General features: G+C 39.3%; 1 protein-coding gene across 3 annotated transcripts; it reads left to right on the top strand.

Annotated features, from left to right (window-relative positions):
- The first annotated feature begins 441 nt into the window (after positions 1-441).
- Positions 442-51251, top strand: PSIP1 (PC4 and SRSF1 interacting protein 1). Of its 3 annotated transcripts, none has more exons than XM_067553114.1 (17): positions 442-900; positions 1874-2015; positions 3258-3334; positions 8463-8601; positions 15678-15794; positions 16499-16603; positions 18805-18867; positions 24530-24656; positions 27759-27834; positions 28694-28922; positions 29677-29795; positions 32865-32920; positions 35633-35703; positions 42289-42390; positions 42670-42889; positions 45174-45312; positions 50477-51251. In XM_067553114.1, the coding sequence occupies exons 2-17, from the start codon at positions 1944-1946 to the stop codon at positions 50538-50540; spliced, it is 1776 nt and encodes a 591-aa protein (XP_067409215.1). In that variant the 5' UTR covers positions 442-900; positions 1874-1943; the 3' UTR covers positions 50541-51251. The 3 variants fall into 3 exon arrangements, with proteins under 3 accessions (XP_067409215.1, XP_067409217.1, XP_067409216.1); XM_067553115.1 differs by having other exon boundaries at positions 448-900; positions 45198-45312; XM_067553116.1 differs by lacking the exons at positions 32865-32920; positions 35633-35703; positions 42289-42390; ... (1 more) ...; positions 45174-45312; positions 50477-51251 and adding an exon at positions 30325-32478 and having other exon boundaries at positions 445-900.
- Positions 51252-52081: the final 830 nt, after the last annotated feature.

Below are 52081 nucleotides of genomic sequence, written 5' to 3'. Positions count from 1 at the left end.
TGCGTGCACATCAGTAAATCCTGCACACTTGTTCACTTAAGGACTTGGTGGAAATCAGGCCCAGAATTGTAACTGAGTGCAGAGTGCCAAACATAATTAAATGCCCTCACCTAGGTCTCCTGAATGTTATACTAACAGATTAGTCACAGCTGGCTTTGAGTTATCTGCAGCATCATGTGCTATCCTTATGTCCCAATGCTGTATGCCAGTCATTCCTAAAAGCTGCTTGTGTGCAAAGCAACTACTTTGAATAGCTTATGATTTAAACGGCAAAATGACTTGAGGGGGACAAAGGTGCTCTGCTCTGAGAGAGCCCTAGAAAGGACCCTCACTCCCAGCAACAGCCTAGGTCTCGTAGTCATTCTCGTCGCGTGCTAAGGCGGCGTCTTCTTACGTAAGAGGGGCTCAGCCACCTGCACGGGGATAGCTGGCAGAGCCTAGGGCCTGCAGCCTACCTGTGCCAGCAGCCCCCGCTCCCCCACGGACCAGCCCGCACGTTATTCCCCACGGGACCCGCCAGCTTAAGCCCGCTGCCAGGGCCCACAGAGGAGCAGCAGCAGCACAGGGACCCGAGCCCCGCCTCCCCAGCAGCAGCAGCAGCAGCAGCCGCGGGAGGAACGCGCCATTTCCCGGCTGTGGGAGGGGGTGGTGGTAGGTGCGTTAGAGTCTCCCTGCTCCCTCGCTTGTCCCGGCCCGTTCCCGAGGGAAGTGGTTGGGCTCCTCCCCTCTCACACGGGTAGGGCTGAACCAATTCTGTGGTGTTACCACCACCACCACCACAGCTCCGAGGGCTCCGCGTCCCCTCCAGCCCGTATCAGTTGGTGTGGGCCGCGCTGGCGGGAGGCAGCGCGGCGGCCGCTGCTGTGTGGAGGAAGCAAGCGGGCTGCGGGGCCGCGGCAGGTAAGAGGGCGCGAGCGGCCGTCTCGCGGCGGCCTCCCAGTGAGGCTGGGGAGGTGGATTGTCTTCGGCGCGCGCGGGGGCGGGAGCAGCGCTGGCCTGGCGCAGCCGGGGGGAGGGCGCGGACGGCAGCGGGGGAGCTGAAGTCGGTACTCGGGGCCGGGGCCCCTGCGCATTGGAAGGGGGCGCGGGCTCGGAGACTGCATGCCAGGAAGAGGGTCGGGGGGAGGGGCTGCGTGCCGGGGGGGGGGGGGGGTCGTGTGGAGGGAGGGGGAGGGAGGTGCGCATTGGAAGGAGGTGATGGGGAGGGTGTATGGATGGGAAGAGAGGCGCGCACGGAGAGGGGGCTGCGCGCACTGGAAGCGGACGTGCGCGGAGAGGGGGCTGCGCGCACTGGAAGCGGACGTGCGCGGAGAGGGGTCGCTGCACGCGCGGGGAGGGTGCATGGATGGGAGGGGCTGCGCGCACGGGGGGGGCTGCGCGCACGCGCGGGGCGGGGAGGGTGCATGGATGGGAAGGGAGGCGCGCACGGAGAGGGGGCTGCGCGCACTGGAAGGGGCTGGCGGGGAGGGGTCGCTGCACGCGCGGGGAGGGTGCATGGATGGGAACGGAGGCGCGCACGGAGAGCGGGGCTGCGCGCACTGGAAGGGGCTGGCGGGGAGGGGACGCTGCACGCGAGGAGAGGGTGCATGGATGGGAAGGGACGTGCGCACGGAGGGGGGCTGCGCGCATTGGAAGGGGGCGGCGGGGAGGGGGCATGGATGGGAAGGGAGGCGCGCAGGGAGATGGGGGCTGCGCGCTTTGGAAGGGGGCGGCGGGGACGAATCGCTGCTCGCGCGGGAGGTGGAGGTGGTGGGAGATAGATTTGTTTGGCAGTTTCCTGGAAGCACTTCGTCCCGAGGCCGAGCCGGGGAGCGGGGCAGCCCTGAGGGGAGAGCTCCTTTGACACCCCCTTCCCCCCCGTCTACCTCTGCAGCGGAATTTCAGGCGGCTAGGACCGCCTCTGCCATTCGCCTCAGCAACAGCCGACACATCGGTGGGAAAACATGAGCCGAGATTTCAAACCCGGAGACTTGATCTTTGCCAAGATGAAAGGTTATCCCCATTGGCCAGCCAGGGTGAGGCACCCCCTTGCTGCCGCCTCCTCTCACCTGCGCTTTCTCCTGCCTCTCGTCGTTTTCCCTTTCTGTTCCTCCACCCTTATTTCAGTCCATCCCTCCAGAGCAGATACATGTTAGTTAGTATCACTGTATCTCTTTCGGTTGGGGGGTTGTGTGGCGCAGTTTTTGTTTTACTTTTTACGGGGTAGATGTATTTTAAATGCATAGTGCATGAACAGGTTTCCCACATGGAGGGGCTGACATAATATGTGGTGTTGCTGGGAGTATTTTCCTAATCACATAGCAGATCTCACACTCTGTGCTTACTCTTTTTTTTTTTGAAAGCAGCAAAAATCTCTTAGTGAACTTTCTTCAGGGTTCTATTCACTCATTTAAAACTTTTTTGTACACAGCATTTTTGGGGGATCAAGGGAGTGCAAATATTTACAGGCAAAATTCAGTCTGCCATTTCTTACCATTTTAGTGTGACCAAGTGCATTGAGTTGTATTACATAGGTGATCCTCAGATTAGACTTCAATAATAAAGGCTATAGTACAGTAGTGTTACAAATTGTGAGAGTATTCAAGGGCATGGATAACATCAAGGTACTTTTCACAGATAGCTGGGCCTTATCTGTCAAAAAAACTGCTATGAAGGCATGTATTATGCTATTACATCTATGGGAGCAACAGTACCACTAAATATTTTGTTCACCAGCCTTAACAGTAGCCTTTAAAATGATGGAAGTTCTGAGACTGCTGTACTTCAGTTGGTGGTTTTGAGATTACAAATGAAAGATTAGTGTATAATTTATATTAATGAAGTGCTGGATTAAGAATTGTAAAAGAATTTTTTAGTGCCTATCTCTTTTTTAGAAATGTAAGGCATCATGCCAGTGCAAGTCATCAATTCATCAGGTTGTGGTGAGGAGGTTGTAGTTAGAGGAGCAGATACTGTGTCTAAGGGAGCCAATACTGCTTCTAACCATAATTAAGCAAACATTAATTTTGAAATATATTGACATTTATTGGACTTTTTTTGTTACATAAGGATTGCTAACATCAATCTGTGAGTCATATTGATATCTGCATTCTATTACATTGTAAGAAATGTATCTTTGAGATTTTTGTGTTGTATGATTTTTTTCTATAGCATTGTTTTTCAGATTTAATAATTGACATTTTAAAATGTTCCCTCACATATTGTTTTTGGTTGTTACTAAATATTTAAATTATCATAATGTAATTTTTTCCCCCTAGGTGGATGAAGTTCCTGATGGAGCAGTAAAACCTCCTACGAATAAAATGCCTATTTTCTTTTTTGGCACACATGAGACGTAAGTTCTTTAGACTAAAGAGCACATCATTTTCATTGCATTAATTACTTGACAGTAATTTAACAGCCTTCCTGTATATGGGGCATTAACAAATGATATTCAGAAATAGACAAACTTTTCCTCAGCTAATTTTTTTCAGAAAGATAGGCAACTTAAAATGGTCTTTACATTTACGATGAGGGTAGCTATCGACTGTTACCATTCCATGAGATGTCAGGGAGCTCTTTTCCTAGTCAATAAAAATAAAGAGTTGCTATGACTAAACTATCTGCCCCTCTATTTTGTTTTTTGGGGTTTTTTTTAACTATAGTATTAATTTTGACCTTACGCATCATCAGTCTTTATTTTGTTCTAGAGGAAAAGAAAATAAAGTTGTGGTAAAGCTGTTAGTTATAGTGCATATGTATATTATTGAATTATTCCTTCTTTCTATCTCTCTCCTTTCCCCCCTCCTCGGGAGGAAGGCTTCAAATTTGCTCTTCACTAAGCTCTTGGTCCCTTTTATTTCATGCCTGCAGTCCTGTGAAATACCCAAATAAAGATTTCAGTACCACATTTTGTAATAGAATATGAAATCTGTTTTGGAAGGACTGGCATTATGCTACTTTTTAATTATGTTTCAGTCCCTTTTTGTGGCCACTTAATTTAGTGAATACTGATGAGTAGTTTTCTTGAGCAACACAAATGTACATGACATGGTGAACAATCTGATTTTTTGGCATCTTACTGTGTGCAGTTCAAAGCTGGTTTTAGTACTTGTGCAAATTGTTCCATTTTTTTAATATCGCTCCAGAGGATTTTTTTGTTTTGTTTTTTCTCATTCTCATAAGGAAAAAATCCTGTAGAAATACCTTTACTTTTATTACTCTGTACCTATCTTAAAAAATGTCAGTGAGAAAATACAGCATTTTGACTAACTTCTTAAATAATAAGATAAAAATAAATTAAGCAAAAATATCGGCAATCCCCACTGACTTGGTTTCTACTTTACACTCATTTAAAAAAAAATTGTAACTGTCATGTGCATATTTGGTCCACTTTATTGTGTTCCTATCACTATCCTATCCTTCCACACAGCTCTTTACAGGATCAGGTTTGTTTTGTTTGTTTATACTCATTGTATCTTGTCTTAAATTTGATTGAAAGCTCTTCAGGGCAGGGACCATGTCTTCCTGTGTGTGGGTGCGTGCGCTAGGTTCTATACAGTGGAGCCCAACCCTTTTGAGTTTTTGTTTTGGCGTTACAGCATTACCAATAAGAATATCATCTGTGTGTTTCTTCCCCTACTTACTAAATGCCATTCTTGATTCCACAACTTGCTGCTTTTTATTCGTATTCCAGAAGGCACCTACATAGTGATTTCCGGGGCGCAGATCAGATCAACAGTAAGAAATCTACATGAGCCTACATAAATAACATTCAAAGATCTTGAGTAAAATTTTCAAAAGCTCAAGTTCCATTTTCAAATGTGATTTAGACTTCTAACTTATTTAGGCCCTTTAAAAAAAATTACTGCTACAAAATTAAAATATGGCAAAACTTGTGTTTGATAGTGTGGTAAATTCAGTTACGTTATTACAGATTATTCATAGGCTCTTATACCTTATAGTGTTGGAATGTGCAATATATTTCCCCTCTCCCTACTATTTTTCTCCTTCTAACCCAGAGTTCCAGATTCCTGCTCCTGAACATTTCATTAATGGCAAGTGCAACTCCCATACTGCTTGCTCGGTTTTCTTCCCTCTTACTGCATTTCTGATACCTATAATGTAGGCAGAGGGCCTCGAATAACCATCAGAAGGAGCAATCCACCGGTATGGAGCATATACTAATGGGATATATACTAATTTTTGTTTGACTTGAGCTGTGTGATCCACAGCAATAGGTGGCAACTCAGAGGTCCACCATAAAATAGTTGGAGCCATCAATTTTCTATGCATTTTCAATTGAATAATTTTATACATTTTGGCCTTGATCTTGCAGCGTGCAGAACCCTGTGCTTCTGAAGAGCTCCCCTAGATACAACCTTCAATGTTTTCATAGGAGTGATGTAATACATTGCTGTAAATTTTATAAAACTGAAGGCAGTCCACTGCTTTCAAGTTAAAGTCCCTTGCTTTCCAGGCCATCAAGTGTTAGACTGTTTTGCATGGTGCAGCTTTCTTAATTACATAAAGAGTGATTGTTTCCTGGCTCCAAAGGCACTCTTGTGCATTTCTCTACGGCCAAGGTTGGGGAAGAAGAACCACACAAAGCCAAAAAAAAACCATCAGACAATTATTTCATAACTTTTATGTAGCTTTGTAGTGGATTTGCAGCTTATTAAACATTAGTGTGAACTTGCATGATAATTTTCATGCAACTCAAGGTTTGAGTGTCTCCGGGTTTGCAGTGAATAGGATGTGATTGTTGGAATTGTTAAGCAATTAATAATCTTCTCTTCATTGGATTCCTTCCTACCAATATCTGAGGCATGAATATTACCTTTAGAATAATAGTAGTACTAAACATATTGATATTCATAATTTCAGTTTAGTTCATTTCTGCTGATAGAAATTTAATATCTTTTTGTTGTATTACCCAAAAAATGGGGGAGGAGGGGGTTGGGTGTGATTAGTCACAGGCAAAGATTTCTGACTTAAGAGAAATTCCATAACATTAATAATTTAACCTTTTTGTGAACAATACGTACTGTTGAAGTAAGAAATATGTAAATCTGGTGTGCCCACTGCTGGAATACTATGTCCAGTTCTGGTGCTGACAATTCAAAGAGGATGTTGATAAATTGGAGAAGATTCAGAGAAAAGCTATGAGAATTATTTAAAGGATTAGTAAAACTGCCTTGACTCTATCTACTTAGCTTAACAAAGAGCAGGTTAAGGTGTGACTTGATTAGTCTATAAGTATCTATATTGGGGAAAAATGTTTAATAATGGGCTCTTCAGTCTAGCAGATAAAGGTACTACATGATCCAATGGCTAGAAGTTGAAACTAGACAAATTCAGACTGGAAATAAGGTGTAAATTTTTAACAGTGAGAGTAATTAACCATTGGAACAATTTGCAAAGGTCCTGTTGGATTCTCCAGCCCTTACCATTTTTTAAATCAAGATTGGATATTTTTCTAAAAGATATGCTCTAGGAATTATTTTTGGGAAGTTCTTTGCCAGGTGCTGTTCAGGCAGTCAGACTAGATGATCACAATTGTCCCTTCTGGCCTTAGAAACTATGAATCTAAAAGTATCTTAAATAACTTACAACACTTCTCCTTTTGTTACCTGTATGAGTAGGACATCAGTCTCAAATAGACTTTGTAGCTGGTGGAAAAGAGAAAGTGGAGCTTATCGGAATTTAGGTATTGAACGTTGAAATGAACCACTGCCTCATAAAGAAGAGAACTTTTTTTTTTTTTTTTTTAAATGATTGGGTTTTTTAATGTGATTGGGCTTATACTTTTTTGGACTCAGGGGTATAGGTACAGACTTGAATGTGAGAAAGTACCACTGAGTTCTTAAATAGTGCTATTATCAACAAGTGCGTTGACACTAAGAAATTCTAACATGGAAACATAGGAATACAAAGAGAAGTTTAATGTGTCTTAGGCATGGCTACACTGCCACAATGGATTGACATGAGATACACTACATTATGTTACGTAACTAGTGTATCTTACGTCGACATACTTACGTCTGCGCAGCATGGTGTCTTCACGATGCTACGTCAACATGAGTGTCTCCCGTTGACGCTACATTGTGCCTTTTGGGGAGGTGAACTAATTCAACAGGAGAGCGCTCATCCACCTACTGCATCAATGCCTGCCACAGCAGCAATGTAGACATGACCTTAATGTTCTGCAGTGTCAAGGGAAATACTAGTATTGAGTACTTATTTTTAAATCTTGTTCTCCCAGATCCCGCATAGAAAAAGGAGCACTGTAGATACTGTGGATTTGATGTAAAAGGAAAGGTGCTAAAAAGAAAAGGCTCTTTAGTTATGTATCTCACACTAGTATTGATAATACCCTTTATATTTGCTGTCTACCTCCAAAGAGGCCAATTTTAATGGCCTTTGTATTTGCTGGTCCTCTCTGAAGGAGGCCAGTTCTTAGAGGTGACAAAAAACTACATGACTGAAAAGTTATTTTAAAACACACAATACTGGGAGGTGGATAATGAGGAATAACTCATTCTTTCTAGTCTCTCCATCAAAAAAATAAAATAGTTTAAAGTAAGAATCAGTTCAATATATTCAGCTGCTAATTAAGGAAATCACTCTGTTGGTTTGGGTAAAATCTGAGTATTTCTGGACATATAAAAAGTAGAAAAGTTTACTGACTGGACAAAATAAAAGTACATGAAATAACTTGTATCTTGTAAATTTGTGTATAGCCCCATACTCCGATTTGTCTGAGCTACTATCATTTAAAAGTAAAAAAGCTTTTCACACTTTTAAAAAGTATAATGATCTCAAAACATAGCTTTTCATTTTGATTTTCCTAGATAAGCTTCCTGTTCTGCAGATGTATGATGCACTAAAGGCACAGGTGTTGAGAACATATCTTCTTTAAGTATTTTAAGTTAGCAAAAATTAAAAATTTCTTCCTTTCCATGTAAGTACTGAAAAAGGGTTATACTAGTGCAAAATGCATAGTGACAGTGGAAACTGTATATTAGAATATCTGTGTAATATAATTAAGGCAACTACAACAAAATACACTGAAAGCAGTATGTATATCTTAAGCATTATGAGACTCTTTTATCATTCCAAATGTATTTTGTTCTTTCATATTGTGTTTTAACTACATTATTTTTTAGAGCAAAAACTTCTTGTTGCAAGATAGTACAGGAAATTATGGCTTCAGGCTAATGAAATTATCTCAAGTCATAGTCTCAAGATTTAAGGACTTTTCCCTCTTTATTTCCTTTTTTTTATTTTTTATTTCCTTACTGCTTCCATCATTTCAAATACCTAAGTAATGAATGTGGTTGCTAAATACTCTGTGTTTGTGTGTGTGTGTGTCTCTCCCCTTCCTGCCTCTCTCCCCCCATGGCAATATTAAGAATTTAAAATGAATTGTTGGAGTTTAAAAATTCTTTACCTGTTAATTTCAATTCTTTCAATTCTTACAGGGCATTTTTGGGACCAAAGGACATATTCCCATATTCTGAAAATAAAGATAAATATGGCAAACCAAATAAAAGAAAAGGCTTTAATGAAGGATTATGGGAAATTGACAACAACCCCAAAGTGAAATTTTCTCATCAACAGGTAAGTGATCTTTGTATGCATTGCTTACAAACTTGTAAGTATTATTGGTATTCCAGTCTAATTTTGAGTCAAATACCTTGTATTGTCCTGCTGTTGTGAAAAAGTAGAATGATAGCTCAGATGACATAGATAGGATAAATTATGGCTCTATTTCATTCAGTTGCAGGTCAGACTTTGACAGTGATATAGTTTGGAATTGGTCTTAAGTTTTCAGTAATAGGTAGGAGTGAGGAAATTTTTTCAGTTCAGCGATATCAGTTTACTATGTCAAACTTTTAGAAAAAGTCTTGGTAACGGTTTCATGGGTATTGCGGAAATCATTAAAAGTTGAACAAATTTTCTAGTGATCGGAATCAGGATAACATTGCAGATCTCAGCTTCTTAATTTATTCATTTTTAAGAATATCTTCATGGTATCTTCAGTGATATGATAGAACCTTAGCTACTGCCCTTCTTTCAGTTTATGTAGTTCACTTTGTATGGCCAAGCACTAATGCTCCACAGATATTGTCTTAACATTTCAACAAGTGATCTCATGGCACACATTTTCCTTACCTTGTTATCTTGCGCTGTCCTCATGCTCCAGTGCTTGGGAGCAATGTGGCATCTTCCGCTTATCCCTGCATCTATCCTCCAAAAGCCATCATGTAACCCTACTGATACAGTCCCTTGTATTTGTAGTGATTCCTGATCTGTTGGCCTCCTGTATAAACATCTGCTGTACAAATTGTCACCATGGGTGCATGCATGCTGGGATTGGAAGCCCACATAGGATTATTTTACATTCAGGTACATCACTTGTAAACTGTGTGGAGCAGGTGCCATCTTCTGTTTGTGTGGACAGTGCTTAGGACAATTAAGCCTGAACCTTAATGGGAACCCCTAAATACTATTGCAAAACAATTTTCAAACAAGCAAGCAGGGAAGCATCAGCTTGCCACTTTGTGCATCAGGAAGCCCTGCATGTGTGGGAATGGGCTCTGCTCCACAAGACATCTCTTGTTTCTATATGTTGAGCAAGGAAGAACATGATTGCAGACAGGTTGGGTGTCTGGCCTTTGATAATCCCAAACCAGGGGTTCTCTCCCTGACATTGTTTCCTGACAAGATTGAGATCCAGAGGTGTGGTGACTTTGAGCAGATGAACATATTTTCCTAGCATCTCAAAAAAACCTTCCTTAAAGCTACAATTCCAAATGGAAAGACCTGAAGTATGGTGCAGTAAGGACATATGGATCTCTTTACTTGATATGTACAAAGGTGGCTGTATAAGTGGCTAGATGCATCTTCATCTTTCTGAGTGTGTCTTAAAGACTAAGTGCATCAAGGTATATTTTGATAGCTATTTTAGCCTTTCGTGAACTGGTCTAAGGCCAGCCACCATCTTCGTAGGACTTTACCATCAGGATTACATGGGGTTAGACTCTCAAGTCACTCCTTTCGACCCCTACACCCCGAATTAATTAATTTAAAAAACATTTTTATCATGGGATATTATGATGCTTCATGGTGGTACCCAGGGCGTGAAGCACCTCATTATCACTTGCCCCTAATGTGAAGTAGCCTTGTCTGTGCCTACCATGGTTCAGCTGAGCTCCCTGACTGCTAGCCATGGGCAATATAAGCACTCCCATCTCAGTCTGTACTCTCTCTGCAGGCTAGCAATAGTTATGCTCCAACCTCTGAGCATCTTTGAGTGTCCAGCCCCTTTTCCACTGGACAATCTCAGTATTCACAGATCCACTGCTCCCAAAGAAGCAGTACACTCCAGCTTACCAGGTTCACCTCAGATCACTTCTCCATTTAATAGACCGCATTTAGATGTGTTTGATACAGTAAAAACAAGCAAAAGTTGATTTAATAAAGAGGGGAAATTCAAATTAAATCAAATAGAAATATTGAGAACAAATAGTTACATATACAATAAAATCATAATATGCATTCTAGTACTTAGACTTATTTAACTTAATAATTTCATATCTTATAAAGCAAAGCTCACCCCACAGACCTTTCAGCATCTTTCAGCCAGGCCTGATTGTGATCTTTTTTTTCCTTAAACAAAACCCAATGCCAGCTTGTCCCCTACACAAAGAATACTGTGTGTCTCTTTGCAACCTCTGATATATCACAACAGTTCTTTGATCTGTCTTCATGAACCGGACAGCCTCTTGCTGTATATTTTTTCCTGTACATTTTGCGATGTCTTGTTAATTTCACATTTCCCTTATAGACATTTGCAACGCAGCCATATTGTCCTTCACATTTTCACAAATAACTGTTGCTGAAGTCAGCCTCCAGGAAGGAATTCTATGTTGCTCTTCCTGTACCCCAGAACTTGTTAGTAAGATGGAGGAGGCTGGATTCTTCTTTACAAAAAGAGAAGTTTTTTACTTCAGGATATGCTTATTGTTTGGTCAATTTCTGCATGTTATCATTTTTCTGGTTCTGGGCTCATTCTGCTGGATGGCATGCTGTGCAGGGGTGAAAAGACTGCATTTGTCAAGACCAGAGAACATAATGCAGTAGTCAAGATGTGAGGTGAAGGGGGTGTGAATGAGAGTTTCAGCTGTGTGGATGGAAAGGAAGCATCTTAAAGATGTTATGCAGGAAAAATCCGCAAGATTTAGATATGGCCTGGATGTGAGGATTTAGAGAGCCAAGTCAAAGATGACACCCTGTCAAGGATGACAGGTCTATGACAGGGAGGTTGTTGGTTGTGGTGGTGTCCACTCTTACTGAGAAGGTAGCGGGAAGGGTTTGGCGGGTAGGGAGATTAAGCAATCTGTTGTGGTCATAGTTAAGGTTAAGATTCTGTCACGGGTATTTTTAGTAAAAGTCAGGGACAGGTCACGGGCAATAAACAAAAATTCACAGAAGCCCCCAACCTATTTCTGAATTTTACTAAAAATACTCTAGGGGAGGGGGGTACAAACAGGCTGACCCAGCCTCAGCTGCTGCTCTGAGGAGAAGGGGGAGCTCACCACCAGTCAGCAGTTTGGGGAGGGGCTGGCTATTTCTCAGCTGTCCAGGGAGTGTGGGTGAGCTGGCTGGCTGCCAGTCAGCTGTTCAGTGGACCCTGAGGGAGAGGGGCTGGTCCAGAACAAGTCATGGAGGTAAAATCAAGAAATTTGTGAAAGAATCGTATCTTTAGTCATGGTGAGCTTAAGATGATAGACATCTAAAAGGAGATGTCAGAAAGATTTAGATTTTAGTTGAGAGAAGATGAGTCCAGAGTAAAGAAGCAGATCTGTGAGCTGTCATCATAGAGATGATAGTTGAATTTGTTGGAAGTTCAGAGATATCTCTTGTACTTTCCCTGAGGCACATTTTTTTTCTTGATTAGCTTTTCTTTCTGGAAGCTTCACTTTGTGCTGTGCTAAATGGCAAAAAACTTAATGCAGCGTTCATGTTGCCAAGTGATAGCTCTTGCCCTTCCAGAAATCAAGTTCAGCAAAACTCAGATGTCTTAAAACCGGGAAATAGAGTTAAGGTAACCTTAACCTTAAGGCAACCTTAACTCTGTCCCCCCCGTCAATAACCATTGGAATTATCTGCATGCATTCCAGCTGCATTCACTGCTAGGTGTAACTATTGAATGGTGACAGAATAAGTAGTAGTAGCTTGAAAGAGCAGTGATTGTGATATGAGGAGATCTGCAACTGATTCCTCCCATGTGTGTTATCAACCGGGAAGAGGTATATATGCACCTTGAGATTCCAATCTTCATTGTTTCAAGACAAAATTGTGTAGGTTGTCAGCAGAACACCGGGATTCACTTGCCATGGGTATTGTCAGTAGGAAGGTGGGATATGAAAGCAGTCTGTGGTTTTAATGATGAGTAGAAGAATATATAGTTTAGGTGGTATCCTGTGTGCAAGTGTGAAGGAGCTGTAAAAAGGTATGAAGTGGTTAAGTTTTACAAATGTATTCTGTCGGGGAAGTGTGCTCAGTGTTTGAGTGCAGGGGAATGTGCAGTAATTCCTGTCCATTGCAGTGAAAAGGTGGCGTGCAAGAATGTATGTTGTGTGGACCTTTATTCTCTGTATTTCCTGGTTTTCAGAAGTTTGTTTTGCTGAACTGGATGCTCTGGAAGGGCACAAGCTATCACCAGGCAACCTTAACTCTGCATTAACCAAGTTTTTTGCCATGTAATTTCCTATATTTTTAAACGGAAAAATATTTGTTGGTAGAAGTTTAGTGGTCATGTAGGCAGTTGTAGTTCTCATCTAAGTTTGCAATTGATGTGCTTCTATGGCTAGGTAATAATAAAAAAATTTTAGCTTTTATATAGTGCTTTTCATTAGGAGATCTCAAAAAGTTTTCATCATTATCCCCATTTTACAGATGGGAAACTGAGGCACGGAGTGGTGAAGTAGCTTACTTTCAATCATTCAACAGGCCATGCATAGCTAGGAATAGTCCCAGTCCAGTGGCTTTTTTAGTAGGCCACACGGTTGCTTTGTGGTTCCTCAGTGCTCCCTCTCCTGCTCTGTATATTTTGCTATAGTGGACTGGGATATAATAGTCATGCTTTGGAATGTTTGCAGTATGTAGTTGTTGGCAGGGCCAATGAGAGAAATCTCATTCATGGTTGGTCCCAAAACCTTGACAGTTTTACTACATAGCTGTTATAGTATGAGAAAAGACTCCTTTTCTACCTTATGCTCCACCATTTCCTTGCAACAGGTAGCTCCCCTGTCAATATCTCCAGCTCTTGATTCCCCTTCCCATTCCATTAAGCCATTAATTGGCAATGCAGAAACTACTTACACGTAAGACTTTGCTACCTGCTGTCTCCAGCCCTATGCTTTTGCATACACCTGTCACAGGCAGTGACTTACTGGAGGGCTGCATGCTACCTTAGTTATTAGCCCAACCTGCACACTAAGATGGGCCCCTCATTCTCACTACTCACCTCCAGCTGGGACTCCTGTGTTGCTTTAGTGAGGCTTTCCCAGCCATGTTCCGAGTGCACCCAGTCCACTCCTCCAAATTGGGTCCCTCCCCCACACATTCTGGCTAGCCCCCACTGGGGTAATGTGTATATTAACTATTTATTTTCTGGGTTTTTAGATGTTTGAATTTTTGCGTTACCTTTAGTTCCTCTAACCCCAGATTCAGGCTCGCAAGGAAGGGCGAAGAATGGTTCAGACACCCTAAGTGGGCAGTGACCCCTGGATCACAGGAAGGGGTTAGGGAGTGTGGATTAGATACCCACAGAACCTGGCTCACATGAATGGGGGCGGAGAGGGTTAGACCACCCTGTAAATAGGCAGGGGCCCCAGTGCACACACAGGAGGGGAATGAGGGCTGACAGGCTCCCCTGTCCCTGTTCTTCCCAGTTCTCCTGTCGCTCCTCTGCATATCCCCCCTCCCAGTGTCACACCCTTTCCCCTATTCATACCTACTCTTCACTGCTAATCACCCTCCCCAGTGAGGATTTTCTTGTGTAGTGTGCTTTCAAACAATAGGTTCAAGGCTTTTTTAATATTCTGCTGTACTCAGATTGCATTTCCTTAAAATATAAATCCCATTGCTAGAGGCACATTGGCGCACTATGCCTACTTTTTTACTTCAGATTTTATGCACTAGGTTGGATTCGAACTCTGTGCATGATTGTGACATTCCCTCAGAGCCTCCCAAGTCCTGTTATTAAAAGGGTAGTTTTCCAGATAGTTAGTCTCCGCCTGCATATGCTCAGGTTAATCTATTAAGCATGCAAACGGGTCTGCAAGCCTTCTCAAGCACTGAACTGGAGAAGGAAACTCTTTTTGAATTAACATTTTAACTTGATTTCCATTAAAGGGCTATGAATTCTGTTGGGGGTCACATTGAGCATTTGAGAACCTGGTTTGATCTGTATCTGTGAGCAAAAATAGGCTGGCAGAATTCATCAACTTTAAGAGAAGCTGATTTTTTTTTCTGGGTACTGTATCCCAGGATCCCCTTGGTCAAATGGCCACAAATTTGGATCACTAACAGTCCCACATCACATTTAAGGCACCCCAAATTTCAGGGCAAGCCAAGCAACCAGAGGATTTTAGAGTACTTAGAGTTGAGTTTTAAACAGAAAGTCAGTCTTAACCTTAACTATAACAGAGCTATCGCTCTGCTACAATTGACGGAACTGGCTTGAATGTTCAGAGGGCAGCATTTATACTTTGCTGGGGATAGCTTCAAACTGATAGAATTGAGGCAGTGAGCTCTACCCCAAAACCACTGCCCTCAAAGGGAAAAATTAAGAGGGATGTTCTGCTACTCTCCTGCAGAGAATCTAAGTCCTAGGAGTGAAACTCATGCACAATATTATCTGCAGAGAAGCGGAATTAAAGGCAAGTGATTTTCCCTTCTCTATCATCTATTTCCATAGTTCTGGTGCTATCTTTTCTACCTTCACTGCATCAAAGAATGTTTTTGGTCCATATGTCTTTCCTGAAAATAACTATTTGTTTATAATTCACCTTGCATTGATAATTAGAAGTGGATCAGGTTGTTGCCAAATCACAAACTTTTGTCTAATGCCCCTTCATGCAGCCAAGGATTTCTAAATAAATAATGGTTGTCAGTTTCTTGCATCTGTAGAGGAATTACTAAAAGGCCCAATCACGTGTATAGAGAAAATGCTTGTGGAGTATGCCTTATGTTAAGTGGGGGTAGGAAATGTCAACCTATGGTGGAATTGAGTTCTGGTGTGCTAAAAATATTTTCCAATATTGTATGTGGCTTAAAACTTTTCCAGTTTTAATTAAATTGCAATGTAAAATTTTAAAATAAATATTCCTTTGCAGTGTTTGTGGTCTAAACACAACTTACTGCTAGTGCATGGGAACCTTGGTTAAATTTGAAAGTGTTTTGATTGTCTCAGGTGAAAGAAAATTTTTTAAAAATCAGTTACAGTGGAAAAAACAGATTTAAAAAATCAGTTCTAATAAACTATGAGGCTACTTATAACACAGGTAAAGAAAATTTTGTTTTTAATTATTTTAAACCCAACAGTGCAACTTCAATGTTGTTGTTGTTCATTACTTCAGTAAATTATTTGACTTCATCAATGTGGTAATGTTTTTGTTTTGAAGTCCCATCCAGCTGTTAACAATGTTGTTAAAGACACTGTTCAAGAAAGCTGTCAAGAGCCTACTGAGGGAAGTGAAGAAAAAGTAGGAACCAAAAGGAGAAAGTCTACAATTCCCAAAGTAAGTGACTGTAAATTAACAGTTTAGTATCTGTCTTGGAAATCTTTTCAGTTAAGAATTTTGGCAGCACAGTTGTTCATATTTAGTTTAAATGAACACTGCATTAGTGTTGTGACTAAGTCTTCTGTTTTCAGGCTTGAAAACTAACATTTTTGTCATTGTGTAATTACTATTATGTATTATGCTGTTATATATACAATTTGAAACAGTTTCTTAGAACTACGAAGACTTAATTTTTTTTTTTGATAATATGCACTTAGACAAGTCAAGTATTCGAAATACATATCAGGCAGTTGAAGGAGAAGTGATTGTGAAGCTCTGCATTTGGTCTTCTGCTTTTCTTCTTCGTAGCACAACACATAAGGCGGTCTTCCTTAACATGTGATGTCCTTTACAGGGCAAACAGATCCTTAGGTATCTTAGAAGTGCAGCACTGGTTTAAGTAAATATTTATTTTAAAAGTCTGTCTAGTTAAACCAGTGCAAACCCTTAATGCATAAACTGACTTAACCCTTACTTATATCAATTTAGCTTGTGTCAGTAAGTTACCAGGGAGCCCAAGCCAGTGAACGTAGGACTGCCCTCTACAGTGGAAAGCAACTTGATAGCAATGATTCTATTGAAGCTTCTCTCCTTTGGGGTTCTTTTAGATCTCAATTAATATAAATTGTGAAATTTAGAAACTTTGATTTTTCTATTTACAGTTATCTATTAAACAAGATAATTTACCCACTGAATCTGAAACAGAAGAAAAAGAGATGGATGCTGCAAAGGAAGAAGATGACCCTTCAGAAAAACCCAGTAGTGAAGTATGTGGGATGTTTTTCTTTCTGCCTAAAGCAGATGTTTGAAATACTACATGAAAATTTCTTTCTTTATACACATTTATTTTATGCCCTAATATATGCTTAAGTATTTCCAGACTCTATAGTAAAATAAATGCCTAAGGAAGCCTAGAATGTTCATTTGTAACTAGGGCTGGTTGGAAAACAAGAATTCCATTTTTACCAAAAATTGAGGTTTTAAGGTTTAGTTTCATTTCAAAGCAAAATGAAACCAAGAACTCATGAAATACTTCATGAAAAAACAGAATAGCCAGTAGTCTGGTGGTTAGAGTGCTCGCCTGTTTTGGGATTTGAACCTGGTTTTCCTGTATTCCACTGGTCTGTTGGCTATATGGAGGGAGGCCCTTCTCTTGATTTGACCAGAAATTTCCTGCTGGATCTGAGAAATCTTCCTGACAAAAGTTTCATCAAAACATAAGCTGCTTTAAAAATTTCTGTTTGGATAAGTCTATTTTCCAACAAAAACCACTTCATTGAGAAGTTTCTGGACAGATCTAATTATGGCATCCTTTTTAAATATCTCAGGTTTTTAGAGAGTACATAAAAAAGAGACACGATGAAGCAGCCATTATTATTTGTTTCTGGTAATTTGAGTATCACAAAAAACAAACCTCTTAAATGAGGTCTTGATACATTTTAATATGCTGCTGAAATATATTCAGTGACTTGATTTTTTATTTTAATTTGTTTAATTTAAAATCAGAGTTCCTGCTAATTCTTATCTGGATTATTATTGAAGATGAGCTGAAGTTCGCCTTTTTTTTTTTTAAACAAAATTGAAATCAAGAAAATAAAAAACATTTTGAATAGCTCTTGGAGAAAATGGGGAAAAGTGGCATTAATGAGAAGGGTGCATGTGTGTCAAAGGGCAGGAGGGAGTTCAGAGGGTAGTGGCAGAGGTGGGGGGAGTCTGGGCTGGAAGTGGGGGGCTTTACCTGGGCATCAAGCAGCTTTAGCCTCAGGGGCTTCTTGTTCCTCAACAGCTGTGGCCCAGAGATGCCTGCAATTGTGGGCAAACTGCACAGTGGGTCCTCTTACTGGGCTCCCTGCAGCTGCAGATTTTGTGGCTGCTGTGAACCGTGTGTGTCTTCCTGTGAAATGAGCTCTGGCAGCATGGCAAAACCTCATAAATTCACCTCAGTTGTGCAGCTCAGCACAAGCTGTAAGATATGCCTATCAAAAAGCCAGCCAGCTGTATACCAGATGAGTACAGTGACCATCTGCACAGCTGTGTGGCACAACACACTGCTAAATAAAACTACAGTGCTGATATGGTCAGCCAAGTGTTCTTCACCATTATGGCTGAAAGTGCCAGGGGATTGCATTTTGTTTCTTGTCACTTTCTGACTCCTGGCAGTGAATGTGATGACTGTTTGTTTAAAAGTGAGTGTTTTTTTTGTTTGTTTGTTTGTTTTTTTTAAAGCTTTTGGCATACCACTTACAACAAGTGGAGTAGTACATGTACCACACTTTGGGAATACTCAATTCTAAAGAAACTCAGTAATTTAAAACTGTATTACAAAGATGCCTTGATAAGTCTAAGTACAAATATTATAAATCTGTTGCAGTTACTAACAGAATAATCATCTGACCATGTCTCAGGAGTAGCTTAAAATGTAAAGTCAAATTCTGCCTTCAGATATGTTTATACAACTGATTGAAGTCACTGGGAGTAAAGAACGTGTATCTGAGTGCAGACTTCAGCTCTTAATTATTAGAGTAAATATTAAACTGTCTATACAAGGTGTGTAAAGTTAATTAAGCTCATGTACATATCTCTGTTAATACGCATTGGGAAACTAACACACTAGAAATTGAATGTATTAGATGTGACTTAATGAGTTCAATAAAATACTATATGACCATACACCTTAAACAAAATCCTAATTAGTATTTAATTTGCAATTTACTGAAGTTCAGAACAAGCCATTCTATCATTATCTGTCTCTTTGAAGAGGCATGTCACTGATTCTTAATCCTCTACTACAGCTTTAGAAAGAAACTTAAATTGCCAAATGTTGATACTTGATAACAGATGATACCTTGATGTGTCCATACAGTCTTTTGCTAAAATATGTACTAAAGGCTATGGTAAAATAATCCTTCAAGTGTCATAACTTAAACTAACTCCTGTGTTTTGCTAACATTGAGTGTTATCTTTTCAGGGTGTGGTGAAAGCAAATGATGTATCTGTTCCTAAAGTTGCTAGAAGAGGGAGAAAAAGAAAGGTAACAATATACTTAATTTCTCTACCTTGTCAATCATTTTGTGATGGTGGCTTTCCTGTTGGAGTCTCACATTTGTTCAGTAACAAATTATATTCCAATCAAATTTAATCTTCATTTGATTTTTGAATAAATCCAAAACTGCACAGAAATATATCAACAATTCATTCACTTAATAAATCCCTTTAGAATACAATGCAAATGTTAGTGAATCCCATCGTCCAGAAAAGCTCCCTTTTATTGGAAGTTTACACAAAAACAGTGTACTGAATTCAAGTTTCTTAGATTAGGAACTGTCTGCAATATGATTATCTATCTCATTGAGATTGACATAGATCAGAGAAAGTAAGTGAGATGACACTGACTAATCTTTTGTTACATTGTGTCATCTTCATTATAGTGGTATGGCAGTGCTACTATAGTTAAGGTTGTTTCAGGACTTCTGGGTCAGGGTTAGTGACTCAAAATTGGGATAATTTGAGCCAGGAATTGCAGACATACAAGTCCTGAGGTAATAGCCATTTTTCAAAAAGTTTCTAGGTGAGTCTTATTTTGTGCGAAGCTAAAGATCAACTGTTGATGTGATACATGTCTAAATGTGCTCAGTAGGTACCATGCACTACCTTGGGTAAAAAATGATTGAGTCTTTGGGGAACCTAGATTGTGAATAGTATTTAAAAATATGTTTACTTCTTCACCTGTCTAAATATGCAGCCTGGAAAGATTACACTGCACATTTGCCAATAAAGGGAAAAAAAACACTGAGAGGATTTCTGTGCAACCACTTTATGCTTGCTTGGGTAGTTGGAGGGAGCATGCTGACACTGTAGTCTTTGGTGAATGCTTCACCGCTGGTGTTTTTAGTCTTGTTTGAGGAAAGGGGAGAGGTATATGTGCGCCTTCAAGATGCAGTATGCATTATTTCTATGCAGAATTATAGGTTATGTCAGTAGTAGGGTGTGAGGCTTTTATTACAAAGGATATTGTCAGCAGTGAGGTGGAATATAGAAGGATTCTAATGTTTTAATGATGGTTAAGTGAAAATATAGGTTGAGATGGTCACTGACATGTTTATAGCAATGGAGACATGGCAATACAGCTTTTAACTCAGGCTTTAATTTGAGCTGTTAAACTAAGTTAAAAACCAAGTTGTGTCTTCACTGCTTTTTTAATCTAAGTTAGCTAATGCAGGTTAGCTAATCCAAGGTAAGAGAACACCTTTTATTTGCAGCATCGACATACCCTTAGAGCGCACAATTTTGTGGTACAGCTGTAAAACTACATAAATAAGGACTTAAACCTGGAAGAGCATTATTGCACAAGAAGGGAGCTTCAGTCATGAGTGCTTTGTTGTAACCAGCTTTGCTTTCCTCTGCTCCTTATCATTCCTCACCTCTACCAGTGTTTCTTCAAAGGGGCAGATCACAGACTGGCTCAGCAGCAAAAGTTGTAGCAGCAGTGTCTTTACAATTGTGAGGCTAGGCTAGGTAGCCTAATAAGATTGAGGGTTGCTCTTGGATTTCTGAGGTGGGTAGTTCAAGTCTTCAGTAATATGCCTTGTGTATTGTGATCAGAGAAATACCCAAAAGGATAAGAGGAAGAGAGAGAGAAAGATAAGGAGGAGCAGTGGCTGAAGAACAGAGATTTTTTTCAAAGTTTAAGTCTTCCAAATCAAGCTTAAAAAACTTCACATCAGACAAACGGGCTTACAGAATTATGAGGGTCTTCTCATAGGTTTTCAAGTACACCCATTTTCACCCATTAGGTCACCCATATTTCCTCTGTACCAGTTTTAAAAAAATAAAATAAAAAAGCACTGAAGCACAGCAATACCAGCCTCATTTCACCAGAAAAACATTGCTCCTTTTTCCTGAGAATTTGTTTTTTAGGTCTTCATTCAAGAGTCCTCTTGGTACGAAAGAGAACAAACTAGTTTGTGCCAGTGCTGGTTCTGTCCAGGCCGATTAGCAATGTGCAAGGCCCATTTATTCATGGAGTCCATGCCTTTCTGATACAAAGATGCCTCAAAACTTTTTCCTCAATTTTACTTGTCCTAACAGGAATCCCATCTCCATGCATCAGATTGCCTGGACTACCAGTGCTACATACATTTTGCAACATTGCTGACCCGTTACTAATTCCTAGCAATGCTTCTCTCATGAGCCTTGTTTTCTCACCACTCTGATGGTAACTCTGAAGTCCCACCTAAAACAGGTGACTTGTTGATATCCATCTGAGATCTAACCAGTCAATATGTAAAGATACTTTTCACTGCTCAAATTCTTCAGCTGTTTTCAGTGGAGCTCCTTAGTACGTCTCAGGGTCTGGTCTGCCTCTAGATATTCTGTGAGAAATTCATGGTTCTAGTTGCCTAGGGAAAAAGTCACAATTTTTTTTTTCTGATGGGGACTGTTCAAGTCATTCCATTCACTTTGTATGACAGTGACCAGATGTGGAAACTTTTCCATGGTGGGGATGCACCTCTCTACAAATTTTCCTTTTTAGTAATGGACTTTCCAGAATCAGGAACCAGATTATCTTCTGCATCACCTAAGGAAACTCAGATAGGCCCCATTTAGTTAAGGCAAATGGTTTTTCCATTCATAGCAATTTCCTAGAATTACATTCATAGCAATTTGATAGATTTACAGTTTCCTAGAATTTCCTAGCAATTTCATAGATTTACAATTTCCTAGAATTACAAGCCCTAAAGAAAGTGGTTCTCTCTCACTCTTCTTAAGATTCCTTCTGAATTTAGTTGCTGTTTACTTGAAAAGCAACAATTGGACCTCCATGGCATACTGGTACTTCCGGCAAGAACAAGAAAGTAAAGTTAAAAATCCTGAATAAAGCAAGGGAAGTTCTCTTGCTACTGGAGCAGGAAGTTCTGTGGATTATTACTTATTGTTTGTTTACAGTAGTGTCTCCTGCTTTCCAGGCCCTCATTAAGCACAGTTCCTGATTTGAGGCTCTTGCCATAGAAAGCATCTAATGATTAAAACCACCTATGTTTAAGCAAAAAAGCAGCTTGTGTCCACTGATTAAACACATTATGATTGGACTCATAAGAATAAGAACTAAATCATTGAATCCTTAAGCAGTTAGCAGAAAAGTAGTGGTCTAGACACAGAGAGAGTCTCTCTGACTCTCCTACAGCTATCTGTTCAGCATCCTTGAACCTCTTGGTCTAGGGGGAACTTCTATTCCAGGATCCTCTGAAACTCCCAGAGCTACAGGACCTGGAACCTGAGAAATTTTTCCCTCTAGAGCATAAATACTTGGTAGAGCATATGGACTTTCACTCATGTTTTGAAATTGTCCGTAAATCCATTCTGAGAACTTGGTGCTCGTGATGCTCTTGAAAGAACAAAAATTCCATTGTTTCTGACAACCAGGCCTATATATTGGGGTTTCTTCTAGGCAGGGCTCTTCTTGGGAGATGAGTCCTACCTTCCTGTAAGTCCAAGCTTTGTAGTGTATTATTCCTTCTGCTTCTAGCCTCACACTTCCTAATCCTTTAAACCTGTGTCTCATCAGAGACACCATCTGGAGTCTATTTTGCATGATTTGATGCTTCAAATAATCTCTGAATCTGGTTTTCTTTTAAATATATGGAGGAGTCTTCCCCATACTTCCTATTAAAATGTTTTTCTGTTAGTAATTACATCAGTTAGGAGCGTTAGTAAGTTTGAAGGTCTTATCCATCTGGAATCTTTACATGCACCTTTTTCCAGATGAGGTGGTTCTTAGGCCTTCACCAAAATTTTCCCTCTCCCAGAATTATAGTTTTCGTTTGAACCAATCTGTTTAAACCTAAGAATCGCGAAATTGGGTCAGATCGGTAGTTCATCTAGCCCAGTGTCTTGTCTTCTGAGAGTGATGAGCACAAGATGCTTCAGGGGAAATGAACAAATGGCAATTATTGAGTTATCCATCTCCTGTCATTCAGTCCTAGCTTCTGGAGATCAGAGATTTAGGGACACCCAGAGCATGGGATTGTATCCCTGACCATCTTGGCTAATAGCCATTGATGGACCTATCCTTCATGGACTTATCGAATTCTTTTTTGAACCCAATTATACTTCTGGCCCTCACAACTCCCCGGTGACAAGTTTCACAGGTTGACTGTGCTTTGTGTGAAGAAGTACTTACTTATGTTTGTTTTAAAGCTGCTGCCTATTAATTTCATTAGGTAACCCATTGTTCTGGTGTTACTTGTTTGTCTTCCTTGTGTTCTAATCCCTTCCACACAAGGAGATCAGTTGCAAACTTTAGATGTAGTCATGCCTACAGTCTTTTTACACAAAACTAATCTTTGAAGAAAATCAGGCACAATTTTAGGATTTGGTGGTTGACTAAGAAGGGATGTAGTGCATCCCTATCCACTATGTTCAGATGGATAAATTCAGGAGTTTGTCAGGTCTATAAATTGTTCATCAAAGTTTTCCTTTCTTCGGTGAGGACTTACTCATTCAGGCATGATGTGGCCTTCGGAATGATGAACAGACCACGCTTATTTGAGGGTGCACGTATATAGTTTGTTCTTCCTATTGATTCTGTTTTAGTGATATTTTAAGTTTTCCTCCTGTTTGTGGAGATTTGTTTTATAGATGATTACTTCCTAGATGTAAATGGATCACAGAGCACTAGGTGCCCACAAAGGAGAAAGATAGGTAGATTTTACCTATCTGTAACTTCCTTTCTCTGGGCACATGGTGCTCCCTGAAACTCCACCCAGGTCATCCTAACTTGCATTAAATTCCAGATGGAGAGAATAGTCTCTCATTCTTTCTTTTTCACCTTTATGGAGCATTTGTGCAGAGAGAGATGAAAAAATCCCGAGTTTCCCTCATATTAGGATCTTCCTTTGCCATAAACCTTTATTTTCATTTGTTTTATATAATTAATAAGTGAATAGAGAGATTCTTCATGTCCAGGCAGGATACTTTGATGTTTATTAATAATAATTTATAGATTATCTTCTCAGTTTGGGCTGTTAGCTGGGGAACTCAGGAAACATTTAGTTCTCTGAGTAGCTCCACCCATTGGTATTATATTGTGAAGCTAGAGAGAGGTTATTTTTTTTAAAAGGAAGTGTGTCTGTGTTGGGAAGATAAGAGAGAATTATTTCCCAGTTTTAATGAATCATAGAACACCGGGCACCCACTTCAGAGAAGAATAAGAGGTAAAGTTCAGTTAGCTACCTATAACTTTTCTGGGTGCCAAAAGCAGTCTTTAACAGTACAAGAATGTATGTTGTAAATGTTACAGAATGAGTCTAGTTTCTTTTTCCAGGATAGTTTATTGCTCTGAAGTTACCTGAGCATGTGTGATATGGTGGCTGCTGTTCTGTGTGTGCATGTGGGCGTGTATCTTTTGTTTAAATCTGAAAATGATTGTTTTATGGTTTGGTAATCACAGGGTGGATAAATCAACTATATTTTAAGTGTAGCCTAAGTTGTTAAAAATTAATACAAGTGTTCTCAGCTGGTACCCAGCTTGTGCATGTCTGTCATGGTTGAAGTAACATAAATAGCTAATGCATTTTGTAGCTTCTTTGAGCGCTGTGTATGTTATGTCTGAGGAGAAATGAGAAGTAGTTGAGAGAATGGGAGTATAGGGAGATTACCGTTTTTAATTATATGAATTGTATCCTTTAAAATAGTCTGAAAAACAAGCAGAAGCTGAGGAGGCAGCAGTAGCAGTGGCGGCAGCACACACAACAGTGGCAGCGGCAACAGCTGCAGTAGTTGTGGCTCCCAAAGTAAGCCCTAAAAGAGGAAGACCAGCAGGTAATTTCACCATAAATCTGACTTAATTTTTTTCCGATTTAATTTTTTTTTTAATGGAGAATGAAAGAATTTACTTCTGTAGACACGGTCGGAAGTATTACAACACATTTGCTCTCTAATGTGAAAGACAACCTCAAAGTATAAAACAACTTAGTTGTAGGGTTGTGTGCTGAATGTCCCAAATACCAAACTGTGACGTGTTCAGCACATACATGAGTTTAAACTATTAGACTTTGTGACATGTATCACAATATAATAGATCTATTAATTCAGAGGACAAGAATCATCCTTCCCATGCTTTTGATGTCACAGCTATTGCAGAACCCTGGTGATCTATAGAATATCTGGTGAGAGCTAGTTATAGCCATGTGGCATCGCTCTGCAAAGATGTATACTTTTATCACAAAGGTTATAAAGCTGATACTTTAAGAAACAGCGTGCAGATGTGTAGGCTACAGTTTTTAAAAAAAAGAAAGATGTGGGTATGACGAGAGCACTATGGGTTACTGAGGACCTGTGTTAGTTGTGATAGCACTAGCATGAAGTATACTGAAGTGCCTCTTGGAGCAGGACCCAATGTCTCTGTGATTCCAGAAGAGGACTTGTAACAAACGGAATATGTACCTGGAATGATATGCCATCAGTGGAATAGTGCAGTTGTTTCATATCCTCATGTGCCACTGTATGAGGATAAATATACTAAATTGTCCTCTTATTACTGCAATTCTTTAATATGCCTGTTAATCAAAGAATGCCTGTTTGTGTCTGCTAGTGTTAGTTCACCTTTCACTAAAGTTCACAAGGCTTTATTATGTTGGAAAAAAGGAACACTGTGTTATATCTTATATGTTATAAATTAACATACTGAGAAAAAGATACAAAAACGGTATGGATGAATACTTAGGAGTTATCAGTTGCCATCAGTAAAGATGCATTTATATTTATAGTAAAGGTTTCCAGAGACAAAACTGAAATAAACCAAAGATGGGGAGTCAAAAGAAATATAAAGATTAGGAGATAAGGAAGAGTGATGTGCAAAGGCATCTGACATAGTAGGAGACTGCATGTGTAATTCTGTTCTTTTATAGGTTCTTATACCACACTCATAACCATAGTATCTGAACACCTTTGAGTAGTGAATTAAGCAGCGTGAATAACATCTGTCATGTATGCTCTCTCATTTTCTCCCCCTAAGGGGAAGTAAGTGCAATGAAGTGTTTTGTTTTTTGTTTTGGAAATACTTTTATAACACACACACATTGCTATATTTAGGGAAAGCAAAGTCAAGAAAACGTACTTTGTACTTAGAGCAGAAGTTGTTGAAATTTGTGATGGTCCTTAGTTTCTGTGGGAGTTCATTTCATGGTGTTGGGCCAGCCCTTGAGAAAGCTCTGTCTACTGCACAAGCATTATCTTCTCATTGTGTACGTGGTAGTTTCTTTGTACAGCTTTAATAAGAACGTTCCTGGAATAAAGCATTCATTTCTGGATACCTGAACACAAGAAAACCTGTAGGGAGCTCAGAGAAGAGAAACAGAAACCATTGAGGGGCTGGAGGGATTTCTTTGAGGAAAAATTAAAAACAGTGAATATTGTGAATAGTTTGATAAACAACTGAAAGGGAGAACAGAACTGTCTATGAAATCTGTATAATATGAAAAATATTGCTAACAATTCTGCTCTATTTTTGAAAATAGCAAGATTTAATATACTGCAGTCTTAAATTTTGTGAAAAGTCATAAGTAATTGTATAAATGTACTTGTAAGTAAAAGCTCTTTTAAAAATTCACAATTTAATATTGCATGAGAAAATAGTTCTTTGAGCAATTATGTATATCATATTAGCCTGTAGTGTGGACAACAGATACTAAGTTGCTTCTCATACTCATTTACGTCTGCTGGCAGTATGAAAACACAAGTATTTTTTTTTAAAATGCAGCCATAGCTTAACTCTTCTTAGTTGTTGTTTGGCATGGTAGCTAAGAAGTTGTCTTTGACTTTGAATTAATTCCTTAAGTCATCCGCACAATTTCTCTTTGCTAAACCTGCAATTTTATTAACTTAAAATGATTGGAAAATGTTTAGATCACCCATATAAGAGGAGATATTTCTTATGTTTATACATGGAATGTAAGCAATTAAAGGAATGAATGTAAAAGCCAGATGGAACTAAATACGTTTTTCTGGCCCTCTCTGAGGAACATATCACTAGGCAATATTCAACACAACATCCCCTGGCATTAGTGTGTCATCATGTGCATGTATTGTTTAGCAATGCTGCACACTAACTCCAGCGGTATCTCAGACACTGGGAAATACATTTCCTAGCAACATGCTCAGTGGGGGCAGCAGGCTAGCATCTCCTACAGATTTTAGTCTAAAGTGATACTGTGCACAATATTTTCATCTTGCAGTGCTTAGGCTAGAAGTGCCAAGAAGGTGGATAAACTATTTAGCATATTGTAAATATATGGTGAAATTAAGAAAACTTTGTGCTGTATATTTCTGGATGGATAGTGGAGTTTCCTGACAGTGATATATACAGTATGAAATAGTCTCCCAAGTGAAGTGTTGAAAGGTCCATAATACAAAGATTCTGCACTACTTTGCTATTATAAAAATTCATATTCTGTAACTTTAAACATGTATATGAGTGCCAAAGTCTCCAAAATTGAAGAAGATACATCTGTATCTGTATAATTGTAGTCCCACACCATATGAATTGGTATTCCCATTAAATATATGACTGACTGGCTCTGGCAATGTCCGTGCATAACAAGTACACGCTCTACAAGCCTCTTAGGTTGGTAAAGCAATGCAATCTCATCTGTTGTTTATAACATCCTGCGTTAACCTGCTGATAGCCTATAATGAAGAAAATCATCTTCTATAGTTTAGGATGAGACCACCAATTCATTTCATTCATTTATTTATTTATTAACCTAATCTCTGAAAAGGTTACTGAAAAGGTCAGCATACTAATCCATTCAGTAGCTAGCTCTGTTGTTGTTTTATCAGTTGATATTGCTATGAGAATAGTCTTTTTAAATAAGAAACAGGTAGATGCTGAAGACTAACGTGATCTTTGTATATGAATGTTAGCTACAGAAGTAAAGGTTCCAAAACCAAGAGGAAGACCCAAATTGGTGAAACCACCTTGTCCTTCAGAAAGTGACCTGTGAGTTGGATTTTAATATATACTCTCTTTACTTATCGCATATCAAATAGCTGTTTTCGATAAGATAGCATAACTGTATTACTGAGTGCCTGAGCACTATTTTCCCTGTGATACTTGATATAGATGGTTGCTTGCTTTAGTAGATGAAGCAGTTACTAAATACTTTAAATCAGGTGCAAGTATGCTTAGGTAGTCCAAACTCGGGCATGATAGAAAGCTCTTTTTCTCCATGATTTGCAAAATTTCTAACGTAATTGATTTAAAAGTTTTTAGCATTTAGTGCAAACATACATGTGCTTAGCTTTAAGTATTTAAGCCGGTCCATTGAAGTAATTGGTACTGCTTGCATGCTTAAAGTTAATCTTGTGAGCAAGGGTTTGCAGGATTGGGGTCTAAGTCAGCTAAAATAAAAAGGGGGAGATTGCATCTTTTGGGCCCTAAACTTACAAATACTTAAGCACATGCTTAACTTTATGCATGTGAATAGCCTCACTCACTTTCCACTAACTTCAGTAGGTCTCCATATATGCATACAATTAAGCGCACACACGTAAGTGTTTGCTGGTTTGCGGCCCAAGTAGTGAACATTGCTATTTGTCTCTGTAAATTCAGAGACAACAGGGAGTAAACCCACTTTCTAAATGATATCTTCATAATCAAAAGTTCTGGAAATTGACTTATTTTTTGATGAACTATATAGTTATAAAGCATGCTTTAATAAAGCCATTTATTTAAACATTTGTTTCTCCTTTGGCTATTGAGAGTACTTGGCTCCATTTTATACTCAATATAGTTAAGAATTACAAAGCCTAAGCATGGACCCTGACTGACAAGATAACTAATTTTTATTACATTTTAGTGTTCTTGAGGAGGATAAGAACAAGAAAAAAGGATCAGAAGAAAAACAACCAAAAAAACAGCTGAAAAAAGATGAAGAGGGTCAGAAGGAAGAAGACAAACCAAGGAAAGATATTGACAAAAAGGAAGGAAAAAAAGAGACTGAGCCAAAAAGGAAAAGTGCCACTAAAATGGGTTCTGCATCAGCCTCAGATTATGAGGAGGATGGAGAAGAGCAGGAAGGTGATAAGGTATATGTTTCTTTGATTAATTTATATCTTCGATGTTGATTTATTTATTCTTCTGAGGGAAATATCCACTAAAGCAGTTTAATGAAGATATGCCCTGAAGTTAATTCCAGGTCCTCAATCCTGGGTATTAAAAATTTCAGTCTAGTGTTCAGACTCCCATACAGAGGCATGCTATGGAATGAGAAGGTGCAGAACTGTCTCCCAAAAGGCCATTTCAGTAATCCTTGGTATTAAAGAAGAGCAATTTTTTTAAGTGGCCTTAATTTAAATCTGCCCTTGGGTAGATAGCATCTTTTTTTATGGAAAGTATGCCATTTGGGCAAGTAAAATAGAATCTTGAATGCATAGGGCTTTTTCGATAATTACTTTTTTAGAGAGTACTAAGAGTTTTGTGAGATTTATTCTGAAAGAACAAAACTAGAATGCCCTGATCATTTCAGAGTTGATTCCTGTTACTGAGTTTGTGGCTCTCTTTTTTTTCACCCCTGAATCTGGGATAACAGATGATTTGCTCCATCTGAGAGAAGAAAATAAGTGCCAGTCAGACTTAACATTTATTACCATCACATACACAAGAATCTCTTACCACTCACTTGATAGATGTAGTTGTGGGGAAATCTAGACCTTGTCCAGGTGCCCTTATCAAACATGTTGTGATGTAGTTCTGAAATTTTGTTGACATTTTTTTGATTTGTAGTAATTTAAATATTCCTCTCTTCCCACCCAAATCTCTAAACTCTGTTAAATGGAACAGAAGAGAAAAGGAGGAAGAAACTTTCAGGGTGCTCATAGAAGGAATATGTTGAAAGGCCAACATGAGCGAGATATAGGAGAAAGAAAACGCAAGCAAGAAGAGCCGATGGAATCTGAGCTGTGAGTATATTCTTTAATCTGTAGTGGTTGTGCAAGTTTATAGTAGTAGCTAAGAATAACATGAAGAGACAAAATCTGAAGAAAAATTCCTTTAGTGATTAATCTGCAAAATCTGGTGGTGGCTTCCCTTGGTGATATTTTTTTATAATTTCCATCTAAATAGAGGATAAATTACTATAAATCAATATATGGGATCAATATAATTTGGTAGACAGTGGGATAAAATTGGACTTGAGCGAATATAAAGTGTTTTCAATCTTGCAATAGCTTAGGCTTCCCAATATGAAGGCAGAGTTGGTAGGTTCTGCCTAGAAGTAATCCTGACTGTGAATGCTTCCTATATTCAAGCCTACCTTTATGAAGAAAGAGAATTTAACTTTGCCAAGTAGATTCATGTACCGTGTCTCAAATCTTGAATATATGTGGCTGAGAGAGTGCTAGGGTTCACTAATTCCATGACTGTGGTATTCTGATCACATTGTGGAATGCATAGGGTTCCCTGGAAAACATTTCCTTCTCTGTCTGGCAGCTGGAGCCCACACCGTCAGACAGAACAAGGAAAAGGTTCTGGCTTATGCTACTCTGGCTCTGCAAAGCCAGTTGAGTGATTTCAAGGAGTCTGCATTCAGAAGAGAAACTATCACAAAAGAACCAAGCATCAGCATGGAGAGAAGATGCTGCCAGAAACTTGGGGGGGTGGGGACACTAGGAAGATATCTCTGTCCTGTTCTGGAGAGCAACTCCAGGAATGGGTGAAGAAGGAACCACCAGGAGATCATGATGTCCCCAACCCCACAGTTGGTGGGAGGGAGGAAGAAGGGGAGAACAAGGTAACAAAACTCTGGGAGAAAAGGAGATGAGAAAACAGTCCATCCCTCTCTACATAATGACAAAGTCTAACACACACACACCTGTTCCCCTGTAACCTTTCCATGCCTAGTAACAAGAACCCAGACTCTATATTTCTGTCCTCCTCAACCACCCTTTTCCTGGCAGCCTAAACTCATTCCTTTTTACTAGCTGTCAAATTGCAAGCATCTCCAGCCCCCAAAGATACTAAACTCTGCCCCTACATTCCTCAACAACTGTTGTAATGTATTGGTAATGCTTAATTCTGTGATACACTTTTAATTCTGCAACAAATTGTCATGTATTGATTTGGTTATTTATTTTAATACTAATTCAAAAAAGAAACTCCCATTTTAAATATCTTTCAAGTTAATTTTTATGCTTCTGAGGAACTACAAACAGTTGCACTTAAACTATTATAGGTAGGAGAGCATTTGCTTCAGCCTTAGGATCTAGCGTATCATGGAATATGCAGGCCTTCATTATAGCTAGGGACTAATGTTAACTCTAAACCTAAAGAAACCAAAAGAAATTTAAAAATACATCTTTTCTTCTCTTCTGTGCTGTTTACTTCTGCAATGCCCTCATCTTACGTATTGGAAATAGGTTGGATTTTTTTTGGTCTACTGCTAGCCATTTTAACTTCATCATGATGGTTTGCCTCTCCATCTCATTATTAATATTAATTCTTATTAATTAATACAAATAATAGTAATATCTGTTCATTATCTAAGAACCAACAATGCCCAGTGTTATACAAGATACAGAAGGAAATCTGTTATTCCCCACGGACTTAATAGTCTAAACAGATGGAACAATCTTAATTGTAAATTTACAATCTTGCTTATGCATTTTCAATCTGTTCTACTGTACCTATGTATTATCTTTTTATATTTAACTGTATTTTGTTCTGGGATGCAGTTGTCATGAAAGATGTTCTGTGAAATTTGTTTTGTGTTCCCAGTTAAACTGTGTAATTGACAATAAAAAAAAAAAAAGAATCCTGGGGACTTAAATCTGTGAACCTGTAACTGGTTAGAATGAGAGGAACATCCAGGATATGCTTAAGGACACAAGATAGACATGGGGGATTGAATTTTTAAATGAATTTTTGTTGTCAGCTTTTTGTATCTGTTGTGTTGACTGCTTCAAAAATATACTGAATATGCATTGCAGAAAATGTGATCCCTATTGTATGTTAGGATTTGCCAAACCTAAAATGAGAATTTGTATATATGTAGAAGTAGTACCAACTATAACACAGTCTGAAGACTTGGTAAATGGATTTATCGTGGTTCCTAAACCATGTAGTTGAGAGTTTAAAACTTCTATTTGGTTCCAAAATTAGATACTGAGACTTTGTAATGTCTTCCTTCCTGTGACTGGAGGGGTGACCATGCCATTTTCCTGGAGTTTTTTCTTTTAAGTCCTTGTTTTCATTTTATTGTATTGTATTAGTATTTCCCCCTCACCGTAAGAAAAGAGCCATGAGATTTGTAAAAATATTTGGGGGGAGGGACGGGCGGGACGGGATGGAACTTAAATTCTTTACAGTTTTATGCTTATTAAGGCATTTCAATGTGATTAATACATAATACAGCCATTTGTATTAGGGCACTTAAATTAAGGTGTTTCTGTAGATTTCTGTCCTCCACTGCTGACTGTTTTGGGGGGCAGGGTTTGTGTGTGTTCTGGGGAAACTGCCATATGAAGGGACTGTTAGAATTTCCCTCCCCACCCTCCCACCCCCCATTACTGTGTGTAGGTGGGGTAGAACCATGTGCCACTTTCAAAGTCTGATGTGAGCCATTAAAGTGTTCTTGAAGCCATAAAATATTCTGTTGCTTGAATCTTTCATACAGTGCATTTTTCTTTTAACTTTCACATGCGACAAAAGCATGGAGAATAAAATTTATAAATCTGTACGATTCCTTGTAATTTTATTAATTTGTTTATCCTTCCTTTCATCATTTGCTATGTGTAATAAATTGCTTTCAATAGAAATCGGTGTTTAATCCTGGAGATTCTGCTATCCATGCTGTCGTTATTAAATTAATCATAATCTACTTCATTATGCAAAATCAGTGTTTGCCCTTTTCTTGTGCTAATGTTTTGAGTTACTGCCTTAGTCATGAAACAGCATATCTCTCATAAAAATATTGCAAGTACAGACTTTAAAAGAATACAAACATGTTGTAAAATGTTTGACGTTTTTAATAGGCAGAGTAAAGAGGAAAGCAAGAAACCAGAAGTCAAGAAGATGGAGAAGAAGCGAGGTTAGTTTAAAGAAGCTATACAGAATTTTTTAGCCTCTTTAATTTTAAATAAAACAGATCTACAAACTGAAAGTTCATTAGTGAGGATTAATTTCATTAGTCTGGATCAAAACAATCCAAGATATTTGGCTGCTACTCTTGCTTCTTGCAAGTACATTAGGCAATGTATTTTTGCTACACCCCTACCTCCCATGTGTTTTTCTGTCTTTAGCAGTGCAAACCAAGCCACTCTGCAGTACTCCCGTTTATCCGTAGTCATCCCATTTGTAAAGCTATTTATGTGGCTAACATAAATTCCATAAGGGAGCAGCATCTTTCTTCCTCTCTTTAGGAGAAATTTCTGATTCTCTGTATCTTGAAAGGGAGTACTCAGGAAGTTCCTGTGCTCCATTTGCTTTTTCCCCTCTGCAGAGCAGAGCAGTCCAAGAAGTGTTTAATCTTTAAGAAGAGACACTGAGGAGCCCTATTACAACTACTCACACTTGTTCTGCCAAGGAAAGGGCTCTGGCTCTGGACAGTTTACCGGGGCCTCTGTATCTTTGCACAGTAACTGAGACTCCTTCAGGGACGCCTTTGCAAGGGCAGGTCATTCCTTTTAATCCCTGGGGCTCAGCAGAGTTGATTTATTTGCTACATTCTGATTTGTCTAAGAATGCAGGAGTGGTCAGAATTCAAATGGAAAACTAGTCACTGTGTTTCCTGTCTGAAATTGGCTCCCTCCAGTTGCACTCTTCTCCACCCCCACCCCCATAAGAAGGCTTTGGATGCTTCTGCAGTAGCCCCTTCAGGATTCCTTAATACAGATGAGTGAGGCTTTACTGTTTAAAGGTCTGTTTTTAACATAAAAATAACTTGGGTTTCAAGACTACATTGGAGGTACCAATTTGAGTGTGGTGAAGCTGCAGAGACTAAGACAAGTCTGAAATTCCTGTAATATTTTACAGGAAGCTCTTTTGTCCAATGGTGTCTGAATGTAAATGTATACATATAGGCACAAAGAATGTACGCCATATTTACAGGAAGAGGGAAAGTTTCCTGGGAAGTAATGACACTGAAAAAGATTTAGGGATCATGGTAGATAATCAGCTGAACATGAGCTCAAAATGCAGTATTATGGCCAAAAGGGCTAATGTGACCCTTGGATGTATAACAGGAATCTCAAGTAGGAGTATAGAGGTTATTTTACCTCTGTGTTTGGCACTGGTGTGACTAAGTCCAGTTCTAGTGTCTACAACTTAATAAGGACGTTGACAAGTTGGAGAGGGTTCAGAGAAGAATCACAAGAATTATTAAAGGATTAGAAAACATGCCTTATAGTGATATACTCAAGGAGTTCAATCTATGTAGTTTAACAAAGAGAAAGTTAAGGGGTTTCCTTGATTAGTCTAGGCCCTGGTCTACACTTACCTGGAGATTCGGCAGCAGTTAACAGGAGTTAAGCAAACTACGCAGAGTAGCTTGCGTAACTCACGTCGACTGCTGTGCTTCCCTTCTGTGCTCTGTCTACACTGCTGTTCCCGTCGATGCAGCGCTACGCAACTTGATGGAGTGGTTTATCAGCGTCGACTTCCTGATCGATTGAGTGGGTCTACACTGACTGCTCAATCGATCCAGAAAGATTGATCTGGCGGCGGCGAATTTGCCTCTGTCAGTATAGACATGGCCTAGAAGTACCTACATGGGGAACAAATACTAAATAATGGGGTCTTCAGTCTAGCAGAGAAAAGTATAACATGATCCAATGTCTGGAAATTGAAGCTAGACAATTCAGAGTGGAAATAAGGCATAAACTTTTAATGGTGAGAGTAACAACTCACTGAGGGCAGTATTGGATTCTCCAACACTGGCAATTTTCAAAATTAGTTTTTCTAAAATATACGCTCTATAAATTATTTTTTGGAAGTTGTATGGCCTGTGTTATATAGAAGGTCAGTTTAGATGATCACAATGGTTCCTTCTGACCTTGGATCTCTGGATTGGGGGAGATAGGAGTCCTAGAAAAGTGAGAACAAATTTTCCATTTGTCTGTACTATATCCAAAACCCATACCACTTACTGAAGAAAGTACAGATGATCCTTCAACACATCTGAATTAGTCAAAGAACCAATCCCCTCCATTTTGCTTTATCACTAGTAAACTGTCGTCATGGCAAAAGCACATGCTTACTTGCCAACCATCTTTATTTGACAAATTTGAATGATTTTAAGTGATAAGTTATTCCCAGGTTCCTGGAAGCAGCACCAGTGGTAGGGTAACTCTCTCAGGAGAAGGATCCAGCCACTTCTCTTCCTCCCCTCTCTGGGATTCCAGGTACCTTATCTAAAGGCTTTTCCAAATACATATCTTTGCTCATGACCAGACTTTTTTGCCTGGATTAACAACCATATTGCATTTCCAAGTTGACAATTAAACATAGATATGGAAATTGTTGCAATGTGTAGAATGTGCTGCTGTGGAGAAAACTGCTTAGATTACTTTTAAAAAACTTGGACAGTATTTGGCAGTTGTGTTGCAGCATCCTCTATATATATTATAATGGTTTTGATCAAAATAGAGTACTTCATGGTTGGCTGACATGGCTGCTTATCCATACATTTTTCTTCATTCAATCAGCAACTCAGGTTTGTAAAAATCTTGTTTTGAAAGATATCCTATATTAATAGATTTGATAGTCACTACATCATTCAAATATAATTATTTTTAATCTTTAGAAACATCAATGGATTCTCGGCTTCAAAGGATACATGCAGAAATTAAAAATTCGCTCAAAATTGACAATCTTGTAAGTATATTGTGTTAATAACTGGTGTATATGTACAATGCAGTCAACTAAAATTTTCTGGAATGCTCTGAAAGATTACATAGAGTATTGCAATTAAAGGTATGCATTTAAACTTGCATCTTAAATAAAACCTTTGACTTTAAGATTAATACTAATAGATTCTTCAAACTGAATTCTAAAATTCTACGTTTTCACCATTTTATCTAAATTCTTAAAATATGCACTTCACTTACCTTGGACAAGGAACCTAGTCTGTTTTCACATTTTTCTATTATCTGTCCACTTCTGGTTCACTTTCTGGCACTGGTGCACTGTGCAGTTTGGACAGGATAATGCTGTGAAATTTGTGTTGCACAGAATGCAAAGGGAAAGTTTATCACTGACTTGCAAGTTCAAAAAATCGTGAGAGGTGGGTGGAAAGCATAAAAAAAATTGTAAACTAATATCCCATCAACTGGGGTTGGGTTCTCGTGCAAGCATCTGCTATCTTGATCTGTCCAAAATGGCACTATGTCCAGTGTTTACTATCTTCTTTGAAGCAATTCATTCATTGCTTCCTCAGCTTTCCTCATTGTCCTACCTCCCTCTCCTGCCATTCTGCCTTCACAAGTGCGGGTGTTCTTCATTCATCCTCTATATGTGTTTGAACCAGTGAACTATCTGGAGCCACATCACAGACTTTGACTTTTATCCTATTTCTTTCCTTCCAAAACCTGGCCCTTCATTGTAACTTCCTTTGACTTCATGTGACTGATGAGGAAGGTTGCTTCCCCAGCTGCCTTCTCCCTAGACACTGTGCTCCTTCTGTTGTCAAGGTACATCCCAGCAGCAGTAAGGGGAGGAGAGGGATTGGAAAAGTGAAGTTGGTTTAGAGAGGGGCCACATTGTCTTACAGTCCTTTCTTCTCTGCCCTTTCTTTCTTGATCATCATAGCAATATCTGGGGTATTAAGGGCAAGGGTCGGGGAGCTGGGGGTTGCCTCTGGCTCAGTGCCTGCTCCTCATTGGCCTGTTTGCCCCATGTGTACCATCTGCAGCATGGAAGCTGACTCCACAGCCAGCACTACAGTGGCCTCTGCTGGTATAGCATTTGCAGCTCAATTTGCCAACACTGGCATCTAGTGCTCAAAGCCAGAACTGCAGCATCAGTTTCAGCTGAATCAGAAATGCTGGGCTGCCAGAATTTTTTTTTTTTGCAGAGACAAGTAAAAATAGTCAAAAATCACAGGACTTGTGAAAGTATCACAAGAGTTGGCAACACTGAAAATTAATCCAAACAAATGGTGCTTCTTCAAGTGCTTGCATGTTGTTACACTGTAGGTGTGTGCATGTCCCATGCCCTGGTGCCAGAGAGTTTTCCTTAGTGGCACCTGTAGGGGTGACCACACCCACTTCTTAGCTGCTTGTGCTCCAAACAAGGGCAGAAAAGGAATAGCTGCCGTGCCCCTCCTTCAGTTCATTCTTACCGTCCATGGACGGTGGTTGGAGCATCTTGTTCCCTGTGAAAAACTTATTGCTGTTTGGTTACTTACCTGGTGATACTTTTTATTTTGTCATTTGATGCTTGATTTTTTTCTTTATTCTAATTTGATTTTAGTTTGAATTTTTTCAGTCTGACACTGCCTCAGCTGGTGCTGGGGGAGCCTATGCCAAGATCCACAGATTTCAAACTTTGCCCAGGCTATCAGAAGCTCATGCCTGATGGTGACCCTCATTCACATTGTTTCAAGTGCTTAGGCAAAGACTGCTTTAGAGACAGGTGCGCCATTTGTTGCAGTTTCAAGACCAGGATGAAAAAGCTGAGGAAAGAGTGCCTTCATTACATCCTGATGGAGGTGGCGCTTAGACTGGCATAAAAAACACGTTAATCTTTCAAGGGAAGCTCTTCCACGACTCCTTCCCAGAGCACTCCCCCAGCTGTGTCTGTTAAACATAGGAGCCACATGAGGTCCCCATCACCGGGACTTGTCTTCCTCTAGGTCAAGAGCTTCTGTTTCCTGCCTCAGAAACAAAAGTAAGTTGGCATCAGGTTCCTCAAAGATCAGGAATTGGGATTCCTTCAGAAAAGGCTGGTGCCGTACCGATGGTAGAGTGCACCCTCTGACTTGCTGCTTCCTGGTACTGGCTCATACAGAGGCACCTGAGCCATTGACTCTGGTGCCCTCCCTGGGCCATTGAAATGGGCTTTTTCTTTGGCTGAGACAGATCATGGTTATCTGATCACAGCAGGACAACCACCCATGTTGGTACCAATGATGCCGGAGGCTTATGGCACAGCAAGGGACATATGTTTGTCTTTACTGCTGTTGCCATTACTTTATGGTTAGGACTGTCAGCCAGTATCAGCACAGGATCTGATGTTGTCCGCACTGAGACACAGTATTTTGGACCTATTGGCTACAAGCCAGGTGCCACCCTCTTCAAGCTCATCAGTTCCAGTACTGACTCCTCCATGGCATACATTACAAGTGGCTAGCAAGCCATCTGTGCTGCCTCCAGCACTGTAATCCTGACATAGATCACCTTAGGAAAATGGCAGTTTCTCTTGGCATTCAGGTGGAACTAGTGGAAGAGAACATCCACAAGCTGGTTGACATTCTACATCCCATCCCCGGTGGGAAAGGTAGTTCTGCCTATAAATGATACTGTTATGCAGTTCTGTAAAACACTGTGGCAAATCCCTTTTTCCAACCCATCTGTGGCCAAATGAATGGAACACAAATATAAGGTTCTATTCCAAGGGTTTGAGCAGTTTCATTCACACCCTATGCCAAACTCACTAGTAGTAGCTGTGGTGAATGAAAGGGGTCATCAAGGCTGCACTAAAGCTAACCCTGAAGAAAAATGTGCCAATAATCTTGACCTATTTGTAGAAAGATTTATTCTACAGTGAATGTACAGCTTCACATTGCTAATCACCATCATTCAGTTTGCGAACCAACTGCCAGAAGGTTCTAGGGAACTTTTTCTCTCTGAGCCCAAAGGTCTACAGTGCAATTAAACATCCCCTTAGCCTGACCCCGAGTCAGCTGGGGCTTTTTAATTGTAGTGTAGACATACCCAGTATGACCCCACACACTAGGCTGCACCTCAGAGCGCTGCATGCATGGCTCAGATCAGTACCATCACCTTCACCACTTGGACAAGCTTGTGTGCATCCTGGATGGGGTTTTGTCACATCTGTTTGGTGAGTTAAGACAAAATCTGTAGAGGGAGTTGCCTTTGCTCCATCTCTCTCCTCTATAACTCTGGCAATGGATGCTTCAGCCATGTTCTGGGGAGCACTTCTGGGCAGGCTTCAAGCTCCAAGGGTTGTGGACTGACCACAAGGTCCAGGTTACATATAAACATTCTCGAATTGCAAGCAGTATTATGTGTGTATCAGTGGTTCCTGCTTCATATTCAGGGCACAACTCTCCAAGTGCTCACCAACAGCACCACAGCCGTGTTTTATGTGAACAAACAAGGAGATGCCAGATCAGACAGCCTGTGTCATGAAGCTGTCCAGTTGTGGAATGTCTGCATTTGGAGCTCGGTCACTCTGAAGACATCTTACTTGCCAGGGGTTCAGAACAGATTGGCAGAAAGCCTATGCTAATCCTTCAGTTTAGACCATGAATGGTCTCAACACAGCCATTCTAGCTTCAGTATTCCACATAGAGGGTCTTCATCAATCAGTTACTTTCCCTGGTTCTGTTACAGTCTGAGACACAGCCCCAGGTGAACCTCAGATGCATATCTGTTCCTGGGGGAGAAAGACCTGTTATATGCATATCTACCAGTTCCCCTTGATTCCCAGGGCCATTCTCAAGCTAAAGCAAGATCAAGGCAGAATAATAGAGTTCCAGCCTAGCCAAGCCCAAGACCACCATTGTATTACACCCGTCACAGGCTTTCCACTTGAGAGCCTGGCTGTTACCAATAACTGGAGACCTTCTCACCAGAACCATGGCCAGGTACTGTACCCAAATCCTCAGGTACTGTACCTCACAGAGATCTGCACCAACTTGAGTTTTGAATTTAGTGGTGTTGGCTCTAATGGATCCTTGTTTTGAGCCTTTAGTGTCATGTTTATTGATATGCCCTTCCGTGAAAGTCACTTTTTTATTGGCCATCATCACCTGCACTATGAGAATGGGAGAACTGAACGCAGTAGTCACAGATCTGCCTTCCACAATTTTTTTTACGAGGAAGGTTCAGTTGAAGGCAAACCACATCTTGACAAGGATGAGCAAAGGTGCTCCGAACCCTAGATGTTTGTTGCGCTTCAGATTTTTACTGGAACAGGACAGAGCCCTTTCAGGTTTCTTCACAGTTTTTTTGTTTCATTTGCAGAGCATATGAGAAGACAATCAATTACAACACAGAGATTCTCAAAATGGATCACTAGCTGCATTGCCACGTGTTATACTGCCAAAGGTGTCGCGCCTCCAGACAAGCTGGCAGCATGCTCAAGTAGAGTGCCTTCAGTCTCAGCAGCATTTGTGGCACATGTCCTTATTGTGGACACATGGAGGGGAGTGACGTGGTCTTCCATTCATATATTCACCAGACATCATGCATTTGACAGTTGCATCAAGGGAGGATGCAAATGTAGGAAAAGTGGTTCTTTGTTCCCCCTTCTGATGAGATTCCAAACCCTCATCACCTTACAGTGTAATGGACATATGCAAGCACATGAAGAAAAAATGGTTACTCACCTTCTCGTAACTGTTCAAGATACATTGCATATGTCCATTACATGACCCACTCTCCTTCCCTGGTGCATTAGAGTCTCTCATTGGCTTCCTTGCAAAGGAGCTGAAGGAAGGGCAGGGCAGCTGAATGCTCATTTGGTACTACAGGAACCAGGAGGTGAGCAGGGCTGATTGATACTATTAGGAAAACTCCAGAACAAGTACGCTGGACATGCACACAATCTACAGTTGTAATGGACATGTGCAACACATCTTGAAGAACAACAGTTACAAGAAGGTAAGTAAGTAACCGTTTTAAATTGAGATAAAAAATAATTAAAACTCTTCCACCGATACTAGGTTTATAAAAATATTTTCAGTTCTACAAAATGTAAATCTTTATTCTGCAGACCATTGGCTTGACTCCAAATCAGTAAAAACATTCAGCATATCCAGTGACTTTTCTTTAATGAGTTAAAACTTGAACTGGCTTTTTTCTTAACTTTTTTTGTGGAGATGTGCTTATCAGGGCGAGAAAAGTTGTTTGCAGAATAAGAACAGAGACATTTTCCATCTAACCTATTCTAACTGATCATGTTTATCATTAAGCAACCATAGGGAATATAGTGTATTGTGCAGAGACAATAGTCCTGACTTTTTCCCTTCCAGCTAGAGCTGGACAGAACTTCTTGGATAAATAGCTTATTTGCAAAAAAAATTTCAGTTGTCCCAAAGCTATTTGCAAATTTGACATGAATTTGCCAAATGCTTTAGGGCACACAATATTTTTTTGGGGGGGGAACTTTCGTGCTAGTCACAAAATGGCTAGAGAGTGCAGTGGTCACCCGTATTGCAGGAGAGTGGCCCTAACCCCTGGGCTATTCTGGGGTGGCTCTTTCTCAATCTGTCCTGTTGAAGCTATTCAATAGTATAGTTTATTGGAGCAGTGACATGGACTTGGGTGTTCCTTCTTCTGTGTGAGTGTCCTAGGCATAAGGCTATACAGTTCATTCTTTTTTTTTTCTCTCTCTCCCTTCAGTCCCCCCATTCCAATGACTATTCAAGTAATTCATACAAAGCAGAACATCTTCAACAGGGAGAGATTGAGAAAGTCCCAGCCAAGACTACCCTATAGCCCTAATAGGTTTGGAGATTTAACTGGGAGGTGAATCCCTTCTTCATGTCAGGGAGTAGCCTGTAATAGACTTTCGCCCTAAGCATAGGTGCTAAAACTCTGCATAAAGATGCAGTATTGATGACTTATGCTGGCAGATGGATCTTGTTAGCTCCAACCAAGATATAAAAGGAGTTGGAGTCTCTCACTGAGGAAGAGGAAACAGAGGGCTGATACAGGCATCCTATCCTGCAGGGAAGCTTTAGTACTAGCTGAACTTGGGGAGAAACTTTACGTCAAAATTTTCATACTTCGGCCTTAAAGTATTGAATTCATAGAAGCAGCAGAAAGTATAGGGTGACGTTCTGTTTTTAGTATTTTCATAGTTCCACGCCACATGGAACTTCAGTTTGAGTTACAGGAAGAGAGTTAGATTTGAGACACTACCTGCTTTGTGTTGAAACAAGTGATTAAGTTTGTGTTAAACATTACTATATGTCCATGTACCATGGATGTATGAAGTACTCTTTGGTGGGGAAAGTTTGGAATTTAGTTTGTGCCTAACAGGGAATTTCTCATTTGTAGATTTTTTTTTGAGTATACAAATGTAGGGTTTTTGCATTTATGTACATTGTTACAAATTCCAAACTACTGATAAGGCTTTTTAACTAATATTCTGTGTATATATATTCTAGCATTACTTATAAGCCTGGGTTTCTGATATTACTTATCAACCTCAGATCAAAAAAAAAAAAAAGTTAAAGTTGAGACTTGACACTGGCTTCTTGTTTAACAGGATGTGAACAGATGTATTGAGGCCCTAGATGAGCTTTCTTCACTTCAGGTTACAATGCAGCAAGCTCAGAAGCACACAGAGATGATCTTGACACTAAAGAAAGTAAGATTTGCAACTTCATCCTAAACAGCATAATATAATGCATCTTTATCCTAAAAGTATAATGAATTGTCTGTTCTCTTGAGTTATCATTTAAGCTTATTCATTTCAGTGGACCTTGTGAAAGTTCCTGTTTTGTTTGTTTAGAAGTCTGGGTACGGTTCATGGGTTAAGCATTTTTATAGCACTTAGTTTAATATGAAGGATGAGCAAATATTTGTAAAACAATTTAAATATGGGATATGCACAAGTATGTTACAATTTTCACACATGTATCTTCAGATACGGAAGTTCAAAGTTAGTCAGGTTATCATGGAGAAATCCACTATGCTGTACAACAAGTTCAAGACTATGTTTCTGGTTGGGGAAGGAGATTCTGTTCTCTCACAAGTGCTGAATAAATCACTTGCTGAGCAAAAACAACATGAGGAAGCAAATAAACCCAAAGAACAGTGGAAGAAAGGACCAAATAAGAAAATGGAAAAAGAAAAAGAACAAACAGGTATGTGGCGGTGTCCTCAAACTTCCCCCTGGACAGCTTAACTGCATTAGCCCAGACAGTCAACTGGTATATGGTAATAGTTTCTATTTTCCATAAACCCATGTTGATTGGTGTTAATTATATTGCCCTTCTTTAACTCTTTATTAATCAAGTCCCATATTAGTTGTTCCATTAGCCCAGGATTGATGACAGGCTAACAGACCTATAAGTAGCTGGGTCATCCCATTTACTCTTTTTAAATTTTGGCACAACAGTGCATTTCTTTTAGTCCTCTGAAACTTCCCTAGTATTCCAAGACTCATTGAAAATGTACATTAGCTCCTCAGCCAGCACTTTCGAAACTCTTGGATGTAAGTATCTGGACCTACTGAATTAAAAATGTCTAACTTTAATAGCTGCTGTTTAACATCCTCCTAAGTTACATGTGCAATGGAAAGTATTTCATCCTCATCATCATATGAGTACATCATCTGGTACATCAACAAATACAGAACAGAAATATTTATTGCATACTTCTACTTTTTCTGCATTATTATGGACAATTTACCATTTCCATCTAGTAATGGACCAATGTTGTTAGAATTTCTTTTGTTCCTAATAAATTTGAAATATTCCTTATTTTCTTTAACTCTGCTGGCCATAGATTGATACTTATTTTCTACAATTCCTAACTTCTGATTTAGCAGTTCCCAGTTATTCATATTTTACCATTTAAATTATTTCTCCCAACTAATTTGGCTCATAATTGTTTACAACTTTGTGACATTGGCCATTATAAAGCACCAAATATATTTATTACTGGTTTGGCCTTTATTCTGGGTGCACATAAATAGGTATGATCAAGTCATGATCACTTGTACCTAAGGCACCACTAATTTTTAGTTGTGTGATCATTTCTTTTTTTCCCACTCAAAATGAGATCTAATATAAAATTTCCCCTTGTTATTTTCCTAATAAAAAAGTGTTGAATCCAACATGTATAATATTTAGAAATTGAGGATGTTTTAGTGTGGGTAGCATAAGACCTTCAGCACTTGTCACACAGATTGAAGTTCCCCATTGTATGATACAGCTTATTTTCCTACACATTATAGATAGGTATTTAAGGAACCAGTCATCCTAGTCTGTAGCAAACAACAACTAGTAGCCATCTTGTGCTTTATCTGTTAGAACATTGATCAATAAGCATTCAAGATCATTTCCTTCAGAGTTGTCAGTGACTCAAACACGTAATGACATTTTTGACAGAGTGCCATTCTCTGCCACTTTTGCCCCCAATTATTCCTAAACAGCTTTCAAGTTTTAACATTCCACTCATGAGACTCTTCCCTCCTCCAAGTCTCAGTAATACCAACTAGGTTGATACTGTCCACTTAGTCAAATTGTGGCAAAATTTTAGGAACAGATGTCCATCTCCCTCATTAGTAGCTACTTTCAGTACCACTGAACCCGTCACAAATGCTTACAGGAGATACTTACAATTCTCACTGTTTAGGCCATCAATCCTAATAACGGACACAAAAGCAGTACTTGCTCTCTTTACTATGCTTACCTTTTTATTTCTGCTTTCTCATCATTTCCAGCATAATACTGGAGCAATAAACTATTTAGAGGATGATAGAGTTCTCAGGCAGGGATTTTAAATCTCATTGGTAAATCAGCTTCATATTTCTCTTTCTCCCTGCAACCTCTCCACATACTTGTGTCTCCTGTAGAAACCATCCTCCATGTCACGTGCAGCTGGAGCCTATTACAATTCCATAGTTAAAAAATAGTTGTTCTGGTATCTCTAGTCTGGCCAAAACCAGTAAGAATTGGAAATCTTTTCAAATTGTCCATGTGATGTTTCCAACCTAACTTTTATAAGCCTGTTGCTTCTGAACTTAGACTTAACCAAATGTCCTTGAGTTTTTGTTTGGGAATGTGTGTTATGAATTAGAAGAACAAAGATTACTACTGTGAAAGCAGTAGTTTTCCACAATATTTTATATACCTAATATTTTTTTATCTTTTCAGTATTCTTTATAAAATAGGGAATGTTTCCCCTTTTTTATTTGAATGTTTGAGGAAGTTATGAGGCTGAATTGGGTATATAAAATGGGCCAAAACCTAATAAAACTTGTCACAATACTAGCTTTTGCTTTTTAGAAACTATTTCAGTTTAAGATTTCAGGACTGAGTGTCAAACTCACACAATGCAGAGGTTGATGTTCACAGCAAAAGGATTGAGGTTTTTAGAGTTTTTATTTTTGCTTACTTAATACACTGTGCTGACATTGTGCAGTCTTTTTGCTTTGTAACTTCAAAGGTTCAAAACTAATGAATGGAGGAGGGCCTGATGCTCAAGACAGTAACCAGTCACAGCACAATGGAGACAGCAGTGAAGAAAAGAGAGACAAGCATGAAGTTGGCACTAAGAAAAAGTGAGGGAAGTTTTAATTTTTGTAACAATGAATTACATGTTCCTCTGTTTTAGAAGGCTTATTATTCATTTAAAAAAAAAAACAGCAAAACTGTTAAGTTAGTACTTTAATCATATTTTGGATACTTGACTGATATTTTACCAGGTTTTTCCTAAGGATTGTAGGGAAAAACAGTGAGAAGTAAATATTTGGTCTCAATATTCAAACTAAAGGTGAGAGAAATTTGTAGGATAAAAATAAATGCTTCAGACTTTTTAAAAAAATATTTTAGTCTAGAAGGTGAGGGAGTGATTTTACAGAAAGTCATGGCAGAGGACAGACCATTTAGATGTGACAGTGACACAGCAACAAGTCTTAATTTACTAGACTTCAGACTAATACAACCACAAGCAGAAACTGTTTTAAACCTGGAAGCAAAGGCAGCCCAGATTAAGGGGAAAAGATTATATAGAAACTGTAACTGCTGTATTCCTACCACCCAACTTTTACAAAATATCTGTAATTCTTGTAACATCCATTGATTAATAAACATGTTAAATTACTAATTTTAATTATAAAATTCTCAAAATACAATTAGTTTATCCAAACTGTTTTACTATGAAATCTCAAAAAACTGTGGTGATGTGGGGCAGTTTATTAAAAGTTTTGACAAGTTCAATTGTTGTGTTCTGATCAAGCATCTGTTTTCTGCTTGTTTGAGTTTCTAAATGGTCTAAATATTTAAAAGTAAATCTTTGTAAAATTACTTAGGTGGAAAATAATTCTTACCTGTTGTGTTTACCACCCCCATCCTCCTCCACAACACTGTCCGTCAATATGGTGCCATATAGACAATGATGGCAGCAATATGTTGTGTGCTGGGACCGAAGTACATTGTGTGCTGGGAGTAAATTGGCTACATTATGGGGATTTAAAAGAAGAAAGTAGCTTAAAATCCGTTGTTTGCTGAACCCTCCTTTCCTTCGGGTACCTGCTCATTTACTGTATTCTGCTGGTGGTGAATGTGCCCAGTGCACTTGAGTTCATAATCTTTTGGTGAACACTGTTGGGAGCCATGCTTCTGACCTGAGTGTCTTGTGCCTCCAAGAGACGGCATTAAGGGCAGAGCAACCCCAACCACTTCTCATTTCCATCTCACCATCTATGGCTACAAGTTTACATTTGTAGAGTCCAACCACCTTTGCTTGCTGTGCAGCTTCTTATGTAAATAGCTGTAGATAGGAAGGTTACCTGGTAGTTAGTTATGTTGTCATTAGGGTTAGTGCTAGAGGGTTTTTTTAATAGCAGTTTCTTTTTTCCTTTGGAAGAAAACTCACTAGTACTGGAATTGGTCACTATGAATGCAAATCTCCGGGCTTTAAAAATTGCCCTTTGTGTGAGGTTGTAATGCCTCTCAATTATGAGCACACCAGATGCTTCTTGAGTCTGGATAAAGATCACTTTACAGAACGATGTCATTTGTAAATGTTTTTCTAAAAGAACCCAGAGAGATGGAGAAGGGAGTCTTGTTTGCAAATGCTCCTTCAGGTGAAGTCAATGCATCTCTCATCAGAATCTAAGTCAGAAACTTCTGAGCACCTGTCATCTATAAATTCTCCTGCTTGCTCCTCTGTGCGTGGAGCTAAAGTTCCTGCTCCTAAAGATGCTTGGTAAAATCTCCAAGGAGAAGGGGAAAAAGAGTACCAACTCTACAGAGAGAAGAGATTTAGGTATCCTTCACCAGGTCCCCATCTGAAGCCTTAGACGAAAAGTGTTGCACAGCCTAAAAAGGATGTCCATGGCATCCAGTCAGGCACTGGTCACTGTCTTTGACCAACTTCCTTGGTACTGCCTGGTATTGACCTCTTAGCATTGTAGCCTCTGGTACTGATGTCAACAGTACAGTCTACCCTGGTACTGACATCAACTACTTGTCTACCTTGCACCAATGTATTTGGTACCAAATACCTATATGGCATCTAAAGACCCTAAGTGGTTTCTTCATTACTGGTTTCCCCACTATTAGCAGTAGTAAACGTGTCTCCCAGGTACTGATTGCTGCAGTACTGGCCTGAGCACAGTCTGAGAGTGCTATCTGTACACCAGCTGGTGCAGTTGCATTCTCCTCTTCAGGCTCTAAGGGAGGTTTCACTGGCTCATTCCCTGGAGTCTAGGTATTCAGGTATACATTTGAGAGAGAGAGAATCAAGAGCTAAGTCTTATTACCATAGATCTAGAAGCTGTAGAAGGGATAGTATTCCCTGATATCCTCCCCCTTGGCCTGATTGGACTCTGCAGGGAATGCATCATGCTGGAAGGCCAGTGTCTGCATCCTAATCAAGGGCTAGATCCCCCTTCATCTTACAGCCAGCTGAACAGACTGTGGTTATAACTCTGATTAGAAGTCACAAGCAGAAGACCATCCTGTTCCAGCTCATTCGTCATCCCTGGATGAAGTGGTTCCTATGTCATCTACCTCAAACCCAGATGGTTGTTACGTGTTCCACAACTGTTACACAGAATGGCGGATACACTGAAGATTCCACTTGAGGTGGTCAAGTAAAAAAAAAAAAAAAAAAAAAACACAAGTTCCAGGACATCCTATGCCTTTTGTTACTAGGATTTCTTGCAGTACTCATCAATGAGGGGGTTTTAGAGCTGGCTAAATTGCTCTGGCAGATGCCTGCATCATCAAAGAGAGCAGAGCATCACTACCAAGTGACTTCACAGGGTTTTGAGAAATTTTTTATATTCCTCCCACACACAGGTCTTTAGTGATTACTATGGTGTATGAGAGATCAGGACAGAGCCAATCACAAGACAAGAAACCTCCAAAAATACATTTACTTGGATGCAAAAACTATTCTACATAATCTCCAAATTAGAATTGCCAATTACCAGGTCCTGTTGGCAAAATATGATTATTTTAATTGGGACTGTATATCTACATTTGCAGACAAACTTCAACAAAACAGGGAGGAGCTTGTCACTGATTGGCAAAGGTCAACTTAAGTCAACTCCAAAGTAGCCCTGGATGCTGCAGATACAGCTATAGATCTGGAAACTCTCTCAATAGAAATCTCTGGTGATTGGAGCCAGGAGGACTTCCTTATATCAAAAGAAGAACAAATTACAATTGAGACACTTCTTTGAGAGAGGTGAGCTTTTCAGTGCTAAACAGCTGAGGCCTTTACACTCTTTGAAGAACTCCCATGCTATACATTGAGATCCCCTAGTGCACATTGCACCAAATTGTAAGCACCTTAAGCCTCAAGCACAGCAAAGTCAGTATCTTTTACACCCAATGCAGACAACCTTATACACCTAAGAAGTGCCAAAAATTCCCCAAAAGGAAGTCAGCTGCATCCTATCTACTAATCAGCCCTGGTTGTCATCAAGGCAGCAGATTTGATTTCTTGATGGGAGCAATGTACAAATTCTGTAGGATCTGACTCTTATATCCCCTCCATTTGGGAATCATTTGTTTCATTTTCTTGGATCTGGAGCACCATGACACACCACTGAGTCTTGGAAATTGTAGAGATGGTCTAATGCATCCAGTTCCAGATCTTCCCCAGGGACCCTCTCATGAAAGTATGCTACATCAGGAGGTGCAATCGCTTCTGAGTCTCAGATCAGTGGAGTAGACCTTAGGATCATAGAGGAAAGGGATTTTACTAATTTTCTGATTCCAAAAAGAGGGGGTAGGGGTGCTTTAATCCTGTTCTGGACCTGAAACTTCATTTGCAAGCTGAAGTTCAAGATAGTGATTCCAGCATCAGTAGTACCAACCTTAGATCCACATGACTGATACACACCTCTCTACCTCCAAGACCCTCTTTTCCATATAGCAGTTCACTCTTGCTAGAGAAGGTATCTGAGACATCAGGTGGTCAATTCCCACTACCAGTACAGGGTGCTACAACCCTCAAATTAAGGGGTACTCCACACCTTTGCACCCTATTTCTAAATTCCGATTCCTGAGCCAGATTCCTAAAAGGGCCTTATAAGAGTATATCACCCCAGTTAAATAACCTCCATCTCTTTGGGATCTAAATATTTGTACTGACAGGGTTAATGGCTCACTCTTCTAGCCATTTAACTACATGTTCCTATTTCATCATTCCATCAGAACAGCCTTGCTAGTAGTAATAATATCGACCAGAAAGATAGGAGTAATACAAATGCAAATGACACCCCCATGTGTCTTCTCATTTAAGACATGGTGTCTTTTGAGACTTAACCCAAGATTTTACCAGAAATAGTCTTTCTTTTAAATCAGGTTATACGCCTACTTGTACTTTTCCTACACCTGCTTTCAGACAAAGTCACAGCTAATCTTCACATCCTAAATGTTCTTACGACACTCTCTTTCTTTATAGATAAAACCAAGTCAATTAGAGTATACTGTGACTGCATAGTTAGAGAGACAAACTTTGTGTTTCTGCTTTTTTCAAGCTATGAATTCATCTGTCATTGAGAGTGATGACAGCTCATTCTATTTTGCCCTTTTTTTTTTTAAATAAAAAGTCCCCATGCTAGAGATACGTAGGGTATCTACTTGAGGTTCAGTGGACATGTTTACCCAGTGTTAGAGTGTAGTGGAAACATCAATATCTGAGGCTAATTTTGATAGGGCTGTCCTACAACTATTAAGGTAGACTCCTACCATCCTGTACGTTAGGTCACTGCTTGAGAGCCACCAACAGTGGAATACATATAGATAAACTCTAGAAGAAGAAGAAGAAACTTACAAATCTTGCAGTAACTGTAGTTCTTTGAGATGTATTTTCCATATGTATTCCATGACCAGCCTCCCTTCCCTATTTTTTTCTGTTTGATGTAATAGGCTTGCTTACCATTTAACTAAAATATTTTGGAAAAATTCTGGGCATATGTAGAATACTTAGTGCACTGGAATAATATTAAATTACAATTAGTAAATTATGTGAAAGCAGTATGAGGCCTCGTTCACATGAGAGAAGGGTTAAGGTCTGTTAGCAAATTATTCAAAGAGGATTAGTTACTAAATGAACATGACTAGCTGAGAAGAGTGAATAACTGAGGTTTTTAGTCTAAAACTACTCTGTATCTAGTAATCTTTACGTATTGTTATTGCATGAGGAACTTCACACGTTTGGTGTGAGGAGAGTATTAACCTCTTTCTGCTTTATTATTTTTCTAGAACATCTGGTGAAGAAAGAGAGCTTGAAAAAATATCAAAGGACTCTTCCTCTGAAAATAAATGATGCCACTAAAATTTTTGTTTAAAATACAAATTAAAGAGGATTGTTAAGTTTTGGATTTCAAATCTATAGACTGCTGAAAGTTTTAAATAATTTTATAAGCATAGTATTTTAATGTTAAAAATTTTGTGGAATAAAAGTCCCCTTTAATCTTGGTTTTAAACATATTTAAACATTCTTGCTGATAGTTTTGTTCAGTATTAACAGGCTATACACAGTTCAAATAGGAAAAGGAAATCCATTTAGGAAACTGAAAAAAATGCTTGTATGTCACAAGATTTGGAGCTGTAGTATATTTTTACCTGAGTGCTGTATGTTAATGTCTAAACACTTTTTTTTTAAATTGCCAGACTGCTTCATTTGTATAAACCTATCCTCTTCCTAAAATACTGACCTCTGTTTGTGCATAGTTATCAGAACTCTGATGTTTGTCAGACTCTCTTTTCACTGTGTTTTGTAGGAGTTGAAAGCAGCATTTTTATAGCAGTTAAAATGTTAATGTATAAGTATACTTAATCACTCATTTTTAAATAAAAGTTTAGTTTTGTTCTTGCAAACTCATTGTGCCAATATATAATGCTATGTGACTTTCCGTGGTATGCTTTTGGTATTATAGATGTCATACTAGGAAAAAATGACCTATTGATGCACATAGATCAGAAAACACTGTCTTGAACAATTTCTAAAAATTAAAGAATTGAAATGGATACAGAAGCAAGTGATACTGCATTTTTTGTGTGTTGAGAGTTGCTTAAATTAATAGGCATTCATATGGTTCAGAAGTATCATTGCCAACACCAGGTCTAATTTTGAAAATCTAAAGGAACAAGAAGGAAGAATGATAAGAGTTTATCTTGGAATTAGTTTAGGGCTACACAACCTAAGTTTTGTGAAGTACATCAAGGAAACACGATCAGGAAGATTTTCAAAACCAAAAAGGGGATGAAGCATCCAACTCCTATTGAACTTCCCTTTATATCCTTGAAAATATCCCCTTTTCTCGCAATATAAAGATGAACATACCTTCCATTGACACCTTTGTCTTGTTTTAAAACTTACTTCAAGAGGTAGACCTAGACAGGTGAGATTTTCAAAACTCTGCAGAATTTGGATATATGTTTGTCAGACTGAATTTAGGAAAATGAATGTAGCATTCCTTTGACAGAGAGAGAAAAATGGTGATTTTAAAAATCCAAGTTCAACATTGCAACTGCTAGTGGTTCATCAGATTGATAATTATATATAATCTGTGGGAGGCTGGAAATGTTGTCGTCAGGGATTTGCTGTGTATATAGTGTCCACTTCATGTTTTGCTGTGTTTTACTCAGTATTGTCATGTTTTTCCACCTCACATGCTGCTAGATAGACAAATGTAGGGTTTGAAGGCAGCAGGTGGTGCCCTTTCATCAAAATCAGTAAGAAAAAAGAGAAGTGTGGATATTCTTTTCCATCAGTACTTTATCAGAAGGTTGTTACTAATATTAGAAAGGTAAAATTGTTCACTGTTGTGCAACAGTCTTGCAAAATTGTGAAAGTTTACCAGC

The sequence above is a fragment of the Emydura macquarii genome, unplaced genomic scaffold, assembly GCF_026122565.2.
Source record: "Emydura macquarii macquarii isolate MOO-44397 ecotype Brisbane River unplaced genomic scaffold, CSIRO-AGI_Emac_v2 contig_1451, whole genome shotgun sequence".
NCBI lineage: Eukaryota > Metazoa > Chordata > Testudines > Chelidae > Emydura > Emydura macquarii.
The sequence above is the reverse complement of the archived record's forward strand: the minus strand, read 5'-3'. Positions and strand labels throughout refer to the sequence as shown.

Coding starts and splice junctions, on each gene's coding strand:
- PSIP1 (XM_067553114.1), top strand. CDS start 1,944: ATGAGCCGAGATTTCAAACCCGGAGACTTGATCTTTGCCAAGATGAAA. Junction 42,391..42,669: donor TGATCTTGACACTAAAGAAA/GTAAGATTTGCA, acceptor ATGTATCTTCAG/ATACGGAAGTTCAAAGTTAG. Junction 45,313..50,476: donor GAAGTTGGCACTAAGAAAAA/GTGAGGGAAGTT, acceptor TTATTTTTCTAG/AACATCTGGTGAAGAAAGAG.